At 53.4% G+C, this 61,928-nt stretch overlaps 4 protein-coding genes and 1 long non-coding RNA gene across 6 annotated transcripts in view; 2 read left to right on the top strand and 3 right to left on the bottom strand.

Annotated features, from left to right (window-relative positions):
• Window positions 1-3,681, bottom strand: part of SLF2 (SMC5-SMC6 complex localization factor 2) — a 31,576-nt gene extending 27,895 nt beyond the window's left edge. The window contains exon 1 of one of the 2 annotated variants that reach the window (XM_035329497.1): window positions 3,482-3,681. In XM_035329497.1, the coding sequence (XP_035185388.1) occupies window positions 3,482-3,486 (5 nt within the window). In that variant the 5' untranslated portion in view covers window positions 3,487-3,681. Of the gene's footprint in view, window positions 1-1,534; window positions 1,711-3,481 lie in introns of those variants that run through there. The other variant, XM_035329496.1, reaches the window with a different exon arrangement.
• Window positions 3,682-25,107: 21,426 nt separating this feature from the next.
• Window positions 25,108-25,675, bottom strand: C6H10orf95 (chromosome 6 C10orf95 homolog; the record flags this gene model as incomplete). Its single annotated transcript, XM_035330088.1, has 1 exon — window positions 25,108-25,675. A coding segment is annotated over one exon (561 nt), but the record flags the coding sequence as incomplete, so codon positions are not given.
• A 6,870-nt stretch (window positions 25,676-32,545) lies between these two features.
• MFSD13A (major facilitator superfamily domain containing 13A) lies at window positions 32,546-42,145 on the top strand. The gene is made up of 9 exons (XM_035329805.1): window positions 32,546-32,664; window positions 36,181-36,446; window positions 36,885-36,964; window positions 37,727-38,176; window positions 39,077-39,194; window positions 40,033-40,129; window positions 40,853-41,024; window positions 41,367-41,560; window positions 41,745-42,145. The coding sequence occupies exons 2-9, from the start codon at window positions 36,282-36,284 to the stop codon at window positions 41,996-41,998; spliced, it is 1,530 nt and encodes a 509-aa protein (XP_035185696.1). The 5' UTR covers window positions 32,546-32,664; window positions 36,181-36,281; the 3' UTR covers window positions 41,999-42,145.
• Window positions 42,146-42,707: 562 nt separating this feature from the next.
• Window positions 42,708-43,371, top strand: LOC118168966. The gene is made up of 2 exons (XR_004751874.1): window positions 42,708-43,014; window positions 43,061-43,371. It is a non-coding gene; the product is annotated as an uncharacterized LOC118168966 (long non-coding RNA).
• Window positions 43,372-44,119: 748 nt separating this feature from the next.
• On the bottom strand, window positions 44,120-60,260 carry ACTR1A (actin related protein 1A). The gene is made up of 11 exons (XM_035329806.1): window positions 60,107-60,260; window positions 55,404-55,468; window positions 54,460-54,535; window positions 53,652-53,777; window positions 52,745-52,869; window positions 52,193-52,409; window positions 49,234-49,326; window positions 48,147-48,321; window positions 47,444-47,505; window positions 47,041-47,081; window positions 44,120-46,396 (listed from the first exon to the last, which is right to left on the bottom strand). Exons 1-11 carry the CDS (start codon window positions 60,152-60,154, stop codon window positions 46,294-46,296), a joined length of 1,131 nt encoding a protein of 376 aa, XP_035185697.1. The 5' UTR covers window positions 60,155-60,260; the 3' UTR covers window positions 44,120-46,293.
• Window positions 60,261-61,928: the final 1,668 nt, after the last annotated feature.

The raw sequence follows: 61,928 nt of genomic DNA on the forward strand, positions 1-61,928 counted from the left end.
TCCTCCAGTGTCCCTCTGCGGCACCGCTGACAAGGAAGCGCACCAGAGACTTAAACACCACGGTGCTGGAGGGCAAGCGAGCATGTGCTGCAGCACAAGGAGGATCATGAGAAAGCATCAGGCTTCCCAACCTGCTTTTCGTATCTACGAAAACATGAAAAGAGCACGTGACTTCCTATGTGAGTAGGACCATAACGGGAGGATTTCCACTATCGTTTTAATAGAAGATCTAGTAATTTTTTTTAAATGAAGCATCTTGAGAAGTACTAGAGGTGACAGAACAGAGAAAAAAAAACAGAAGCTATGCACAAAACATCCCATTTTTTTTAAGACAACTGAAATGTAACAGACCACACATTTTTTCTCAGAGCAAAACGATTTTGAAATATTCACGAGCAGCAAAATCAGAACTCGTGCAGTAGTTTCACTTTCACAGGCAAATACCAGCACAGACAAGGAGCAGAACTTTTACTTCCTCCACAGGTCAGAGCTACCAAAACAGAGGCTCAACAGAAGCAAAATAAAGTGCTGCTAGCGGCATAGGAAAATTATGACTTGTCTTATACGACGAAGAGCAAAATTTATTTAATTTGTCGGCCTCTGAAAAACCTTACCAAGTCTATGGCAGAATTAGAATTTCCAGTAGATGGACAGGTTCGTCATGTCTAAAAACTCTCACTGCTCACCACTGCACTCACTGGAGACCTCAAGCTACAGGGCCATTAACAGTACTTCTCCAAAGGGACATTTACAAGCAGAACAGGCTGGAGAGCTGTATCAATGACAGCTGAAGTTCTTTCTTTACAGCCAAACTGCTGAAGCCTACAGCCAGGCTTGTCAATGCACAGATAGAAGATGGGTATACAAACAGGTGTGTGGGGAGCACACGTGTATTTTGAATGCTGAGCTGAAGATGTCAGTCAGAACATGGCCTGAAGTCTTCAGTGTCTTTGCTCAGTGTTGGGCTGCCTGCCTGCGGAAGAGCTGATGTGGGAAGGGGCCAAAGGAGGTCATCTAGTCCAACATCCCACTCAAGCTTGAAATTCTCAAAGGAGGGAGGCTCCACGAGCTCTCTGGACAACCTGCTCAAGCACTCACTCACCCTCACAGCAAAGGAGCCTCACAGAACACCCTGAGCTGGCAAGGACTCACAAGGACCACCAAGTCCAACTCCTGGCTCCACGTAGGCCCACCCAAAAATCACACCCTGGGTATGAGCATGACCCAAACACTCCTCGAGCTCGGGCAGCGACCAGAGAAGACAATGCCATGCCCACTGCCCTGGGAGGCCTGTCCCAGCGCCCTACCACCCTCTGTGTGCAGAACCTCCCGCTAACACCTTCTGCCCCAGCTCCCAGCAGCGCTGCCCCCCCCCTCACCACCTCAACACCCCTCCCTCGGGCTCTCCCCCTGCGGCCCCGCCTCTCCTGCCCCGAGGAGCCCAGAATCGGCCCAGGCCCTGCAGCCGTGGGTGCCCCTCCCGCGGCCCCCACACGCCCAGCCAGGCCTCGCTGCTTTCCCCCCCCGGCCCTACCTGCAATCTCGGGCTGCCTCCCTGCCCGCCGCCGCCAGCCTAAAATGGCGCCGGGACCTGGCGGCGGGCGAGCTCGGTGATGGCGGCGCCAGGCCCAGCGGCCGGGTCATGGCGCCGGGGGGCCCAGCACAGCACCGGGGCCGCCGCCCCCACAGGCCCCGCGCCTCAGACGGCTCTCGGGGGAGCTGGTGGGGGGGGGGGGGTGTAAACTCGGTCGCCGATTGGCTGAGCGCAGGAAGGGATCGCGCCTCCCATTGGTTCTTCGCCTTCGGGGCGGGACTCCGTGCCGCTCCCCGCTCGCTCATTGGAGGGCGCGCAGCCCCCGGCGCGAGGCGTTCCCGCCTCGGCTCCCCTCAGGGCCGAGGAGCGGGAGGGAGGCGGGCGGTGGCTCTGAGGGGCCGCCCTCACTCGGCCCCGCACGCAGGCTGGAAATGAGCTGTGTAATTAGTCTGTGAAAATTAGCAGTAGTTTCAACACATCCCCACAGCAGTAGCTGTAACGGTTAAAGCAGGCACCACACCGATACCACCTAGCTCCTGCCCTTGCTCTGCAGAATTAATGGGTAATAAACAGAGCGGTGTCTGTCCCAGTGCCCTGAAGGCTGTTTTGGGGCAGATTATGCTGAAAGTGGCTGGTTTTTGTAGTGCTCTGTCTAAGAGTGGAGGTGACCACAGCCTCTGGCTAGCTCTACTTGAGCGGAAACGTCCCCGCAGCTTTGAGGCAGGTCTGCAAAACACGAGGAACAGCAGCAGAACCGAGCGCCCAAGTCAAAACACAAGTCAAAATCGGAAGCGGCTGTTGGAGCATCTCAAGTGCCTGAGCGCCGCATGCTGAGCGCCCCAGCACTCCTTTCATCCCACCCCATCGCTCATTGCCCCTCCGTTTTTCAAAAGCTTTCAGTCATACAGTCCATCATCTTCAACCCATCCTCAGAAGAGTAAAACAAAAGCTTCCTGCCATCGCGTAACGTACGCTGCCGTCTCCTTGCTTTAGCCTGACCTGCACGTGCCCTCTTCAGCCGTGAGCTCTCTGCCATAGGGACCTCCGTGACCGTATCTTTGTAAGCAACACACCACGAGGAGATCCCACTATGTGACACCGTTCAAGATCTGCCATACACAACGGTACAAGCAATCCGTGGTCACGCTTGGTGAAACTCTCTCTAACAACAAATGAACAACAATTGGGTTTGCAGCCATATAGCTGCTTGCAAAATACTACAGTACGTATTTGAATCACTGTCTAATAAAGTGCCAAAGCAAAATTTCATGCCCAGTGCTGCCAACAAAGAATCCCAGAAATATTTTTCATGTCACATTGAGGAGGCACATAAATTAATTTAAACATTTTCTTTAGCTTTCAGTTTAATACTTTGACCCTGCAAATTGTTACTGACCTGGAGACAAAAAGTCACAAAAGATAACCAAAAAGTCAGATGTGGAATGTATATATGAGTTTACAGGAAGCAGAGACACCGAGCGGCTTCTGCAGAAAGACCAGTCCCAGCATCAGCGATGTCAAGGTGAAGCCGTTTCTCATAAGCAGCACACAACAAAGATACAAGGAGCAGCGTTAAATAATAACATCGCTTATATTAACTTGCTTATGGCAAGTATCTGAAATGCTCTAAGTGCAGAAGGTAGGGTATGATGGCACTCAGGACAGTAGGGGAAATAAGAATAAAGTTGAAACAGCTGTAGTGGTTTCAGTTCGACATCCCCAGCGTGGGAAACTTGCACACACACACACGCTGTTTAAGTTTATACATGCCCTTCAGCAGGCCTTAATTTCAAATAAATAGGCAACTGCACTTATTAGGCACAGAAGTATAGGTACAAGAAAGCAATAATAATAAACTACTTTTTAAACTAACCTTCCCTGACAGTTTGTGAGCACCTCACTGCTTATAATTCTCTCTGCCAAGTTAAGCAGAAGTTAGAAACTTACCTCATAGCCTTGCTTCACGTAAGTTGGAAATTCATTTGCCTCCTGTCCATTCCTTCTGTTGATGCTCATTTCTATTAGTTCTTCCCATAACACAGTCTGAATACCCACAAACATAACTCATCAGAAACCTTGAAAAGGTACAAATCTGAAAAACATGGCCAACTTCTACAAGTAGATTTGGAAATATAATGGGGGTATTATGTAAGTCAGCCTTTGCTATCAGTTTCATTTCATCCATTTTTTAATTGCCTTCCAGCATGACTCATGCCTTTTCTTTTTAAGCAACACCAGGAAGTATCCCAGAACGCTGTGTTCCCAACAGGGAAATGGGTTGCCCATGGAGTGGCTACACAACAACGATCAACTGTGATCTGGCCCCAGGCCATTAACATCTGAAACAGATCACTCACCCATGTGACACTCTAAATAGAGTTAAAAGCCCTGAACCCAAAAGGACACATCTGCTTTTGTCTAAGAGTTAAAAAAAAATAAAAATCAAAATAAAAATCAAAGCAGCATTTCTAGTCCGTGAACAATAATTACATTTAGACTCCAGAAAGCAGAGCTGAACTTCATAATTGTTCAATGTTGATTTAAATGCATCGGTACTTTCATCCTGTGTCAAACCTTCTAGAAAACCATCCATCACTGCAAAATTATAGCACTTTAACACAAGAAACACCAAATATTTCTGAAGTCTTGCAATGGTTGCTGAAACCATCCTGTAAAAAATTGTTTATTTCCTGAAGAGTTTCAGTCTGCATTTTGGTTTCGGAAACCACAGAGACAGTTTATACCTCATAGTTATTTGTAGAAAAAGAACATTGTTCCCTCCTCCTTGTCGATCCACTGTCCGTGGCTTTCCGGGCTGAAACACCTGCTGGAGGGACAGGAGAGACCTCTTTCAGACATGCACTCCAGTGGATGCCAGTATCTGGTTAATTTTGTTTTGTTAACTTTGCTTCATGTGAAAAGATGTAAAATATGTACTTCAAGGCAAGGGCATAGATGACCCAGGCCTTGAAAATACCTAAAGGATTAATAACTAAGAAACTATTTCATCAAGAGGACCATTTTGTAAGGAAAAATGCAACACGCACGCCCTTGAGTTTGTTGATAATCAACTTGTTAGAAAAAAATGGCTGAAAAACAATGATAAGAGTGTTATAATATGAACTATCCTCATTATAATATTAATAATCATGCCCCTAGGTTGAGAGACCCCAGCCCAAAAAGAGACCCATCCCCTCCAAGGATGCACAAAGCAACCTTGTCATGTCAGCAGGATGCTAAAATACAACCAATTAGAAGTTAGAAGGTTGAGCTAACATGCAAATGTACTGATAGGAGATTGTATAAAGTTGGGTGTTTAGGTGTGCCAGCTTAGTGGGAAGCCATCTGGTACCCAGACTTGAGCGGATCTGAAATAAACAATATCTTGATGTAGTGCATGGGCTGGCTTATTGCACGCCAGGTAACAAATCCAAACCTTTTATTGGACAACTTTTATTGGACAACACAACCACCAGCCCTGCCAACAACTGCAGGTCCTGCCTGTGTCAGGTTCACAAGAGGCTATAACCTGTGTTCAACCATTAACTCAGACTTCCTCTTCAAACAGCTTGTGTCAGGATTTGTGTCAATGGACAATTTGCAGCCCCCATCTAAATGATGGAGGAGGTGTTGTGGGTTGCAAAGTCACATAAAGGTAGCGTGTGACACATGAGGCATTGCACACGCATGGCCTTTTTGGGCCCTGAGTCTGCACCTCCTTTACAACATTACTGTTTCAAAGCTCCACACAAACAGGTGATATTTACCCTAATCACGTTGTCTGAAATTCCAGGCACCTTCTGTCTCGTTAATGTGTCTGTTCATTTCTACCTTGCTTTAGTACACCTGACCTCAAAGGCACAGCAAAGGGTAACTCATTTATAATCACAGTGTGCTACCTCAAGGGAATCAGAGTGAGAAGATCTCCTGAAGCAGCAGAGGACCATTAAATTCTCCTAGAACATTACGTACCAGAACAGAGGCAGGCAGCAGCAAAGAACACAAGCAGTGAGGCTGCAAAAGACTTCTCTAAGCAATTACCCAGAGTGATGGGTAATGGCAAAGAGAGGCATCTTATCTTCAGAAGCTTTCCCCCTTAGAGGTTAAGTGCTGCATATCAGGGAAAAGGCAATTTACAATCAAGTCTATGGAGAAGCAGATCAATCAATATCTGTTAGCATACCTTTTATTAAGCTACTATAATAAATTAATAACATGTAACTACTCAGACACTATTTTTTTTTTTATGGTTCACACATGGAGTCACTCATTTTTATCCAGGGGAAGGCTGACCACAGGTGTTTCCTCAGATATAGTGGGTCCTACTGAATTACCAGTGGCTTCTGGGTCAATGTTCAGAAAGCCCATTTGCTTCTGCAGATGCACATGTAATCCTGTAATCCTTGTCTGTGTTCAGCAGCCACACCTTGGATGTGGCCCAAGTTACACGAGTGTTGTTGATAGCATGTACGCCTCGTGCAGATCCATCTGACCACGTCCTAACTCATCAGTGCTTGTGGGTTCAGCAGGACCCCAGGCTCTGGAGTTTGTTGGTCTGGGAGACATTCACAGGCTGCCTCTCAGCATGTACTTCTCCTCTCTTCGGCTTCCTGCTTTCTGGTAAACACCCCTCCACCCACAGGTAGTTACGGAGCCTGTTCAAACACATGCAGAAGGGCTTTGTGACACGAGTGCTCCACGCATGCAGCAGGCTGTTCCTCCCAGACCCTCTTCCCACCAGTCACTATGAGCACTGCAGGTCACAGTTCGCAGTGCAGATTCCCAAATCCATCCCCAGGCCTGAGTTTTCTAGGACCTTGCTTACCCAGAACCACGAAGCCACAAAGCTCAGCATGCCACCACTTCAGCCCTTTTCTCTGGTAGCACAAATCACTATATTGCATGTTGGCAACCTAATGTTATGCTTGGGGTGGGGGAATTAACTGTTCAGTAGCCCAAATTCAAAGCTTCAAGTCCCTCATAGACATTTAAATAATCTCTCATACATGACGTGATGCATTTTCCTTCTTGTGAAGATCTGTGATTTATCCCATCATTTCCGTTACCCGCACACTAAGCATGTTTTCACGCTCTAATGCTCAGCTATCAGAAATTCACGCTGTACATCCCAGAGCTACATTCACTCACCACCATGCCCTACCACAGGTGTTGTGACAGTGTTGTTTGATGGCTGCATGTTAGTTTTTTACCTAGCTGCTTATCAGTCATGCTTTCCAGCTTCTCCTTACTTCAGCTAAACAGCAGTGAGCGTTCTTATCCTCCAAGCCTGGCTAGGATTACTTTGGTATACCCATAGAGCAGCTGCAGAGAGGGACGAGAAGCAAAGACCAACTCCATCTCAGCATCTATGCATATATCGTGTGGCACACATGAGGAAAGCTAGGAGGTAATAAAAAACAGGTGACAGATTTGAATGCGTATATGGCAAGGAATGGATAGAGAGGCAGGAAGTGTTTAGAAGATTCTCCTTGTGTTCCTCTACCCTAGGAGCACACAATGGAAAAAGGTTTTGGAAGTGGTGGAAGGGATAAAATCCGCACTCAGACAGAAGTGTTCTGATACAGGCAAACATTGCTCTTTGCACTACAAAAGGAAAGGAGACTGCTTAGCACTAGTTTTATTATGTGGGTTTTGTCCTTAAAAAATAAAATAAAGTGCTCATCCGTGGAAAGTGAGTAAAGATGTTTTCTTTAGGCTTAGGCTGGCTTCCTGTGACTTTAGCCTGTAGCTGAGCATACAGCTAGAAGCATAGCTGCAGCACATGCGACATGTCTGAGCTAAGCCTGTGTAAGTCGTCACACTGCTATTATTCTTTCCTGGGCACCTACAGACCTGGCTTCACTTCCCTTCACCTGCTCTGCTCCCTTCACCACCAATCTGATACGTGGTTTCAGCACTGCCACTGAACTCTATAATAGAGTTCAGATACAGACTGGCATTTCTTCCATCTTTCTGGAGGATCTCTCCCCTTCCCACTAAGTCTCAGAATCTAATTCCAGGAGCCAACTTACACCTGCTTTACCAAACAGACACTTATCCTGACACAGAGCTCTCTGGCCAGAAGACTGCATTTTAATTAGAGCGAACATCTGGAGAGAACATTTATGGTACCACAGCTTCAGCTGCCATAATAAGAAAATTCCCCACTCATTAAACTATCTTAACATTGTTAAGTATTGACTCTTCTTTTACAGCCTACGTCACCCAGGGAAAAGTTAAAGTTCCACCTATTTTGCTTCTCCAAACCCTAACTTCTAATTACCAGTGTCCTGTGCCTGGACTCACACTTCATAGGCGAGAGCCATACAACTACCTACACTAAATTCCCTTGTCATGAGCACTAGAAATAGCCCGGTTCACAGCTTAAGCAAATTAAAGTAAAAATGGAAAGCAATTTCACCCGCAGCTTCTTCAGCAGACATCTATCATGTTAACATTTGCCAAAGACAGTTCCTGTCCTTGCAGATACCTTTCCGTGGAGGCTCTCAAAGAAAAGCAGTGCTATGTTCTTGGTAAACATCCTATCTGCTGCTGATGCTTTCTGTGAAAAAATTAATCATTCTTGACACAAAGTTCAAATGATGCCAAAAATAGTGATGAGTGGCAATGCACTGCTAGCAGTCAAGGAAAAGGGGTTCTCCTTCAGCAGCTTTGTGTTTGTATGTTTGTTGTTTTTTTTTTCCCCACAGTGCTTTCAGCATAACGTGCAACAGAAATTAGATGATTCGTTCAGCTAATCAGAGTTACCAGGCCTCATTCCCTTCTTCGACTCACACGTTATGCTGCCCCTAACCTCTTAAAACTATTTTGTAAAGACTGAGGAAAAGCCCTGCATCAGCTTCAAGTGTTATTTTTCTTTTGCTGTGAGAGATCTAATGAAGTTGGGGCTACTTAGCCTCTGGAAAAATAATAATAATAATAATAATTAGAAAGCCCTTGCTGGGAAAAGACAATAAGAATCACAGCCTCCATCAGAAGTAAGTTGAGACAGGGCACTTGATGTCCAGTGAAAATGGGTGACACTTGAGTATATTGCAAATACAAGACATGCGACCAGTCAGTAAAACCCCTCAGCCTGCCTCACTGCTATTTTCACGAGTTCCCCGTGTCTGAACCGGGAAATGGCAGGCTGATATACAGAAATACACCTGGAGTACCAGCTGGCTTTCAGAAAATAAATATGATTGTTCTGGTGGAATGATTTAGTAAGCAGGCAAAGCCAAAATTCTGCTTGCACTTACAGCTTGCTTTTCTATTAATCTGGAGCCTCTCAGTTTTGTCACCGATACCAGCGTGTTAACAAGGTTTGTGGAACAGGTTGTGAAGGGGCTGCTTCCTCCACAGAGGCCCCGAGTGCCCTTACACCTACAGAAAGCTACGGATCATGACACACCACATCCATCTGCCTGTTCCAGGAAGGCTGGCGTTCAGACAGCAATGCATAGCAAAAAATCCTGCAGGTGTTATGCAGGGGAATACCAGCAGAAACCATTAACTGAGCAAGGGCTAGAAGAGCAGCTTGTAAGGACAGCCGGGAACTTAACTGAAACAAGGTGAAGCATCGATAGGGGAGGTGTTTACAGCATGAAGCCTGTGTTCTGATAAGGCCACAGCACAAGGAACTCATCATTGATAGACCTGTGCTCTGATAACAGCAGGGCAGTAATAAGGCTGTGTCATCCTGCATGTGCCTTTGCTCTTCTTGTTGTCCCAGGGGATAGACGGCTGTGGCCACGAGTGAAAGTGAGACAGAAAAACGGGCAGCAAGCTTGTCTGAGATTGATGGAGAAAGCAGCAAGCTTCTTAGGGGAATAAAAACAATCACTGCAGGAAATACTAGACCTGTCCAAAAACTGGTTCAAATCTGCCCAAAGGCCAGACAGGCTGATCAAGAGGAACCCAAAAGCAGCAGCAAGGATTTGACAGCCAACAACATCTCATCATACCCTTCCTAAAGATTAAGATTATATTGTTACATTAGCTTCTTAGAGGCAGAGGGCAGCAAGTGCAGCACACTTTCCTTGCCGTGTGGTATGTTTCCCTGCACTCTCCCAGTCTAGCACTCCAGCGAGTTTCCCCATACTGCTGGCCCATATCACAAAGCTGTGATGAGTCACAGGGTTTTCCTCGGATCTAAAGCCAACTTTTACTAATAAATCATTTCCTTCTGGTAACAAGCCTTTAATAGCTTACCTGAGTACAAGCGGGCACAGTGTGGGTACAGATGGCCAGGAACTGTGCAGTTCAGGCAAAAAATGCTTCAGAATTTGTTTCAGTCTTGCAGGCTGCCTGTCAAGGTAGACAGGCACATCTCAAAAAGGCAAATACACCTTGCGAAGTTCTGTTCTGCAGGGTTATATGGTGTTGATTTCTGAACTTTGGAGTTTGAAAATGGTTTGGGGCACACGTGCTAGCTGGAGTCTCATTCAATGGCAGTTACGTGTAAATACGAAGACCACTTGGCAATCAGGCAGCTAAATGCAACGCAGCATTACAGCTGGCTGCAAGTGGGCCTCAGCTATCCTGGGGCACCCACAGCTGCTTTTCCTTGGTAGCTTATCTGCCACTTGATGAGCTGTTGTCTCTGCTATTACACAGACAGCCTGTTCTGATCCACACACCAAGCCCCGAGCTAAGGTGAGCTGGTGCAATGCAAAATAAGCCTTTGGAAGGGTGTGTGGGACCCTCTAAAACCCCACGTTGACATTTTAATCCTTAGAAGCTCCATCTCTAGGTCCAAGGTTAGTATTCCCAGCAGGCTAGTTGAGTTTGGTTATCGGGGTATCTTAGATCATGAACCTGTTTGGAACTCAGCGAGGCATTGACTTTTACATCAGGTGATAGCCCCAGTTTACAATTATCTTGTTTAATTATTAACGTAACTCTTCTATAACAACATAATTAAGTCATAGAGGCTTTTACTCTTAAAAATTTTATTTTCACATAACAGCTTTGAATAAGTTTTATTATTATTATTATTATGTGAAGAATGACACTGCGTGAACTCACCTGGAAAGCATTTCCTGCATTAAAATAGCGAACAGTAGAATTGAGTCATGCAAAGCATGACATTCAGCTTCATGAAATGGGCTAAAAAGGGTAAGAAATGGTTCTGTCATACTATTCTCACACTGCTCAGCTGGGCCAAATGACTTCCCTTTAATTCCTTCTCACAGAGAGGAGTAACTCCTAAAGATAAGGCTGCCATCAACTCCATCGGTGCCACCCGCGTCCCTTCCAGCACGGCCCTACCAGACAGGTCACTGCCCTCTGCTGCTGCCTCGCATCTCCTGATGCAGCACTAGCTGCACCTTCACCCAATTCCATCGAAGTGGCTATTTACACAGCTCACTGCAGAGACTTTGCTAACCCAGGGTGTTCGAACTGAGGCGGGCGGGCGGGCGTGCAGAACCAAAGATCTTCCTGCATTTCCCCACTAATAGCTCCAGCTCACGTGTGCTTTAATTCGGCTGAGTCTCTGTAAGTTCACCTTCACTTCAGGTGGGCTGCTACCAGCAGGAACATTTATCTGTCTGTGCTCCCTCTCCCTGCAGCCAGCAACAGGAGAGAACAGGGCGCACGCTTGCAGCGTGTGCTGGCACTTCTTCCCATAGGTCTGCCCTCGGTGAGCAGCTGGGGCCTTTCAGAGGCAAGGAAACAAAGCCATTTTCTTGCCAGTCAAGGTACTGCTCACTCTCAGACACTCAAAGCTTGATTGCTTCAATTTCAGTAACGTTTTGTCCCATTTACGTAGCACTGTAGGCAAGGCTGGCTGTGCTAGGCACTGGGCAAGCAGTAGCCTTTTCCTTTTCTCTTGGTCTGAGGATAGGAAAACAGCCCTCAGCTAAAGGCTTCGGTGGCAGTGTGATGGCACAGGTGGCACTGCTACGACATCCCACCCAGCCCTAGACGTGATAGGATCCACACCACCACAGGCATCTACAGAGCCCTATGGCAAGCAGGCTGCAAGCTGGAAGTAACCCAGAGGCTGCAAAAACAAAGGAAGACATTTCGACAGAGTCAGGTCCCTGACCTGCCGCACTACGGGGCTGCATAAACATGTGCTGGGAAGGCACAAAGAGCTGCTGGAAGAGGGCTGAAATCTGCAGGAAGGGCTTTCTCCCAGCAGTGATAGCACCAAATCCCAGCTTTTCCAGGAGAAAAACAACAATCTGAAAGAAGATTTAATTACCATACCCCACATTCTGAAAAGAAAGCATGTACTATACCAGGGGGCATTTTAATTCCTCCTGGTATCTATATCAGGAACTGATGTTTAGGATTTCAGCCAGACAAATGAGAAACAAAAACTGGGGGAAAAAAGTAGTGTCAGTAGTTAACTGATAAACTATCTGGAAAAATGTTTCTTATTTCCTGATGTCTTTGGATCTGTCTTTTTGAAAATATGTACTTGAGCATAAATCATGGTTAATTTCAAGAGAAACATGAAGAAAATGCACGGCCTGTGAGAGCTGGGAGGTCAGCCTGTTCAATCCAAGGGCCTGCCCTGTAGGTCTGAACTCCAGGACGAGAAATAAGGGTTTGTTTTGCATCTGTGTGCACATTGCACAGCATAGAGAGCTCGGACAGCTGGCTCCCAGCCCCACAGGGGGTGTTCCACCTTCGGCCACCCCATCCACACACAGACTGTGGTTTGGAGCCATGTGCCAGCAAGGTTCACATCCAGCTCCCAGCCCTTCTGCTTTGCTCATTCCAGGACACGGATGAGGTCTGGGCTCCCCTCCTTCCTGCTCTGCGAGCCGTCAGCCCAGACAGAGCCTAACCTCGTGCCCTGCGCTCTCCATTATCCCTTCCGACACAGCACAAGCTCGCTGCAGTTTCTTCTGCAGCCTGACACAACCTACAGACCACATGAGGGCCCCGTCAGAGCTTTCCACTTTTGGGGGTCCCCCTTAGACCATCACACCGAGCCATAAGAGGTCATTTTTGGCAGAAAAACTTTGCCTCTCCCTTCCTGCTAGGACCAGCAAGGAGCTCCTCCAAAGCAGTACCCAAGCAGCAGTTTTTCCTCCTGCAGGTCTCAGATTGCTCACCTGGGGTAAGGTAACCAGCAGGCACCATCAGCTGGGGGGAGGCCTGAACAGCCGCCCTGTAACTGCGGTGCTTTCATCCCAAGTTCCAGAACACCCAACAGAAGTATTACTAAATGGTGAGAAAAATCTCAATTTTCTTCAGACAGGCTCTTCTGTGAAGCTATTTTATTCGCGATCGCAGTGGCGGACATCCTGTCAATTAGGAGCTCATTATAGTAAATAAATCGTGACTTTATATTCCCTATTACCCAACACCCGACCACCTCCCCTGCTTCCTCATTGCCTGAGTACGACAGGTTCACAAGCTACTTGACACTCCTCCATACCATATATGTACATTTTTTTTCCTTCAACCGTTTAATTTCTCCTTTTTCCTTTTTTTTTTTCTCCCCTTTCTTAGGTTTTGCAAACTTGTGATCTTTGTTTTGCTCTTCCCACACTGCTCATGCTGTTTTTCCAAAGCTTCTACCGTATTTTGCAACAGTGAGGCCTTCTACTGTCCACTTACCTACTTAGCATTTCTCCTTGTTGTGACTACACAGCTACCTGTGAATACAGAAAATTAGTTCTCTGCTGCAAAAACACGACGTGCAATATGGAGCTGTAAAGGAATATTTCCAGCAGTAGCTCTGAGCACCCTAACCCAGCACTTAAGCCTCGGTTACACTCTGCGAATGCATCAACGTTCACTCCGGGACCACAGCGATCTCTCGAAGTGCCTTAGCAAAATACTTCTATCACAGGAATTGTTACAACTCCACCCACCCCAAGTATTGCACGCAATAAATCAGAGTTCTTAATCTAGAAAATCAAATGTCTTTCATATTAAAGGATAACTGTGCCTCGTACTGTTGCGGTTGCTTTTATATCAGCCAGCCAATCTCCCAGACGGTTCAGTTTTTGGTTGGGGGTGTTTGCACAGATCCCCCTCTACTTGCCAGCACCAGCATTGCCAAATAAATAGCACCATGTCACAGGAAAGCAGAGGTCAAATACTTGTGTGAAGCCAGAGCACAATCACCTACCAAGAGGTAATCACCTACCAAACACCAGGCCCACAGGCCTGCCCTCTCTGTGGAGGCTGGTCAGGAAGATCCTCCCCTTGCTGGTGCAGGCCAACAGCCATTTGCAGGAATGCTGAAACACAGAAGAAGGGAACCCAAAATGGAAGCTTCCAAAGGCAGAACTTGGTTTTCATCTTGCCCCACGTTTGATAAGAGCCATCAGGCTTCCACACCTGCAGTGACCCAACACAATCAGGTATTGATCGGGTTTGCCCTCCAGAAAATGGAGAGGAAGTTAACGCTGATAAGAGAAAGCAATTCAACTCCGAAGAGTCTTTGCAAAGGTAACAACTCTCGGGATTTATTTCCATGAAATGAGATGCGGTGATGCTAATCCTAAGGATTTGGTGTACAAGCAGCAGCCTCTGAAGTGCCTGACCTCCAGTTCCCAATTACCGTCTCCTGAAATGTAGATCAGAGGACAACTTCTTAATCTGGACTGAAATTGAAAGCTTCGGTTTTCAGAGAGAAATAAATGTGATTATCCTGCCTGATATGATATAAAGCAAATCTGATTTAGGGTTCCTTTTGAACTCCTCCACGAGCCTGTGCTGACAGAGCAATAAAGCTGAAGGGCCTCTCCTGCTGCGGGAGCAGACTCCAAAGCTGGCTGTTTCTTCCCTTGCCTTTGCTTTATCAGCACACCAAGCAATATCTGCACACATTCTCTTACCCTAGCAAGTTCACGCAGTTTTCCCCACACCCAACGCACATCGGGATTGTCTTTTACTCCCCCCCAACCAACAGAATTATTACAAGGCAGAATGAGGGACTCTGCTCTCTGCCTGGTGCCTCCAGCAGGTCCCAGGAGTGTTTTACCAGGCAAACCTCAGCTGCACAACGAGCGAGGGCACGCCAAGGCAAGGAAGGCAGCCTGAACTCGCTGCTGCTCTTGCCATATGCCAGCATCCCCGCCAGGACATCAGCAGCAAGACCTTGCTCAGCCCTGTTCCAAGCAGAGGAGGCTGCCACGTGCTTTCAGTGCTTGTCCCTGAGGACAGGGGCAGGCACCACGGGGAGCATTTCCATCCCCTGCTGTCAGCAGGGCAGGGCAGGAAGGTGACTCAGACTAAACCCACTGAAAGCAAACACCTCACATACCCTGAGGTACAGTAAGGAAAATGAAAATGCCGGGGCTTCCACGGCCTGCTGCTGGCCAGGGACAGCACCTGGTGGGGCACAGGGCTGCCCTGAAAACACCCCCAGGCTGCATCAGCTCAAGCTTGCTAACATGGGCTCCTATGTGGGATCTGGAGATGTGTTCTCAGGGTGCTCACACCGCAGCACAGATTTTATCTTGCGTATCAGACACCCAGGACGTGAGGAGAGGTCCACCTACAAGAGTAGGGAAGGTTATCAGGAGCGGGGCACAGGAGAACCACAGCAAGGTGGGAGCTCCTGGAGGGCCTCAGTACAGCAAATAACTACTCGAGAGCTCTGAGGGGTGGAGGGAGAATCACAGCTGGTCCTAAAGTGAAAGGGATGCCCATTTCTCAGCAGGAGGCAGCCTTCCTGGGCCAAGTGCTCTGCCACTGCAGCTCCTGGGGGCTCAGGGAACAGGGCAAGCCCTGCACAGCCCCAGCACAGCCACAGTTTCCTTCTTTCTGCTGTGCAAGTTTGCTCAGGCAGAGCAGCAGACCTTGGGAAAAGCATACTTAAAGTGATAAAAAAAAACACCATCTTGGTCACGCAGAGGGTAAATGCTAATTCTGCAGCTCCCTCCAGCAGGTAACCGAGCCTGTTGGAGACCCATCAGCATCCCCAGCTGCACGCCGCGCGGTTGGAGCCTTGTCTGATGGCAACAGCAGGAGCATGCAGCCCTCTAGTGCCTGCTCCCAGCCACGCTTCCCGTGTCCCCACAGAGCCACCACTGCTCCACGTCCCCCTGCCACGAGCAGGGCCGCCTGCTCCCAAAGCTGCCCTCAGCACTGGGGCATCACCCCCTGCCTACACACCCTGGGGCCGACCCCACACCTCCCCACCTAGGGTCTCAGCCTGGTTTGAGGCTCTTTTCCCCCAAATTCTCCCTTATCTGCTGCTCATGGAGGGTTTCTGAAGAGCCCAGGGAGGGAAGCAGCTCTCCCTGGGCACAGCAGGCTGGGGGGCTGCCTGCAGTGTCCTGTATCCGCTGGCAGCAGGCGGCTGCAAGGTGCCCTTCCCATCACCGGCAGATCCCAAGGAGCCCAGAGCCCATCCCTAAGCCCTCCAGCTGCTGCCTGAGCCCAGCACCGCCTGTCCTTGCTGCAGCCCCCAGGCACAGCGCACAGCGCTTGCTGTAAGGAGACGTCTGTCCCAAGAGTCTGACGTGGCTGGAAGATTACACCGCTCTCTTTAACCCATAAATCTCTTCTCCCTTGCCATTTGTTGCACCACAGGGAACCAGAGACAGCCCACAGGGTTGAGGGACATCGGAGGACCCCAGCAGACCCCAGGACATCTCAAGGGCTTTGCACCCCTGTGCTCCTGCAGCCACAGCAGCCCGGTCCTTGCTATGCCATACCCAGACCCAGAACCATTTTTTTCTGGATAAAAACATTTATTTCCAAGTGTCACCTCCATCCTGCCTGCTGGGACATCCACTAGCAAACAGCCCGTGGGGCTGCCCTGCGGGGAGCAGAGCACTGCTGCCGGCTGGGACGGGCTCAGCCGCCCCACGGGCTGCTCCCCCCGTGCCCCCTCCTGCAGCAGGGCTGCCCGGGGAGGCTGCGGAGGCCCACGCTCGCTGTGTTTTCCTTCCCCACACGGATGATTCACCGCGCTTTCCTCTACAAGCAGTGGGTGGACCCCGGCTGGATTTCCGGGAGCGATGCCGCGCCGATTCCCGGCCTGGGGATTTGCAGCTCTGCACCTCGCAGCACCTGCACGGTGCTTACAAAGGCACGGAGGGCAAGGAGCCCCCTGTGAGCCCCGATCGGGGTGACAAGGTGTGGGTGCAACGCTGCGCTCCCCTCGCTGCCCACCAGCATGTGGCAGAGCCCAGCGCCACCCTCTCCCTGGTCTCCTCGTCGGGTGCTGGGGGGCATGGAGCAGTGTGGGGACACCCGCTGCCCGCCCGACACTTGGCAGAAGCCTCCTGGCATCTGTAACCTGGGCCCTAACCCGACTGGGGCCAGGGATCCCAACGTGGTGGCGATCAGGGCGAGGGGTCCCCTTGTGCCCCCCTTCCCTCACCAAAACCCGCCAGGATTTGCCGCTAGAGGGGGGTGCGGGAGCTCGGAGCCGCTGCCCTGGGCGAGTCCCACATCTGGACCTGGCCCGGGCCCCATCCTGCTCCGGCCATGCACAGCTCCCGGGGCTGGCAGGAACATGGCTTTGACCATCAGGGGGGTTAAACTTTGGGAAACACCAGCCCTGGGAAGCAGCAGCACGGCTGCGCAATCGCTCCCAGCACCAGTTGGGCATTTTGGGGGCTGCAGCAGAGGCTGGAGGTGGGGGTACACCGGGCTCACCCTGCTCCCCAAGTCATTTCTGGGGGTGCTGAGCCCCGGGGTGCCCTTTCCTGGAGGAAATATTTCCACCCTGTGACCTTCAGGGTGCCTCCAGCCCCCTCATCACCCCTCCGCCCCCACCAACCCCTGCCAACCCCATGGGGAACTCCGGCCCCGCGCCTTTCCCCCACCCTCGCCAAAAATACATGAGGCGAGCGGGGCTGCCCACCTTGCAGGCTGCCACCCCGAGTCCTGCCACCAACCCAAGGCCACCCCTCGGTCAGGAAGCTCCTTTTGGGACACATCCCCCCGGGGGTGCTCAGCCTCCCCCCCCCCCCCCCCCCCCCCCCCCGTGGCCGCTCAGCGCCGCGCGTTCCCCGCCGCAGGGGCAGGACGCTGGCGGCCGCCCCGCTCTCCGCACGCCTTCGCTCTGGCTTCTGCTTCTTTGGCTGCCGGGAAGCCTTCCTGCCGTGCGATGGAGACCCGCCAGGGATGGTGGCAGACGACGCACGGCCACCGGCTGAGCATGACCGTCCCCCGGGGGGGCTCGGGGGGACCCTGCCCGGACGCGGAGCTCTCCGAGGAGTGACTCAGCCCTGCAGTTTCCCCCACTTCATCCCCGACCGTTCCTTTTTTCCTTTTCCTCCCCGCTGCAAGGGGCACGGGGAGGGCTGCCGGTACGTGCGGAGCGGGGCTGGAGGGGAAACAGGAACCTTGAGGGGAAAAACAACCCGAGAAACTCCCTTCCCCCTGCCCTGCCCTGCTTCCGCCGGTGCTGCAGGCATGCGGGGACAGCTCCATGGCTCCAAAGTCTGTGTCCCATGTTCGTCTCCATTGCTCCCCACTCCTGGGGATTCAGGAAACGTCACCCAGTTTTTATCCATGTGTCCAGGGGGAAAAGCTCCTAAAGGATGGGAAAATCTGTCACGGGGCAAAAATGGCTCGCCAAGTAGCGGGCTCTGAGCGGGTCCGCAGATACGTCAGAGGCACCTGCTGAGCCCAAACTGCCCCCCGCTCACAGCATCCCTCACCCCAAAGGGCAGGATGAAAGATGTCCTTTCCCCTCTGTGGGATTCTCTAGTGTCTGCTTTGGGGCTGAGCTGCTGTGCACGGCCTGAGAGCAGCCCTGGGGCTGGGGCAGCGCCCGGCCCCATCTCTCCAGGGCTCTTGGCCGGCCTCAGGGGGAGGAAGCGGGTCTTGTCCCCTTGCACAACGCCTGCCTCGACCTGCTGCCGGCTGCCTTCTCTCGGGAAATGGGAGAAATTGAAGGTCACAAAGTTCCCATCCAGCCCTATCCCCCCTGTGAGGGAGGCACGGGGCTGAGACCACGCAGAGCTGGGGCGTGCGGCCAAACCCCGAATCGGTGATGCCAGCTGCTTTAGGCACCGCGTGGTAAATCCGTGGGCTGCAGCTCGAGTGCTCGTCACGCGCTCGGGGCACAGATAAGCCGGCGGGGCCTGGCCCTGCGGCGCGGTAATCTCAGCCCCGCAGCCTTCCGGGCGCTTCCTATCCCCGAAACGCACGGCGGCCCCCAGAAGATGGAAACACCAGGCAAACAATATCTAAACACACGCGTGGCTCTGCGGGCGGCAAGGAGCAGCAGGGCATGCCCCCACCCCGTGTGCCGCTCTCTCCGCGTATCGATTGATCCGTCCATTAAAGCATGAGGAGCGCTGGCTCCGCAGCCTCCGCCGGGGCCCCAGCCTCTCATTTCCACACCGCGGGCGGAGGGGAACCCCGGGGGACCTGACGTCACTTCTGAGCAGAACAATGGTCGGGCACACGGCGGCCAGAGGGGGACAGGACAGGAACAGGAGGCTGGGCAACGTGACCTGACGGAGCAGCCGTCCCGCCAGGCCCGTGCGCTCCTCCCTGCCAGGGCACCTGCCCTGCCGAGGGGCTGTGCGCGTCCCGGCGAGGTGCCGAGGGGATGCCGGGGGTTAAAAGCGCAGGGGTCTGCAGGCTGAGGACGGACACTGCTCGCCACACGTGTGGGTGACGGGGACGTCAGGCCCAGCACCGACACCGCTCGCAGAGGGGCTGCGTTAGCAGGAGCAGGAGGTGGCTGGGCAATGCCAGGAGGTGTCTGAGTCCCAGGGGGACTTCTCGTCCCCAGTGGCAGAGGATGAGCCTCCCCCAAGCCGTGCTGGGGAGGAGAAGGCCCCCGGCCCCGCAGCACCCCGCAGCGAGCTCCCGGAGGCTCCTGGGGGCCCCTGTCCTGGGACCCCTTCCCGGGGGCCGCGAGCTCTCGGAGGCTGCGTCCCTGGCACGGGGATGCCGGTCGCTCCCTCCCACGGCTTCCCCTTTTCTCAGAAAGCCTGGAAACCAAAGGTGAAAGAAGTGGGTGGAAACCCTGCACGCCGCCGTCCAGGAAGAGAAGTGAGTAAGTCGGCTGCGATATTTAACGGTGCCTCCGGCCGTGCGGCTCGCAGTCACGGTGCGGCAGAGACGGAGCCGGGGCAGGAGCTGACGGTGAGTGCCGGGGTCCCTGCCGGAGCCGGGGGGTGCCGGCGTGGCCGGGTGAGGGTGGGTTCCCCCGCTGCTGCTGTCCCCAGGGAGCCAAAGCACGGCCGTGCTGAGGTCTCACAGCTGGTCACAGCGCGCTGGCTGCCAGCAGAGGCTGCCAGACCTGCGGGTGCGAGCATCTCCAGAGCAGCCTCGGTTTTATCGGCAGCGTTTTGGGTGATCTGCGAAACCGGACCCGTCCCGCTGATACTTTAACTTGGGACTGGGGGGTTGTGTGTAACTATTTCTGCAGGCTTCCTGGGAAGACAAAGCGAGGCGGGCGGGATGAACGCCCACGCGACACCGCTGCCTGGCCCTGGGCACGTCCTGTCTAATCAGTAGCTCCCGTGCTAATTAGCTGGCAGTGCCAAAATCAGGGAAGTCGTGGGAAGCCTGCCAGAGGGGCTGTCTCTGCTTGGTGGGGTTATTTCTTCCCTGAAAGCTTTCACTCACTGCAGAGGAAGCAAACGGGGGGCAGGGGCTCCCACAGGTTGATTCACTCAGCCCTGGGACGTAGAAACCCCGCAGCAGCAGCAGGAGCCCACTGGGCACCCGCTTTCCTGGGCTGTCTCTCATCTCGCCAGCATTTTTGGGCCACAGGAGCTGGGCCCAGCAGGGGACACGTACCGGACCCTGCGGGCAGGGGCAGCCTGGGGACGGGGACACCGAGAAGCAGAGGCAGAGCCTGGAGGAGGAGATGAGCCGGGCACATGGGGAGCTGTGCCAGCATCTCAGGCTCCCCCAAACCCCACAGATAAGCACTGTGAGAAGAGGACGGATGGGAAGGGAGGGCAGTGGAGCCCTGGAGCCCAGTGCCACCGAGGAGCTTGCGTCCCCCTTCCTACAGTTCCCCGTGGTGCCATGCCCCAGGGATGTCCCTGGTCCCAGGGGTGCTGCTTGCAGGAACAGCCACAGGCGAGAGGAAACAGCCGGAGCCTGGGGTTTGCGTCTCAGCCCCTGCGCGCCTCCCATCGCGCCCAGGTCAGTCTGCCCCAGGGCCTTTGGGAGATGGGCACCCAGGGACAGGACACCAAAAAGAGCTTGCCTGGAGCTGGCCCTGCTCCGTCTGGGTGTGCAGGGGGACAGGGCACAGCAGGGCACGTGCCAGGCGGACACTGCACTGTCCTGCATGGCCACTGCACCCGTCACCTCCCCGGGCACCAGCAGGGTGGGGGTGTTGGGGTTAACCCCCGCTCCTCTGCTTGAGACTCTTCCCCTTTCTGTGAAAAGCAGGATGTGGAGGAAAGCTGAGGAAGGCTTTTCCCTTGCCTTTGCCTTTTGGTTCCTGGAAGCTGAGCAGCTTGGGGTGGCCAAGGGCTGAAGGCGGGTGGCCGGCGCTTTGGGTAGCAGCATCCTGCAGCCCTTTGGGGGAAGCGCATCGGAGAGGAGTTTTACAGCATGGGAAAGGAAAGCACAAAGGATTTCAACATATTTAAACAGCCAGAGGCTGGCCAAAGAGGCACTGGACACGAGCTGCCCCCAGTCTCTACCTGGCACTGAATACCAGCCAGACCCCAACAGACCCCAACAGCCTGCTGCAGCCGCAGCATCTCCAGGAGAGAGGAGGAGGGAAATCACCCCTCTTTTCTCAGCGTGGGGGTCTCAGGGCTATCAAAACCTCTCCTCCATGCCACAGAAGCCTGAAAAATAGCACAGCAGGGTCCCTGAGCCCAGCTCTCCCCCCCCCCAGTGCGGTGAGCTCAGTGGGAGCAGGGGAGGCACAGCGGGTTCGCGCTGCCCCGGCTGAACTTGGCTCCCCGTGGGCAGACAAAAATAGAGCCCCAGGGCGGCTGTTGAGTAACTGTGGAGTTCGCTCCTGGCGCAGACATTTGCTGGGTATTTCCCCCACCAAAATCTTTGTCGGGGCTCCAAAGCATGACTGTCATTTCCCGTCCCTCAGCTGATCCACCAGAGCCAGGGGCTCGTCTCCGGTGCACAGGCAGAGCCGCAGCCCCCTGCCAGCTGCGCTCCCTCCCCGGCCACCCCGCACTGCTGCTGCCGTCACAGCCCTGTCAGACCACTGCTGAGCCAAAAAACGCCTCTCGGTGCGTGTCAGCTGCCAGCCCAGCCGCCTGGTTTGGTTGAAAACGAGCATTGTCTTGATCAGCTCATGGGGGTCCCCACCTGCCCCACGCTTTCCACCTTGCTCCCAAAGCAGGTGTGGGGCTGGCAGGGAGCAAAGGGCGCACGCGTAGCTGCTGGGTGCACCAGGATGTCCCAGCCCAGCCCCAACCCTTCCCATCTGCTGTATCTGAGCTGGCTGGAAGGAACCTGACTGCCTGGAATATGCCTTTCCCTGCTTCATTTCAAGCTGCAGAATTGCCCCGGGGGCTCTCCCAGCCCCAGGCTGGCGCTCCACCTGCAGCACAACACGCCTGCATCCAGTAGCCCGTGCATCCCAGCTGAAGGGGGTTCAGCAAGCACTGGTTTGGGTACAAGAGCTCTGAGCAGTGCCCCCAGCGCTGCCCCTGCCCTGCTGTGCCCCTTCACAGAGGGACAAGCAGAGGACGAGCAGCTCACACCGAGGATGCGCTGCATTACCACCCGTGCACATGGCAAATTCACAGGCAGGATCCCCCAGGCACCTGCACGTAACAGCCACATCTGGAAGAAGCGGTGTTTCTCTCCCAGCTCCAGCAGGTTACAGAGCTCAGGGCCGGCCCTGCAGCTCCAAGTGACAGGGTGACACGTGGAAGCGTTGGGGAAAAAAATAGCAGCCAGCTCGAGCAACGCTTCCAAATAAAGCCAGGGCTGCGTGCGCTGCATCTGGGGCAGAGCAGGAGGTGCCAGAGCCCTCTCCTCGCGGCGGCTCCCAGTTGCAAAATGTGTGTCAGCTCGCTGCCTGCTCTGTGTCATCATCACCACCACCACCATGAGCTCTTTTCTATTTTTTCCTCCTCGCAGATGGAGACGCAGCCGGGCGGGCCGACGGGAAGGCAGCGCGCACTGGCTGCTTGGCTCTGAGAACTGAATTCCATAGGCGTTAGAGCAGCCCCAAATGCCCTATGGATTCAGTTCTGCAGCTGGGCAGCAAATAAGCCTCAAAGCTCCACGAAGAGAGAGCAGCCGAGCGCTGTGCCTGCAAGGAACGCGTGAGTCTTTGCTCCTGCGGGGAGGTCCAAGGAGGGATGGAGGTGAGTTACGGCCACCGGGGGAAAATCACGTTCAGAGCGCTGCTTGAGGTGGTGGGTGCTCGTCACCAGCTGTCCCCGAAGGCAAAAAGAGCCCAAGTACAAAACGTTTCTTCCATCTGGGAGCAGAATGGCACTTTAGAAAATGCGTTGCTGCCTCCTGATGATTGTAAACCTGGGCTAAAAATACACAGAACAAGGGCCTGGGTGTGCCCAGCAATCTCCTGTTCAGAGTCCGGGCAGCAAAACCAAACAAGACTTGGGAGAAGATAAACAGAAGGGGCTGGGTAAAGCAAGGCTGTGCCTGCTCCCTCCCGGCCGGCCCCCGAGGCGTCCCCAGCAGGACAGGACAGGAGCCAGGGTTGCTGGTGGGTACCCGGGGAACCCAGCAGAGTTCCTTCAGGGAAAGCTTTTGTGCAGACAACTGGCTCTTTCCACCCATCCTTCGCATGCCTCAGCGATTTTGGCTGCCCACATCAAGTTTCAGGGATGCTTTCCATTACAGCATGGTGCAGAACCAGTAGCAGGAACGTCTGGAAGAGCGATGTTTAGGATGAATTACAAAGGTCCTGGCAATTTATGCAGCACCTGATCGCTATCAGAAAGCACACCCCACGTTCCCCTTTACCAGCCCTACCTGCACCAGCTACAGGGGATGTGGAAAAAAACCCACACGCGCCCCACACCCATGTGGGAGAAAATCCCCCCGAGTGCTGCATCACCCACAAGGATCTAACACAAACTCCGCATTTACTGATTGTGCCCCCACCCCTAGGAGCGGCTGCTGGCGGAGGGACAGCAGGCATCTCACCACCACCTCCACGTAGAGGATGCTCTGCTTAGCCAAGGGAGAGCAAAGAACTAAGAGTGATTGCTTTTTTCCCACCCTGGTTATCAGGGCAGGCCTGACCAGCTGCCGGTCATTGAGCAGAGCCCAGCCCTGTCCCCGCCAGCAAGCCCCACTGCTTGCGGCGCAGCCAGGCAGCAGCAGCTTGGGCTGAGGTTTCTGCGGCAGCTTTTTCTGGTTGAGGCCTCTCACTGCGTTATCAGGCAGCAGAGCTCACCCATTTCGAAGAAAGCGATTGGGGAAGGGGAAATCCAGAGAGTTGCTGAGTTGTTCTGGCAATTGCTTAACCGAACAGAGCTGCTGCGTGAAATAAATGCATCTCCTTGCTTTTCCTCTGCAGCAGTTCAGAGCCACCGAGGGCCCCCAGGTGCACCCCTCCCAGGCTCCCTCCTTTGCCATGCTGATGGTGAGCAAGAGCAGAATCTCAAAGCAGCCTGGGAGCAGCACATTGAACACAGCCATTACGTTGTGAGGATGTAGGAGTCGGGGACTACATCTCCATGGCATCCCACTGGGGACTGGGGCCAGGAAAATTAGGAGACAGCTGGAGGGATGAGCTGTGCAGGTCAAGCTCCTGACTTGGCAGAAAGGTGCCAGGACAGGCTGCAGGTTGTTTGCAGCAGCCTGCTGTCAGGTAGCTAAGAAGCAGAAATTTAACTATTTGCATTTGTTTTTTTTATTGTTTATTTATAATCATTTAAAAGGTACAGAAGTTCACAAGCAAGTCAGGCTCGGCCCCAGCCCCTCACGCCCCTCGGGGTTTCCAGCACAGCTCAGGCCCCCTCCCGGGAGACCCATCTGGGGAGGTGCTGCAGCTCCAGGAGCCTCACCAGCGAGCCAGCACCTGCGAGCAGAGCTGAGCCAGCCCCGGGGCAGGGCCTCCAGCAGCAGTTTCAGCAAGGACACACAGCCAGGAGAAACAAGCACCAGGTCACCAAGTGTAAGGGGATGGGGACACCGAGATCTTCTGCCAGCATGTAGGGAAGTGCCGCATGGAGGCGTCACACCGTGAGTAAGCACAGTGGTGTGGCCATAAACCAGTGACGAGATGTGCAGACAATTGCTCTTCACAGCGCCTGAGAACTCCTCTCCCCTCTGGACCTGCGCTGCCTCCAGCTTGGAGGAAATCCAGATTCCATCTCCTCAGATGAGTGCCAGGAAGGGACCCGGCTTCCAGGAACCTCCCTCGGACAGGGTGGGAAGAGGCCCAGCTTCTAGGCAAGGGCTGCTGCCTGGGAATCCCCTCACCAGACCGTGACCACTCAACCAAACCAGTGGAAAGCAAATTCATTTCAAACCCAGGACCAAAGAGCTGGCCCGACAGACAGTCAAGTGCCGGGTGGTTTCTTCACAGGACGGGCATCGTGCATCAGACGGGGTGAAGCTGCCGCAAGCTCGTGGAGGAGGGGAGCAGTTTGGAGCCAGTGGGGACACCCGTTGCTTGTGCGACTTCCCGGCTGCACCGAGAGCTGCTGCCAGCTGGCTCCCACGGGGGCTCCGGAGCATCTGTCCCTGGGGTGACGGGCCGCATCAGTGTCGCAGCTTCTTTTTCTTCTTCCGACTCCGGTCCTCGCTGCTGTCGTCTGCCTCGCTGGCGCTGGGGGTCAGAGCCCTCTGGATGACCTTTTTTTCCACCATATATTCCTGCTCTCCTACCTTGGGGTCTCCCTTGACCAAGAACTCCCCTTTCCGGTAGGTTATGGAGACGTTGGTCCGTGGGTAGGTGCCATAAACCCTCCGCAGATCATCCTTCACAAATTCCGGGAGCTCTTTCCTCGGCCCGAACACCTTCCCAAGCTTCCCCCACTGAAGCTCCCCTCTCATCGTGAAGCCTTCCGGCCATGTGTCTCGATACTGATCCGCCCTCTGGTAGGCGGCGTAGGGACGGTAGCTTGGGTAGGGGCTGTACAGAGGGATGGGGAGCACGGGGGGGGAAGTGCCAGGCGTAGTACGGGGGCAGGTAGGGGTGGGAGGCACCGTAGAGGTGGTGATACTCCACCTGGCCTCCCGCGTAGTCAGGGTAGCTGTTCCTGTCCACCACGAAGGTGATGGGGCGGCTGTAGACGTTGTGCATGTGGATGGGAGGGAACATCACAGAGCTGGGGGCCTCCTCTGCTCTCCCCGTGTGTAGGGGCAGGTGCGTGTAGGCGGACGGCGGGACGACGGCCGGGCAGAACTCCCGCGGCACGAAGGCGGACTGGTACATGGCACGGGAGCTGGGGCCTCACCCCAGGGACATCCGTCCGGAGCAGCTGCTGAGTGTCAATAGCTGTGAGGACAGGAGCAGAAGAGAAGTTTACATCGTTGTATGTTCCAGAAGCAGGCTGAGTAAGCAGGTATGCCTACACTGTAAGCACTCTGGCAGTAACAGGAATTCCCCACACCCGCAGGGTAGCACGCCAAGAACAGAGCTGCGCTGCCAGCGACTGCCTTTAGCTGCTCAGCGAGAGCCATCTCTTAACCCACTCAGGTCCTGAGGGGAGGCACACAGGTGGGAATAAGCTGGCATAAAACCCACTGAGGGCAGGAGAGACAGCCCCGTGTCCTTGTAACAGCCCCACACGGTCTGCACAGTGCTGGGGACCCTTCAGCAGGCTGTTAGCTGCTTCCAAACACACTGCCTGCCCTAACAGCACTACAACACCCAGAGGGCATCGTACATCAGCGGCAGCACAAGGCAGGTAAACAGAATAAATTGTCTTTCCTTGAGAGTTTCAGCGCATCTTTTGCTCTAGTTCAGCAACACCTACCGGGATCCAGCATTTCCATGGATGCCAGAAGGCATCAGAAGCCAGCAGCTTAAAGCTAAATTACCAACGTTACCTAAGCAGCACTCCTTGAGGCAGGGGTCCTGACCCCATCAGTCCCTTCTCCCCGCTCACCAGCGGGGAAGCCACCCAGTACCAGGCTGGTCCTGCTGTGAGCTCCCTGGTTTATGTGCTCTGGAGCACAAAGAGCAGTGTGAGCTGTGGAAATACAAGGAACACAACCATCCAAAGCCATGCCAGGCTCCACACAGCCTCTAGGTGAGAGCCTGGCTGCAGCACAGACCGACAGATGAGGCGTGCCACAGCACCCAACGTGTGCCCTGCAGACACCAGGCACGTCTGGAGGTCGCTTTCACCAGGATAAATGTGTCAGTGAGGGTCACCAACTCTTTTGTCCACCCCACACAGCAAAGTTAGCTGAGATCTTGGGCCCAGCTGGCACATCAAACGGGTTACTTAGTGCTCAGCCTGTTCCTGAGGGCGTACCCTGAAAGCCAGAACAATTGCAGAGATGCTTGGCCCACTGTGAGAGACATGGCTGTCTGTGTGAGGACTGACCAAGACATTCTTCACCCCACCCTACAACCAGATCCCAAATAAGACAAGCAGAGAGACTCCACTTGCTGCCTTTCTCCTCCACTGTTCCAGCACCCAGCCTTTCAGACTCCCTCCTGGCTTTCTTCCTGCCAGGTTCTTCTCCCCACCCCACAGAAAACCCAAACCCACAGATCTGTTGCGACTTCTCTGTTGCAATCCCCAGGGGTTCAGGGATGAGCACGGCGAGAGCAACGTTCTCCCTGAACCAGGAGGGATGAAGTCACAAGCTATTTCCAGTTAATCCCCACATTTTTGAGCAGACTCCGCAGAACCGCTGCCATCTGGCAAAGCTTTGGCAAAGGCCTCCCTTGGAAAGGAGCACAGAGCGAGAAAAGCTTCAAGGGTTTCTCTGGAAGTGAGACGCTATGGCCAAGTCTGTTCCTTCACATCACTGTGCCAGCACACCGGGCTAAGGTTTGCCCTCCACAGTCGGTCCCGCATGCTTATCCCGCATCCCGGTGGCTGGAAATTGTGCGTGGGAGAGGATTGCTACAAAAACATTTCTTATTTTTTTTCCCTTGTCATTTCCTTCCCTCTACTGCCAACATCAGACCGTGCTCTGGTCAAGGTCTCTGGAAAAAAAAAAGAAAATAAGAAATAAAAAAAGAAAACTTCAGGCACGGGCGCCTGGAGGCCTTCCTAGAGGGGATGCTCTCGCTCAGCCAGATGTGCCTGGCAGCACAGCAGGACTGAGTAAAGCACAGCAGCTCGTCACAGAGCAGGCAAGCTGGGCTCTTCCAGGCCTTAAGTCTTATCCAGGGGCACAGATTCCCACACTTGCTTCGTCCTGCAAGCACTTTGAGGTTTTGTATCCTTTCCCCAGGAGGATAAAGCAGCGCTGAAGGTTTTTCTGCTGCACTCTGCAAGAACACGAAACCCACATGGTCCCAGCAAAGCCCTCCAAGGAGCAGTAAAGCTTCCACAGGAGGCTCCTCCTAATGCAGGGTGCCGCAGGAAGGTACCTCCTTGTGGCGAGACCAGCTCTAGGAAGGGAGACGGTGGGATGCTGCAAGGCAGGCAGCAGCAAAGGCAGGAACCAGGAAGAAAAGGGCTTTCCAGATACACACGGGTGCTTGGAGTGATGATTTCCCCAAAGAGCAGTAAAGCTGCAAGGCAGAAGGGGTTTGAGGGAGGTGAGATGTGTGACGTTACTACTAGAACCAGGAGAAAACCAGTCCTGACAGTTTGGGACATTTGTGCTACAGCAGCAGGATATTTAGGTGGGATCAAGGAGAGACCCAGCCTGGGCAGGGGGACGTGGACCTTCCTGCAGACACGGCTTCGCTGCCCAGGCTCTGCCTGCCAAGACACTGCCGATACCAGCACACCTCATGGGGTGGGCAGCCCAGAGCCCCCCCAGACACCAAACCCATGCTGGGAAGGAGCGAGCTGCCACCCTGCCCAGTGGGCATTCACACTAAACCTGCTGCTTTGGGCCTCTCCCAGGCACAGACACCCCCTGTAAGCTCAGCCACGGGGCAGGATTTCACTCGTGACCCAGAAGATCCCTCTGAACTCCAGCACTGCCCAAGCACCAAGGCTCCAGCAGCCACGGAAATCGCAGTGAGGATGCGTTCCAGGCAGCCACCCCTCACACAGATCCACTCCCCTTTGAAAGCTCTGTTTCAGACATTCAAAGCCACATTCCCAGAAAAGTCTGGAATCTGGCACGGGTCTGACATTTATTTCCGAGGTCTGCTGCAAAGCCTCGGAGTGAGGTCAGAGCACCAGGCAGGGCCCCCACCACGGCAGAGGGGGCCCGTACTCGACTCTGAGGGTACCACAGCCACCCCCTCGCACAGCTCTGCTCAGAGGGGCTTGGAGCAGACACCCCCCTCCTCCTGCAGCTGCTGGAGGACACAGCGGGTCCAGGACAGCTGCGCTGCCACAAATAAATGCCCTGCTTTTCTCCTTCTGTGGCATATCCTACTTCCCCCAGGGTTTAACCTCTGGGAGACTGAAGCTCCCACCACCGTCTTGCCTGCCTAGTAGCCACCCTTCATCAGGGTTTTCCTCACCTGAGGTTCAGATCTCTGCCCCACGAGACCTGGCATCTCAGGAGCACAGCCTGCCCTACCAGAAGCCACCACTTTCTTCTGACCCAAGCCCTCTCCCAGAGGCAGCTCTTTATCTGAATGCTGCTTTCTTTGATCAGGCACTTTTTTCTCTGCACACCATAACATTCAGTCCCAAGGATCCCCTCCATGTTCCAGCACAGCCTGCACCCCGTCCACCCCCCCCCCCCCCAGTTCATCTGATACCCATCTCCTCCATCCACGCACCTTTCTTCTTCAAAGAGATCTCACTATCAGTTGTTCAGGCTTCCAAGCTGGGAGCCCCTGGATTCACTTCAGGGTCCAGCCCCCCCCCCCCCTTCAGACTGCAGCCTGGAGCCTCCTGACTGAAGAGACCAACCACTATGGATGGATCACACCAAGAAGTCACCTGAAGAATCAATAACCTTACTAACACACTACTCATAACTCACGGTTGTTTGGATCATTCTGCACACAGCTATAAAGATCCTAATCAAGCCTTCCAAACCACACGGTACTGCCATTGCATTACAGACACATCTCCCCTCCCTCCCGCAGCACCCGGTGCGAGGGTGCCGGTCTGCCCCTCTTCGCTCTGCCCCCCCACACCAAATCTTTCCAGCCTAGAGCTGACGCAGTCCAGCAGCCTGTCCGAGGAGCTTCTCTCCAGCAGCCCCACAGCTTTGGGTCCCCAGGCTCAGCTACCACCCGCAGGTGTCTGCACTCCTTCGTTCAGCCAGTCCCACCTTCCTTTGTTCTTTCATCTCATTTAATACCCCATTTTTTATTTCTTTCATTTCAGTACCCACTCTTTCGCCATGCTGATGCCTCCCTTCCTCCGGCCGGTCTCCTCCCAAGTAATCATTCCACCCCTAACCACTTCTTCCTCATTGGTCTCAGTTTTGCTACATCCACGACCAAGTCCGACACTTCTGATACCGTTACCTAGGCAATCTCAGCCTGTCCTGGCGTTACTGATAGGGCCTGGGCAGCCTTGCACAGTTCTGCCCTGCAAGAGCTGCTTCAGCCTCCCCTGCAATTATCTGGTTAAACGCTGTTGACTTTACACCCTCCAAAACAAACCATTCTGCTGCAGCCTTGGTTCCCCTGCCTAGCTCCAGTTACCTACAGGCACCTCCTTATCAAACACAGACAGTTTGCATAGCAGAACAGAATGTTTTGCACCATCCTGTTCTCTCAGCTGCTTGATTACAAGCCTTATGCCCTTGAAGACTTTTAGGGAGAATCTCCTGGCTTCCTGCAAAGGCCTGAGCTGGCGACAGCCTGGTCCTCCGGAGGGGCTTCATGCTAACAGTGGGTCTCCTCCAACTGTTGTCATCCACTGGTGACTAATATCACAACAAAGCATTTGCACTGTAGTTATGTGTCTTAAGAATACCAGAGAATATGCACCCTACATTGAGGGCACATTGTTAAGAAGCAAGGAAAGCACAGCTCGTTTGTCCTGGATCCTCCATGGGATCGACAGCCAGCCAGCCAGCGCAGCAAACAGATTACCCAGAGACTGGGCTTGTACTACATATCATGCCTTTAGTGTATAAAACTAGCTTCTGTTACAACAACACCACATTTTTGGACACCCATACTGTGTTTCTAGTTTAAGCTCAAGCTTCTGAGCTAAAAATAGCCATGGGAATACTGCTTTTATTGCACCCCTAAGGAAAACAGCGACAGCTTCTGCTGATCTAGGACTCTGTATCATGGGCTCCCCCCTTCCAGCTACCTTCTGTTATGGCCTTTCAGCAGCACAGAGCATAGCTTACAAGCAACTTTATTGATTTTTTTTTTTTTTTAATGGGAGTGAAACACAGCAACCCTGTGTTTCCACAAATACAATCATTTGGAGAAATCTGTCATTTTTTTCTAAAACTAAAGTGCTCAAAGCCTACCACCACACAACAATGACAATTTACATTACCTTTCACCATCCGGAGGTGCTAGGAAAGTTACAGGCTGGAGCACCCGCATGAATCACTGCCCCCAACCCAGCTGGGCCATTGCACATGCCTCTACCAGAGGAAGAGAGGTTGTGCAGGGGTGAATGAGGCATTGCCTCCAGGGGGGTTCAAGCCAAGCAGAAGTTCAAAACCCTCGCTTACATGCTCATACTGCAAGTATTTAAGCTAGCAGCGCTATTGTTTTGCCATCATAACTTTAAAGTATTGCAACACGAGTCTTTAGTCACGATCAGAGATTTGTTTGGTGTGCACGTACTCACTTCCTGAGGAAAAACAGCCAAGGTTTGGATCAGGAGCAGCAGGATAACCCAACCTCGCAGAGGCAGCTCTCACCAGCACACCCTGACAACACACCAGGCAGCGAACACACATGGGTGCAGCACCACACCTTGCAGAAGCACGCTGCTGGTAGCCAGGGCCACGGTGCCTGCTCTCCTGCAGAACTGCACGCTCCGGTGGGGAGCCTGAGGAAGCCTACCTGACCCCAGGGATGGCTGCTAAACCTAGCATAAGGCACACGTTTTAGCAAGGGAAAAGCCTCACAGGAAAGAAATAGAACATGAGCACTCGGCATAGACAGAATATCAGGGCACAGGTGAAGGAATACAGTCAGCACGTGCAGAGCAGCCCTCCAGCACGAACATTGCAAAGGCACTCACCAAAACTTCAGGTTCTTCTCAAAGCAGCAAAACACTGCTAGTAGCTCTCAGAAGATAACTGCATTTTTTAACAGCAACAAGAATGTGAAAATGAAAAAGAGCCCAACTCTGGGCTGGGTGCCTCAAAAACAAAACTTTTTCCCTTACTTTTTCCCCTCCCCAGCCCTTCACTTGCCCTCAGCCATAGGGACTGAGCTCTATTTGTACCCCTGCTCCTCCAGCGGGCTCAGCGCCAGCAGCTGTGCTGCCACAGGCCTTAGGGTCAGCGCAGGGTGGGCTCCGTGGCCAACACCTTCACCTCGCTGATTGCACGGCCTGTGACTGCATGGCGGGCGTTAACTGCCCGGCTCCGTGGGCTTATAGAAATGACCTGTTTAGGTCGCTGCTGTCAGTTCTATGATAGGCTGCAATTGAAATAAAGAGTAAAAAATACAAGTAACATAACACAGTAAGCTGAAGGGATTGCTGCAATTACTAAATTGTGCTTTTTAAGAAACGTAACAATGAGGACTTCGTTCCCCCAGGTGAGACGTGTGGGATCAGAGCAACTGCTGCAGCGAGAGGTGGGAGGCGATGAGCACACCGAGAGAGCATTCTTCAAGAGAAAGGATTGAAACGAGGTCTGAAATAGTAAAGGACAACTGCAACCTTTATTTTTGTTTATTATTTTGGACAACATAATGTAGGATGAATCTTGGGAGACGAAAGGGTGCCCTTTTCAGGCCCGGGCGCAGGCCCAGCCCCGCAGGCCCAGGCCTCGCCGTTTCCATAGCGACCGGAGGGGGACCATAGAGAAGCCGGCCCGCCCCGGCTAGAAGGGCCCCAGCGGAATGCTCTTGGAGGGGGCGTGGCTATGCAAATAAAAACTCGCGGAGGCCGCTTCCCCTCTAGCTGCCCTCAAATGAGATGGCGGTGAGGGGGGCGGCTTCACCCGCCAGGACGCAAAATGGCCGCGGGGCGGGGTCGGGAAGCCGCTGGACGCGCATGCGCAGACGCTGGTTGGGCAGCGGAGCGGCGGGGCAGCGCCGGCACCGGACGCAGGTAGGAGGCGGCGCCCCCCCTCCTCCCCCCCCTTCCGCGCAGTGGTAGCGCCCAGCCGCCCGCCTGCCCCCGCTATCCCGGGCGCTCCCACGCGGGGCCGGCGGGGGGGTTCCCCCCCAGATACCCCCTGGTAGCGCCCTCCCGGGGGGGGCTGCAGGGCCGGTGGCCGGGCCCCGGCGGCTGAGGGGCTGAGGGGGGCGGCCAGGGCTGAGGCGGGGCGGGAGGGAGCGGCCTCGAGGGGCCGTGGGTGCCCTGAGGAGATGCTGGGCCGTGGTCTCCGGTGCTGGGTGGGGTGTGCCTGGGGGCGCTGCTGGTACCGAGTCACGGGGCCGTTGGCCCAGCAGCCGGTGGGGGAGAGGCCCCGGTCTGGGGGTGGGCACCGCGGGCAGGGCAGAGCACGCGGGATCTGGGCCCCCCTCCCCAGAGGCCTTGTCACGGACTGGTCAGCCTGACCCCTGAGCTCCCCCAGGAGTGGGGCTGGAGCGCCAGCAGCCCCGTCCTGCCCTGTCCGACCACGAGGAACCTGGAAGCCACCTCTGGGTGGCTTACCCTGCCCGTGGATTTACTGCCTTGTGGATGTGCAGAGACACAGCTGGCGGACGTGCTGCCCCTCCGCCTTAGCCAGGCTCCCGGAGCCCAGAATACGCGGCAGCGAGCACAGCCGGATCCGGAGGCATTACTTGGGATGCTGCACCCTGCCTTGCCCACGCGGTGGGGAACGCGCTGGAGAGTCGTGCTGCTGCCGCGGCCAGGCCTGCAGATGACTCCTCCAGGTCCTGGGCAGCAGCTTTGGTGCAGAGGCGTCATCTGGCCCCGCTTAACAGACTGGGCCAAGGGCTCTGTTGCCAACTTGGTATGAGAGCCTTCAGCTTGGCAGGGGGCAGCTCAGGCCCTGGAGCTGGGTCTCGTTCCAAAGCCAAAGGGTTGCCGAGTCGCTGCGGGACACGACGGCTTGTGGATCCAGCCGTGAGCTGGCTAGGAAGCTAGAGCAGATGTAAAAGCCCCAAGCTGGGGTCTGATTCCAGCTGCCCTTTGCCAGCACTCTCAAACAAAGGCAAGGCTTTCCCGGTAGCCAGCGTTCAAACATCCTTCTCCAGAAAGATAAGATCTGCGAACGTCACCGGCAGGAGCACCGCCAGATGTCAGATGCGGAGGTGGAAATGTTATGAAGTAAAGGCTAGTCGCTTCCTAATTTACAGGCTCGTTGCTCTATGAGTGTGCGATAGAAGTTCGGCGTGAATGAGTGACAGCCATTCCCTCTTGCAGCTCCTTTTCCCCCGACATTTTAAAGCCTCGTTTTGACGTAGCCCACGACTAACGCTCTGTCCCAAGGAAAAGGTTATGAAAACCCCGGTGTGGCAAGCTTAAATAACGCAGCGCTTTGGATGTAGGTGCAAAATCCACTTCTTATGGGCAACTGTAATTGGTTTCTTTTCATCTGCTTGCTTGCAGGTGAGGGAGGGGAAAAAAAAAGACAACAGTGATAGTGAAGTGTGAGATCGCTTTGAGGTGGCAGCTGGCCGGAGGGGAGCTGTGGGGAGAAGAGAGGAAGTGGGACTTAACCTTTGTTAAGGATTTGTAGCACGTAAATGACAAAACAAGGTGTCTCTGGAAACCTCATCAGCTGTGGTTTGTGAAACGCGTGTGAAGTACCGAGCCTAGAGCAGGCTTTGCTTTCACACAGGCTTTGGGTAGCAAAGGCGAGTCCGCGTTGGCATGGAGGTAGTGGTTGTGCTGTCGGAGCCACCGCGCTGTGTCCGGCGTACAACTAGCTGTTAGCAGCAGTGCTTGAGGCTTTTTAGCATATTTGTCACCTACCCTTTAGCCGTGTCCCTGCAGTAATAACCCAGGAGCTAACTGCTGCCTTGGAGTCACAGTAGGAGGGGTGCTTGTGTGCATCCCAAGTAACAATATCCTGGGAAGAGAGCCCCCCAGGGTGGAGCAGCACTGAGCTCGGTGTGTGTATTTCCCCGTATTCCAGCACCGATGGGATGCAGGTGCTCTGCCATTCCTTTCTGCGTGTGCCCAAGGCCTCTTGGGGCACCTCCAGCACACGAAGCCCTCCGGTTAGGGATGCCAATTCCCCAGGATCTCCTGCCTGTCCCCTTTAGCGGGTGGTTTACAGCAGTTTCCCATGACCTCTGTCTGCCTTGCTTCCATCCCATCCGTGAGGGTGCCCGGTGCCCCAAAAGCCCGATGTGCCCTCGAGCTGCTCCTCTGGTGAGAGGCACAGGGCGGTGGGCGGGTCGGCTGGCTCAGCTCTGTGCTCCTTAACCTTCATCTCCACACATCCCAAATTCCTGACTCCTTTTCAGTGTGTGACCGTACAAAATGCAATCTCCCTTCGAGCCATGTCAGCGTGTCTGCCTTGAATTACACCTACACACGTTGGCTGCCTGGCTGGGCTCCCCGTGGAGCGGTCATCCTTTCCTCTGGCCGTGGGTTCTGGCACGGCGGGGATGCAGCCTGGGGGCTCAGCGCCGTCAGGGCTCTGCAGCTGGATCTGAACCGAGGTCTGGTGCTTTGCCAGCCGTGGGGCCGACGTGCCGTTTCAGCCCTGTGATGGCAGCGATTAGAACAAACGCTGCGTGCTCCTGCTGAACTCGTTGCGAGGAATTCCTCGGGCTGGGCAGAGCAGACAGTTATTTTTGCTTTTCTGATCTTGCCTAGAAGTGGTCAGGCTTACGGCTTCTGGGAAGTGCTGAATGGGGCTGGAGTTTCACCAGGCTTTGTTCCCAACCGTTTGCTCTTCCCTTCATCTGCTGCTTCTGCTTGGGCTTGCTGCAGCTGCCGGTGCAGGATGGCGCAGGATGTGGTTTCCTGCTCCCGACACACTCCGCCTTACCCCGCGTTGTCAAGCATCTTTATTCCAGTTCCCGAATCCAGGCTGTCCCAGGGCAAGCCGGACAGCTGCGAGGTGGCTTTTGCGGCGTGACGGCACCGTGTCTGCTGCACGCCGTCGCCTTCTGGTCGTGTCTCTTCACGCCACAAAGCAGCAGCAGCACTGCTCGCCGTAAACAACTGCTGTCTGAGCGAGCCCAGGTGCGGTCAGCTGCGACTGCCCGGGGAAAGCAGCCTGGGTGAGATCACATCAGGGCTGTCGTCACTTTTATTTGGCTGAAAATTGACATCGGCACCTACCAACGTCAGTGACTGGGGCTGTTTTCCAAGGGCTGCTTTGCTGTTTGCAGCTGGATTCCTCCTGTGCCCTCCCTTTTAAAGAAATGGAAAGAATTGATCAGCAAGCTGCTGGCTGACAAAGAACATTAAGGTCCAAAGGATGGGGCAGCTCACCGGGGACAGCTGCACCCCTGAGCCCACCCCTGGCCTCCCCTTAAAGAAATGGCTTCAGTGCAGCAGGCAGCTTCTGGCCCAAATCCCATCCAGTCCGCCTCTGCACGGCTCCTCAAAGCAATACTAATCCCGATCTTTGCTGGCAAAGATTTATCAATTAATTAGACTCAGTTTTTGTTCATTTAAGAATTTGACTTGTTTTTTCCCCCCCCCCTCCTGCAGGAGCAACCATGGATTGGCCCCAGCAGAGACGTGGCAGGTGTTGGGGGAAGACATCCCATCTGAAATGGAGGTGATGCGGGGAGCTGGCCGACTACACCGACATGGGGCTGCGACTGTTGGCTTGTCTCTTCCGTTTGCCCACCGCAGTGATCTACGGGTCCTTGTCGCTGTTCGTTTCCATTTTGCACAACGTGTTTCTCCTCTACTACGTGGACACCTTCGTCTCTGTTTACAAGATCGATAAACTATCCTTTTGGGTAGGAGAGGTTAGTCTTTGCCGTGGATTTCTGCCCTTGTAAGAAAGAAATTCTGAGACTGGTCCTTGCTAAAAGCGTACAGGGCGTTAGCTCTAATAGCTGTATTCCTCTTTGGGAAAGGAGCCTGCTGACTGCTAGCTGGAGTTTTTCAGTTTTTCCCACTTAACACAAACAGAAAAGGGGCTGGAATAGAAATCCCAGAGGCTTTGTTCTTAAGACAGGCTTTTCCCTGGGGACATGGGGGCGTCTCCCAAGCCTGGAAAACCACCGGCCTCGCTGCGTCCGTGCCAGTTGCCCCAGACAGGGGAACTGTACCGCGGTGCTGGCGCTGGGGGTTCCTGCTGGTGGGTCACCCTGCCAGCTCAGCGCCGCCTGATGCGGGAACAAAAGCGAGGCTCTGCAGGAGCTGTCCCGTGGTTTGTTTCACCGTCCTGTTTTCTTTCTTAGACAGTGTTCCTGATCTGGAACAGCCTCAATGACCCTCTGTTTGGCTGGCTGAGCGACCGGGTGTTCCTTAGCACACAGCAGTAAGTAAAGTTCCACTTCCAGCAGAGGCTGGGAAGTTGTTGAGTCCCTGGGGGAGATGGTGTGAAAGTGGTAGCTTTAAAACTGTGGCATGGGAACGGTTACTGGAGAGTGAAACTTTAAATACCTCCTCTTGCTGCTGTCTTAGAAGTCCAGCCCTTTTTGCGTGTTGTTTCAGTACCTGGCTGTACAGAGGAGGTCACATACGTACCGAGTAGGTGTGACCCTAACCCTTAACAATCACAAGTCATACAGAACCTAAAATACCCGCATCTGAAATCCCCAGCCCTTTCACTGGGGTGTTGGAAAGCGCCTGTATGTCGTCTGGGGGACTTGGGGGAAAGGACAATCTTTTTCCACCTGGAATACATCAAACCAGTTGTTCCCCAAATCCGTGAATCATGGACCACTGATGGTCATTAGCATTTCCTGTGTATTTGCTTCGAGCTTCTAATGAAAACCATGGTGTGGCTTCCTGCACCTAGTGAAAACTTTTTAAGTGCTGTCTGAAATAACTTACGTTATGCAAAGCAGACAGTGCAGCACTATCATTGCTCAGGAGAAAAAGTGCTTTTTGGCCTTCTTAAACCCATGTTTTCTGTGGATTCGTATATTAGATGAGAATTTATCATATGTGGGTGTTTGTTACGTGAGCAAAAGCTGCGTTGTCATCTGGGTCACTTACACAACTTCCTTGGAAAGCAAGGATATGTGGTCATGCAGGGTTTTGTCCAAGTGTCTAAAATTTTTATCTTCTGTTGCAGGCCAGGAGCAGAGATTTCCTCCCCAGAAGTAGTTCTGAAGAGGCTCAGAGCACTAAGCCACAATGGCCCTCTCTTTGCCATCTCTTTCCTGGCTTTCTGGGTCGCCTGGGCTCATCCTGGCGTGCAGTTCCTTCTCTGCCTTTGCATGTACGACAGCTTTCTCACCATGGTCGACCTCCATCACAACGCCTTGCTCGCAGACCTGGCTGTTTCGGCAAAAGACAGGACTAGCCTCAACTTCTACTGCTCTCTCTTCAGTGCCATAGGCTCGCTCTCTGTCTTCATGTCGTACACAGTGTGGAACAAGGAAGACTTCTTCTCCTTTCGCATATTTTGCGTCATGCTGGCCCTCTGCTCCATCGTTGGTTTTACCCTGTCCACACAGCTGCTCCGCCAGCGATTTGAGGCTGATGGGAAAGCAAAATGGGACCAGGAATCAACCCTAAAACAGTAAGTGTCACCAATTCTGCAGCAGGGACAAAGGCACAGATCTGTAGGGTCCTGTTACGCATCACAGCAACTAAACGTGCGAGAAGATCCAGGACAAGGAAAACTTCTGTTAATCATCTGTGGTTCTTGTCTGTTGATACAGTTTTCAGAATCACCTCTGGCTGAGGTCACACTGGCTCCTAAGGCCCCCTGAAAATAGGACAGTACTATCTCGTGAAACCCCTGGCCCAAACTGGAGGCAGAGCCCTGACCTGCTGTGTGGCCTTCCCAGTGTTTGGAACGAGACATGAGTTAGTATCTAGAGCACCCGCAGAGGCCTGTGAGTGGTGAAATGTCTGAAGCAGCTTACCATGGCAGTATTGCTGCTTGAGCATGAGACCACCTTGCTGCCCGTCCCCCGCAGAGCAGGACAAGCGAATCCCTTACCTTTTTGCTCGCTTTAGCTGCCTGATGGTGACTGGGCTGCGTGGGCCACAATGCAGCTGGTTTCCCCACTCAGCTCCCTCGCTTTTCCTTGGGCTGCCTCCCTTGGCTCTTGCTCCAAGCTGCCAGCTTTATGCTGTACTAACACAGCAGGTCCTGATGAGATCTGCCAGGTGAGCTAATCTGGAGTAGGGGCGTATATGTAGTGTAATGGCTGATAGGAGAATGCTTTTATGGGCAGAAATCTGAACTGTGGGCTCAGGAAACAAATGTTCTTGGGGAGACCCGTAGCCTTTCGTCTTTGCAAACGTTGCTGTAGACTCTGCTCTTTTTGGTTTGGTCTAGAGAGAAGGAAGGTCGGAATGGGAGCTGAGGAGAGAGAGCTCTGCATCTGCACAGGGGCTCTGCCCTGCTTGTTGTGAAGAAATCACAGTTGTGTTGTTTTTTGTTTGTTTGTTCCTCCTCCTCTCCCTTTAGGCTGTACATCGAGAAACTCTCCGTCCCCCAGGAGAAGAGGATCACCCTGGCAGAATATCTCCAGCAGCTCAAGCGGCATCGCAACTTCCTCTGGTTTGTCTGCATGAACCTGGTCCAGGTAGGTGCAGCAGCGACGCGCTGGGATTCAGAGGACGCAGCCTGGCTCTAGCTGCTCGGTGATTCAGCAGCACACCAGTTCCCCAGGAAGGGCAGGGGTTTTTCTGGCACCCACTTGCTCTCGGGGCCTCCTGCCCGTACTGGCTGTGATCCAGCAGCTGGCAGCCACTCTCCCTGCTTGTGACCTGAGAGAACTTCCTGAGCATCTGTGGGGTGCTGCCTCCTCTCTGCAGGGCAGGCTGGATTACCGGGGCTGGCTGTAAACATCCATCTGGGGTGCAGAAGCACGAGGCCTGGTTTGTGGTGGGAAGGGTTCAGGAGTGCAGTTTGCTGGCTTGGCTGTCAGCACTGTCTCCTCCTCCTTTCCTGAGCCTCCCCTGGGGTCTCTCGGTTCCCCTCAGGCAGGCTCTTAACGCCTGCCTCACTGTGTTTGAGCCTTGCTGCCTTCTTTTTGGTGCTGTCTTCCTGACAGCTGCTTCCTCCCTCCTGCTGTGCCTCTGTTTCCTCCTCCAAATCCCTGTGGCCACTGCTGTGGGCTCCTTGCCCTGCCTTGCCCTGCGCCCCGTGAGCTCACTAGTGAGGAATGCTTTGGCAGCTGGCACGCAGTACTGGCCCCAGGCATGCAGCGGGCACGGCTGGTGGCATTGCAGCTTTGCAGTCTCACAGCCTACAGGGTTGTAAGCTCCACAGCCAAGCTCTTGCTGTGCTAAGGTAGTTGGGGCTCATCCTGCACGATCCCTCGGCACGGGACTCCTAAGATGAGTCCAGGGGGCTGTTAGCTTTTTCTGTTCCCTCTTACTGCTCCTGCTGACCGCCTTGTCTGCATGCTGCTTTCACAGGTTTTTCACTGCCACTTTAACAGCAACTTCTTCCCCCTCTTCCTGGAGCACCTGCTGTCAGACCAGATCTCTGTCTCTACTGGATCCTTCCTCCTCGGTGAGTCTCAAATGGGACCAAAGGGAGCGGCTGGGTCAGGGCCTGGCCTGAGTCTGTGTCCTGCCTTCACAAACCCCAGCTGGGGAGAGGTGCTTGCACACGGGTCTCTGGGTTGTAAGACTCCCACATGCTTCCCTGGACCCTCCTGGGCACAAGAGGAGTAACTTGGAGCCTTTTCTAGAAGTGAAAAGCACAAAGTGCTGGACTCTGACTCCACGGCTCCACACAGGTATTGCTCTGAGCATGGCATTAGTGTCTGTGGGTATGGCTCTAGGATGCAGCAGGGAACACGGCTCTTCATTTATTCCCTCTCTGTGCCACGTGGACCACATCCAGGCTGCCCCAGCTCTGTGGGCACTGGTCCTGTAGGGCTAGAGCCACCCTGGGGGAGTTCTGTGTGGGCCAGGGCTGGTCATGCTGCCCAGTCTCCCTCGCTTCTGCTCCAGGGCTGAGTCCCAGCCCCTGTGGAACAACGGGCAAGTCTTTTCTTCCTTCCTGCCCCCCATGCTGATGAAGTAGAGCACGTGCTCTGCCCTCCGTAGGAGGGGTGTGTGCTGTGTCACAAACCCACCCAGTACATCTGCTACAGCTACCTTCTCTTGTATGCATTTGGGGGCTGTTTTTTATCCCCTACCCTCCTTGTCCTCTCTCTTGGTATTGGTGCTGGGGGGATGGTGGATACTGAAACTCTCTCAAGCTATTTGTGATTCCTTCTCTGTTCAGGTGTTTCCTACATTGCCCCCCACCTCAACAACCTCTACTTCCTGTCCCTCTGCCGCCGCTGTGGGGTTTACGCTGTGGTCCGAGGACTCTTCTTCCTGAAGCTGGCTCTCAGCATCGTCATGCTCCTGGCAGGACCCGATCAGGTCTATCTGCTCTGCATCTTCATAGCCAGGTACGCAAACAACACTCACTTCCCCTGCTCTCTGCCAGCTGGGAAGGAAAATGACTTGTCCCCGTTTCCCCCAGGGAGGAGTAGGCAGGCTCACAGAGGAGCCACGTGGCTCCCAGCTCTGACAGCACCCGGCTTGGGACAGGTCACTGCAGAATCCACTGGCAGCAGTGCGGGAGGCAGCAATGACTGGTTCCCCTCCAGTAGCCAGGGCTTCCAAAATGCTTATTTTAAGCGTCAGGGAACCTTTCTCATCTCTCTCTCTCTCTCCATTTTCTCTGACCTCTTGCCTATTCCCATCACCTCTTGGTGCCCCTACTCAGTGCTTTGCCTGCTGTCCCGCAGCAACCGCGTGTTCACAGAAGGGACCTGTAAGCTGCTCAACCTGGTGGTCACCGACCTGGTGGACGAGGACCTAGTCCTGAACCGCAGGAAGCAGGCGGCCTCGGCGCTGCTCTTTGGGATGGTCGCTCTGGTCACCAAGCCAGGACAGACGTTCGCCCCCCTCATAGGCACCTGGCTGCTCTGTGCCTACACAGGTAAGTCCGAACAGCAGCGGGGCGGCAAAGGGAGGTGGGTTCAGTCCCCTCCACAGCACGTGGACGCAGAGAGCTCTTCCACAAAAAGCTCTCACTGCTCTCTGTGTCCCCACACCCAGCCCCTTGGGGGGAGAACAGATGAGTGTCCCCGCTGTCCCATCTCACAACCTCTTCCCGACACCAGGCTACGACATCTTCCAGCGCAGCCCCTTGGGCAACGTGGTGAGCGCCCAGCCGAAGCTGGAGTCTGACGCCGCCTTGGAGCCGACTCTTCGCCAGGGCTGCTTTTACCTCCTCGTCTTCGTGCCCATCGCGTGCGCGCTGCTGCAGCTCCTCACCTGGTCGCAGTTCAGCCTGCACGGGAAGCGCCTGCAGATGGTGAAGGCTCAGCGCCAAGGCCTGATGCAGGGTGAAGCTCCTGAAGTGAAAATGATCTAGGGGTGTCTGAGCCCCTGGGGCTGTCCTGGTTCTAGGCTGGGGCAGGACTGCAGGCAGAGTGAGGGGATTGCCGACCTGCATTTACGATTCAACTGTGAAACGCTGTAAGGCCACTGCTCGCTCATTCCAGGAGGGGGGATGCTGGGGAAGGCGGAGAAGTTCTCAGCATGCAGCGGGTCAGGGATAAGTGGCTTTGACACAGGAGCAAGAGCATTTTAACCTAGCTGGTCCCAGGGGGCTGCTAATCCCAGGACGGGAGGAGCTGGGGTGCAACATGCGTTGGAGACATACACCTCCCCGGTGGGCAGGGAGCACCCACGGAGCCTTTCCTTGCCGCTGAGGGACCCGGTGACCAAGGAGGGGAGACTTTAGGACAGCAGGAGGGATGGGAGGACCCTGAAGGCCTTGCCAGTAGCTGGTACAACCTCTCCCACATACAGTGCTGTGGTCCTTGGACCAACCCTGCCTGTAAGCCTTTGTTCCCAGAACAATATCCTGCACAGCCAGGATACACTGAGGCTCCCTCCTTTTGCAGAGGGAGGTGCTGGGCTTGAATTAAGCTCAGAGCCTGCACCTGGACCATCCCATCTGGCAGCCTGTTGCCTGTGTGCATCCTTCACCCCAGCCCCTTCCAGTCAGTGCTGTCACTGTCACAGCTGTGCTGCGAGCAGCCTGCCCTGCTGGCTGGGGCTGTGGGGAAGCGTCCTGTAACCCAGGGGACTGACGTGCCCCTCTCCCAGGGCTGACCCTGGTGCCTTCCCTTCTCGCAGAGGGAGAGCACAGCCGGGAGGAGACAGCAGCTCTTGCTTTTGTGCCTTTGATTCCACTCAGGAGCCCGTCTGACACAACGCTGGGTAGTCACAGGGCTGAGATTTTACCTCTGGGGAGAAGGACAGACAGACACCACAGCTCCTCTCTGCTTGAAACAGCGCCCCAGAGGTCGATTGTCCAGCTGGCTGCTGAGCCACAGATCCAAGGGGGAAGGACAGGACAGGTGGTCACCAAAAGTCCCCAGGGTGTGCAGGATTCTCCTCCAACCTCCTATCTCCTCCAACCTCCTAGGGCGAGCGTGGTGCCAAAGCAGGCTGGGTGGAGACCAGCAGTGCTCTGCCCTGTGCCCTCCTGCAGGAGGTGTGCTCACTCACATGCGTGCTGTTCTTCACTTAGTTGCCTCCCCGGCCTCAGTACCAGGCTCCTGGGGTTGCAGCCCACAGATCTGCCATTTTGCCTCAGGACACAGCTGCCTCCCGTCTCGGACCAAGCTGTTTCTGCCACGGGGCTTCTGTAGCTCTCAATAGTCCAATCATAACTTATTTGTGCAGATTTTAACAAAGTTTGATTCTTCATTTCATAAATTAAAGATCTTTTCTGTATGGCTGTGGTCCTGGTTGAATTATTTGCCACCCACCTGGCCCTGCATGGGCTCACCTAACCCGTGTGTGTTCTCTTGATGAGGTGGGAAAGCAGGAGCTGGAGCTGCAATGAGGGTATTTTGGAAGGCTGCTTGACCCACTTCCAGCTGGTGGAGGCTCAGAAAGGTACCATTAACAACAACTGAAGTCTCAGGGGTGGCTACAGATACGTCTTACACCTTGGCCTTAGCTGGATGTAAGGACTTGGTTCAGACTGCAGGGATTGAGAACCAAGTCTGATAAATCCCTGCTCCTGTTCCTTGTTCTGGAGGTGGCACAGAGACCTGGGCGCTGAACCACGTTCCCAGGCCTGCCCTGGGAGGGAAGCTTGCCTGCTGGTTCTCAGCAAGCACCAGGGCTGGCACCAGCTCATCGCATGCCAGCAGCATCACCCCTCTCAGCTGTGCTCAGCCAGGGCTGCCCTCACTGCCTGCACCCTCCCCCTCGCTCCCTCTTACAGCTCCTCAGCCCCTCAGCTGCTCTGGGGATAACGATTATCAAGGAGAGCAGCTTTGGACACCACCAGAGACCAGTGCTACAGCCCTGAACATCCTACCTCAGCACAAAGGCCTGCTCTGAAGGCAGTCTTGGACCACAGGTGCTGTCTCCACGCAGCAATTAGCCAACAAAGTCTGAACAGGCAAGAGAAGAACACAAGTTACCTCCTTAAAAATGCAAGTGTGGGAAGATGAGGCCAGGAAGCTCGAGGTTTGTATATGAATGACTTTATTTAAGTATGCTGGGCACCACCAGGCAACATGGTTTGGACAGTGTGCGAGGGAACAGTCAGGCAGATCAAACAAATGCTAGATTGGAGACGGCACCTTTCTGTCCGGTCACTGCAGTTTACAAAACAGAGCACTGCTGCTTCTGCGAGGCCAGCAGAGGGGCTGGGAAGGGGAGGAAGAGATCACTGGCACTGCCTGGGGCACGTGGTAGGTGAGCAGAGGGGTTTGCTTCTTCCCCTCCGCACAGTTACAACAAACCAGCAAGGACGCAACTTATTTTCTGGCAGAACGAGGCTGAGCAGTGACAGCTCTTCTCCACCTGACGGGTTCTTGCTTAAAAACCACCATCTGCTCTGATAGGGGTAGGAGAACAAGCACCACGGCCTCAGCTGGGAACAGACCACCCCACCTGCCTACCTCCAGCCTCTCGGATCCCAGAGAACACGCTTTGTGCTAGGGCAGCGTGCTGCTTGCTTACATTCACGTCAGCTGGGACAACACGCCAGCTGCTGCCGAGCCTCTGCAGCGGGCTGGTGCAACGCTCCAGCTCTTGCCCCTTCTCAGCTCTGGCGAGGGAGTGACCCCAAGGTGATGCGTGGAAACGAACAGAAAGGAGGGGAACAGGGAGGAACTGCCACCGAACAACTCCAGGCCCACTGCGAATGCCGGGTAATCAGAAAATCAGTGGTGAAAGAAATGAAGAGCACCAACAGAACCAAGGGGAACAGTGCCACACCCCCACACAAGCCAGCCTGCAGCCCCCCCCAGCGCTGTGGGAGGGATGAAGATGTTCTAGAGAACAGCCAGCAGCTGAGCAGAATGGTATAAGCAGCACGAGTACAGCAGAACACAGCCCCTGCGACAGCTTGCTGCTCCCAAACCTGCTGCTCACACCAACGTACTGATGAGATTTCTTGTCCTCTCCCTTAGTGTATTCACAGAGAACAGCGAGGCTCCCGAAAGAACGGTTACCGAGTGGTGATGCAGGGCTGGCTGCTTATTTTGCGAAGCGTGTGTGCTGTAAACAGTGTTAACATCAAACGACAGACAACTGGGTAACAGGTGTTCAAGGAAGACCCAAAGCAAAATTCCCAGGTGCTGCGGTCAGTATTTGAGATATACTCAGACATTTCAATAAATAAAACAATTCTTACATTACGACGCACCTTTCCAACTATTATTTTGCCCCCCCCCCCGAGTGGATATAGTACACAAGTTATGCCTGGCTGAAAACGCATGCTCCCTTCGCCCTGACGTGGCAAGGAGGAGGAAAACAGCCTCAACTCTTACAGAGAAAGAACGTGAGAGCTCGGTACTGTAAATCTTGGCAGGTTGAGGGGGAACACACAAGTGCCTTCACCCCCACTCTGGGGCACTTGCTTCCAGAGGAGAAAAAAGTTATTTAAAACAAGGAATGAGAGAGTAACCGTCTAGTATAATGAAAGCTGATTAGAGATTGCTTTGCTCTACTCCATGCAATATGAACTAAGTCCTATCACCGACTTCTCCGGCTGTGGCACCGACCCACACATCGGTCTGAGAAGTTCCACCCAGCCACACACACACCCACACGCACACCAAAAACAGTGGGGGCAAACAGGCTTAACTGTTGAGAATGTGCTTTCTCTTAATTAAAAAAATATATTAAAAACAACTTCAAAAACCTACTGATGTCGAAGACGCTGCAGAATAAGGAAGGAGCTACGGGGCCTCAGGTGTGTATCTCCAGGCAATCCAGGCATTGCAGTCAGGCCGACTAACGCCTGCGTGAGCGGTTTGCAGTGGTTGGCTCCCTTCTGGCTTGCTAGGCAGATTCTAAGCTGTTCCCTTTGTTTTCGCTTGCTCGTTTTACAGTGGCAAATGTGATCATAACACAGAAACTAAGGGACTGAAATGAAAAAGGAATGGGCCGTTCTGGAGAAATTCAGACTGGTATTTTCTCCTTTCCATTAAAAAAAAAACAAAAAACAACAAAAATAAAAAATATGAAGTTAGTATTAATACAACCCTCCTGCTGCTGTCGCCTTTGCTCAGTGACATTGGGGCATGCTGGCGCACACACACACATACAGGCAGCTCTCAGACACTCGGACTCAGAAAAGCGAGTTTAGAACTGAAGTGAGTCTTCGGAGGAGACTGAGGACAGGTCCCAGGGCTAGAAGGTTTTTCGGTGGATGGCACGAGCTCCGTCTTCTTCATATTCCTTTTTCGAAACCCACATTTTCTTAAAGGTGTCCAGTGAGGCCAGAATAGAGCCACTGGGGAGAGACAGACATGTTATTACAGGAAAACGGGGGCACTCCTGCTGCCTCTCTGCTGAGAGGAGCTGTTTCTATGGCACAACACTTCCACGCTTGAGCAAGGTGCCAAGGCTCCTTGTTTCCTACAACAGAAATGCTCTCTGAATGGCCACCTCCTCTCCCATTAGCCTCAAATGTGCTGGTTACCACAGAGCCTGGCACTGGCCACCTCCCAAACAACGCGCTGGCACTGCTGCAAACACCAACCCTCTTCACGTGGGATCTGCTCTCACTGCCTAGGACTCTGGAGCTGAGTTTAGTTCTCCCGATCGGCAACAAAGATACACACAAGAGGGAAAATGCACCCAGAGCCTCTGCCCTAAGGCATTGACTACCAACGCGCTTGTTCTACTTTGGTAGAACTGGACTGGTTAAGACAACAAGGAAAATTAACAGGACTTGCAGGAGTCTTAAAGACGCAAAGGGCTAAGGGGCTGGCAGCATGGATGGAGACAGGCTCAGTAACCAGGCTGAGTATCACGTGGCTGAGCAATGACACCCCTTGAGACACAGCAGCAGGAGGGACAGGGGTACAAGAGCCAACAGAGGGCAATTCCCCTGCCCTCATCCCACAGGAAGACCCATCAGCATGCAGTACGTACCCGATCCACGTGGAATACAATCTCTCCTGAGGAGCTGATATCTAGGAGAAGCAGAGAGTCAGTCAGAACTTTTCCAAGCTCCAGCCTGCTCCTCCTGGCACACTGCCCTCCCCACAGCTGACAAACACAGGTACGACCTCTCCCACCTTAAAGGCACGCAGCAGGTCCCCCACAGAACTACCCCCAGGCTCCCAGACAGGTATGCTGTCAGAGGAGCTACCTCCTCTGATGAAACCACACAGGTCTTCAGCACAACAGCAGATACTGTTGGGCTGTCTCCAGGAAAGCTGCTGCTGGTTTGAACCACATGGCAGCAGCATTTTTAGTACAGTTCTTTCAAGAAGACAAAGGCCACAGAACAGCACACAGAGCACGTGATAAACACCCAAGAAAATGCTCCTACCCTTATTTTGACATCCTTCGGAGCTAGTTTCTTCACTTCGCTCAAGAGCCTATCACCAAAGCCTGCACAAGACAAAAAAAACAAAGTAGTCTGATTCCCTCAGCAAAATCCCAAGTTCCGTCTACTAACAACATGGCCAGATCCTACACAGTCTTATTTAAACATCCCACTCCAGATTGCACAAAGAAACCACTCTGGAGAAGCACAGAACACAGCCAAAGAAGTACCAGGATTTTGTCTCACTCAGACCTCAAACACTCCCACAACAGACTCTATCCCAGCAGCAACTTGAGACAAGAAACCAAGATTCCAAGCTAGGACCACAGACGGGCCAGTTCCCTCCCTCTTCCCTTGGCTTTTTTCCTGTGCCCAGCCCCTTTGTAGAGCAGAACAAGGTTTGAATGGGAAAAACGGGATCTATCTGGAGATGTCCACTTGTGGATAAAGGGTGGACAAGTTCTGGCAGAGGATATCTATACGTTAATAGGGGCCAGATGCACCCTGGTTCTGAGTAGGACTCAGAAAATGAGAGTGAGAACCAGTGGTCTGCTTCTCACAGTAACTCCCCAGAGAGAACAGAGATCCCACAGCCCTCATCCCACAGGACAAGCTGGGTGATCTAGGTTATCTTCCCTATTTCACATGAGAAGGAAAAGAAAAAGGGATCGTGTATAGCACAGCCCACTGAAAGAGACGCAGGAACCTTTGAAAAGCGTGGAGCCTCCAGACAGCACAATGTTGGAGAACAGCGTTCGCCTCAGGTCCATGTCTGATTTTTGAATGGCAAAAACGAGCACCTCATGGAGTCCTTCACATTCCTCCCCTATCAGGTCTGGCCGGAACAAGAGCTCTGGGGCTCGAAAACGGGCAGGGCCAATCTGCAAGAGGAGAAGGTAGCAAGAGAGTGAGAGCGCAGTGCGGCCCAGTTCACTGTCTCAACTTTGGGTCTTTCACTCTTAGACAAAACTTCAGAGAGAGTTTCTTGGACACTTGTGCTGCATCATTAGCTCCCAAGTGACCACCACATTGACCTACTGCTTCTGGCAAAGATGCCATTTCAATTTTGCAATGAAAGAGATAAAGAAACCTGCTGTTGCAAATCTTTAAGTTGCTGTTTCAATTGTAGTGAATTCTGCTGAATCGTTCTGTTAAATTGACTCACGAGTAAGTGCTGTTAAGCAGCACACAATCCAATCTTGTGATTTGCCATCAAAGTATCAATAAATCCTATATTGCTGCTAAATCAAGGTGCTGTACAAATTAATTCACAACACTTGCTCAGCTCCATACAGCAGGTCAGTGGTGGACAAGGGAGCAGATCCACCCCGGTGCTGGAGGTAAGACCTGTATTTCTTCTCATTTAACCATTCTATTGGAGGCTCAATCTTTTGAGGAGTATTCCCAAGTCACTCCTCAAACCAACTGTTTCTGCACCTCCAGGCAGGACAAAAGCCATATACAAAACCCCAGTGGGATTTACAGTAAGCTGGTACCAACCCACACTTCATACCCGATCCACATAAAGATTTGCTAGATCAGAGCCTGCACTCCAACAGCTCTCAGTCCCCCTGGCCATGCTTTGTCCTTACCCAGGACTTCCAGTAGAATCAGGGAGGTTTCTTCCCCTAAAAACTCCAGTGCCCCAGTCAGCAGCCTGGGATGAGCTCTGCTCTTTTAAAATTACCCTCTCCCACCCAACACCGCGCTAAGTTTCCTGTCAGTAGGCAGAAGGCTGTTCTGGAAACCCAGTGCATCACAGGAGGAATCTTCTGACAGCGGTCCTCACAAACCTCAATCGTGCTTCCATCTGGCAGGTAGTACTGAGCCTTCTCAGTCTCCAGAGTCTCATCCTTCTGGGGGTTTATTGACAGGTAGCAGGCACGCTGGAGAGGAAGCAGAGTCAGAGAGAAGGAGGTCAGAAGGGTAAATGCAAATACCTCTGATAAACGCGTTTCTGACTATAAAAGTAAGCTCCTTAACTATCAAAATCCAAGCATCCCTTTGGGGACTCAAAGTTCAACACTATTTTGTGTTGGGGAAAAGACTTTTTGGGTTCTCATCAGGAAAAATAACCTTATCTGCTCTTCATGCTTTGGCTCCATGTAATAAGAGACATTCAGGCTGCTCACGATCACTCTAGCTGCTGCTCACCTTTTGTTTTCATCCCTCTCTTACTGCTTAAGAAGTTATCTCCATCTGCTGCAGATGGGATAATTATCATGAGAGCACTTCCAACCTATTGTACCGCAAAGCAAAACAGGCACCTGAAAGACCTTCAGTGACACTAACCATATACAAGGGTGGCTTTAGGTAACTTAGCAACAGATAAGGAGCATGAACAAAATCTATTGTCACATTTCAGAGGAAATAACTAATAGCCAATAGCAAAATTTCTTAACATGGTCTGTGGCTTGCTGCCTCTTGTCCACCTACGCTCAAAGTTATAGGAAAGAAAATATTTTGACTCTCCAAGCTGCTCCAGCAGTCTGTATTCTTTCTTCCATGGTTAAGTTTTGCTATTCCAAATTATCATCATTTGGAGATTTAAAAAAAATCCCATCTAAGCAGAATCACACAACGGTCGAGGTTGGAAGAGACCTCTTGAGATCATTCAGTCTGACCCCAATCCTCAAACAGGGTCAGCTAGGGCAGGCTGCATCCAGTCACATCTGGAATTATCTCCACAGATGGAGAATCTACAGCCTCATCTCTGGGCAACCTGCTCTGTTTTTTGGCCACCCTCACAAAAAAAACAAGGAACAGAAGAATGTTTAAGGTACCCCCTTTTAAGGTAATTTCTTCTCTGCGCTCTTTAACACCACCATTTCTTTTTCTAATTTTTCCCCTCTAAGAAAACTTGAGTCAGACAGACTGCAAAAGATCATAAGCAGCTTTCGGGACTGAGAAACTCCCGCGTCTGGGATCTAAGCTTTGCAGTTGCCACAGTACATTTGGACTAAATTTCCAAACGCCTCCAGAAGAAAGCAAGCTGTGAACATAAGAAGTTACAAGCTACCCCTCCAATTTGCAAATCAAGTCACAAGCAGCACCAGTGTCACAGAAATCTCACTGCAAGTTCCAGGCTCTGACATCCCCAAAATAAGCTACACTTTCCCAATTAAAATTTATCTTAAAATAAGGCAAAAGGTGTAGGTCAGAGAGTGGACACCAGACTGCTTCCTCTCTTCTTCAGCAGTCTCACCGGTGAGGGTAGTCAGTATGCAAAGCAGGCCTTGGCTCACTTTTCCCTGCTTTGTTTCCCTAAGTCCAGAGAAAAGACTGCACTGGTACAGGATGTTGCATCTAAGAGTCTGCACGATGTCTTTTAAGAGTTCTGTCACCTGGGATGCAAAGGGAGCCCTGGCCACTTACAAAAAGTACAAGCATATTTCTGCAGAGTACGAGCTTCTTGCTGTCCCGTAAGGATACCACAATCACGTTGCAATTGATGCTTGGTGTGTCAGAACAGGCTTCTTGTGAAGTGCAGAGTTCTCTTGCAGGCCTCTGATCACTAGAGCTTCTGGTCCACAGCCAGTGTCAATCCTGCACGTATTGCTCGCATCTGCAGCGATTATAGTTCATGTTGGTGGGGCTCGCGGGATGGCAGTAACTGCCACGCATCGGCAGGACTGAGACGAGGGCTGACCCCGGGTACTGAAGGCGTGAATGCAGCCCCGAGTTACACAAAGCCTTGCTGAAATCAGAGAGCAGCCTGGCTGTGGGAGCAGTGCAGTACCACAAAGCCGCTGCGCACAGAGCAGTCACCACTTCAGAGCTACTCTTCACTGCCCCTCCTACGTCCTCTTCGCTTGGAACACAACAGAAGCCAAGGTAACTGCTTTGCCAGGGATCTTAATCATGCCTTTCCAGACCACTGCATAGCTTTAAGGCCACCAAACACTGCCGATGCCACTGAACAGGAAGCCTTTGTAAATAAGAACGCTGCAAGTGATTTTTTTTTTCCATGGGGAAGAAGTAGCAACGTGCAGTATCCCACTCTCCATCCCTACCTGTCATGGATTTTCCAGCCTTACCTTAAAGCATAAATAAATACTAGTGAAAGATACCAGGCCTGAGAAACTGCAGTGCAGATACATGGAAAATACTCTGAACCACCAGCTGTCTTCACCTCAACGTGTACAGCCCCTTGGCACAGATTAGACAACCTGGATTATAAATTTCAGACCACGCCATGGCTGAGGTTGGAAGGGACCTCTGGAGGTCATCTTGTCCAGCTGCTCCCATTTCCAGTATGGTCACCTAGAGCAGGTTGCCCAGGATCATGTCCAGGAGACTCTACAACCCCTCTGGGCAACTTGTGTCACTACTTGGTTGCCCTCACATTAAAAAAAAATAAAAAATATAGTAAAAAATATCCCTTCACATTCAGATGAAGCCTCCTGTGTTTCAGTTTGTGCTTTCTGTTCTATCACTGAACATCACTGAAATGAGTCTGGAGTATGGCTCTGTATTCTCCGCTCCCTCCCTTCAGATATTTATACCCACTGACAAAAACCTCCCAGGTGTCTCCTGTCCAGGCTCAATAACCCCAGCCCTCTCAGTACTTCCTCACATCAGAGTTGCTCCAGTCCCTTAATCATCGTAGAGGCCCTGCTCTCCCTCAGGTAAAAAAAAGCAGCGAGGTTCAGAGCTAGGTAGGCTGGCACTTCCCCCTGTATTCAGAGAGTCACGACTTCCCTGGGGCCGAAATCCCTTCCTGGATAACCACAGAAGCAGACAGTACATCACCTCCTTGATGGTCTTGACAATCTCAAACTCTGAGGTTGTGTGGAAGTCGTAGCCTTCCTTCCGGAGATAGAGGCGCAGGAAGCGGGACACATCGCGGCCAGCGATGTCAATCCGCATGATGGAGTGAGGCATGGCAAAGCCTTCATAAATGGGAACCGCGTGGGTAACGCCATCCCCGGAGTCCAGCACCACCCCCGTGGTCCTCCCAGTAGCATACCTAGTGAAGGGACAAACCATCAGGTCTGAAAGAGCAATTAAAGGTGAGCCCCAGGCACGCAGCACAACCAGACCCAACTCTAGGCATAGAGATTTCACACAAACAGGCTATTAAAAAAAAACATCTCCACAGCCAGTTCTCATCAGATTTCATCCAGTTCCTGTGAACTCTTACAGAAATTAAAATTTAAGTTCAGTTTGTGCTTGAAACAGGAGGTAAGTCAGACATTTGTGTGGTCTTCCCTGTTTTTTTTTGTTTGCTTTTGGTTTGGGGAACAAATAAAATGAATTTCAATAAACATTTCCAAGCACAAATTGAAGATGAGAGGTACTTACAGGCTGAGCACAGCTTGCATGGAGATGAATAGTGCTGGCACATTGAAGGTCTCGAAAAACACCTCAGCAGCACGTTCTCTGTTCTTGCGTGGGTTTAGGGGTGCTTCTGTCAGCAGCACAGGATGCTGGTAAAGAAAAGGAGCTGTGCTGTAAATAACCAGGATGCAGCCAGATGTGTGCTCCCCAAAAACACCTGCTTATTGTTTCACTTTTGGAACCAACAGTGTAACAAGACGTGGAAGGGAGTAACTTCAGCTAGTGAGCTCTGCTAGATGGCGAATAATCACCACTAGGTTGGGGGACCAGTAGGGCTCTGGTCCAGTTATGAAGAAATCTTAGGAAATCTGCCCTGTGAGTGACCCTTTTTCATTAAGGATGAACAAGGTGATCCTTTGTACCTAAAGTCAGCCAGTCTGCCCAAACAACACAGCCCCTAAGAAAGGGTAAAGGCGTATGGTCTTGGCATGTGTAAGCAGAGATATTCCTACTCCACTTACACAACCTCTTACTCTCAGTCATTTAATAATTTTTGGTCAGCCCCTTCCAAACCACATGGCTGTGGTTTTCTCCTTCCTCGCTTCAAATTATGTCACTGCTGAGTGGGTACGCCTGATGCACAGGCACAACAGGAAAAGTAAGGAGCACTTGGCATAGAGCAGAATATATTAGAGAGCGTGTGAATAACAAACGTTGAAAGTCAAATTTTCAGTCAGGCCAGAACATGAGATATGGGAGGAATTCTTCTTGGACATTTCTTGCATCTCCTGAGAGGGGAAAGAGCTTAATTTAACAACAGGTAAGTTTAGAAAGAACAAAGAGTCCCAAATTCCTCCCGAAGTTCAAAGCCTCCTGGTGTTACGCACAGCAAGGAAAGGCTCTGGTGCCATCACATAATGAGGCATCTCACCTCCTCTGAGAACGTCTGAAGCTGGTCTTTTGAATACACGTACTGCCAGATGCGCTCCATGTCATTCCAGTCCTTTACTATGCCGTGTTCCATCGGGTATCGGATCGAGAGAAGACCTCTGTGCTCCTGAGCAAACAGAAACGACAATCCAGCATACGTGTCAGCGACTGAAACAATTCACTTCTGAGCATTATGACTACTAATTCACCTGAGAGACTCGCTTATTTTCAGCTCCACTGAAAACCAGCACATCTCTAGTGTACAGGGAGAAGACTGGACATTAATCACAAACATCTCCTCCAGAGAAGCATTCACAAGGATTAAACAAGGCTGTTTTATACAGATTAGGAACAAATGGTGTTTGCAGAGCACATTCCATCCTAACAGGTTTCAAGCCAGCATACAGACACCTATCAAATCATACCTTTGTTCTGCCAGCTCGGCCATGATACAAAACCTAACAGGGTGATACTGGGGAATGTAGTTCAGAGGGCTCAGGGGAAACGCGAGACCAGAATGACTGCCTGCTGACAAAGGCACGACTGTGGAAAGTGAGCCTCTTGCCCACACCAGGGAGATAAAAGGGAACCAACTAGGGTCCACTTCTAAAGCTCCCAGTCAAGAAGACGGGGATGTAACCATACAGACTGCAAAGTAGCCTAGAAAAAGAGAGATACAGAAGGACTTGTGAAAATGAATTGGGACTGAGAAAAAAGGCACAAAAATGTCATGAAAGTTCCAACTTCAGACTGGACACACTTAAAAGTGACAATCTATTCTGCTCTTCAGGCCTACCAGGTTGTCTTACCTCTGCCTTCGGACCAATGAAAATGTCCCCTTCTAAAGCACCAGCCATAACACGAACGTGCTTCGGTCTCCCCACACTGGAACAGAGGCAGAAGTATAAATGCTTCAGGAGACAACTCAGGTGTGCCCAACAATTTGCTACCTTTTGTTCCTCTCAGCCCCAACCAGAGCTTTCTAACAGCAACGACAGAGCCTGAGGGCACTCAGAGGTGCAGACAGACCCAGGTTTGCTCTGTGCGAGCTAATCCCGGAATCACAAGAGAAGGGAGCAGATTGTGGACACTTCTGAAGTAACAGGACGTGAGCCAGTTGAGTCTGGCCACACTTTCCCTGATGATTCAGGATTCCAGCAGTGTCTGGGGTAAACATGGCTAGACTGAGCAGCAGCCTGAGCTGACAGACCGCCACGATATTGCTTGACCTCAGGCAGGCTCCTCAGATTCGACACGTATAGTCCCTTACCCCATTTCACCATACAGATGAGTGTGCGTTGGTCAGAACAAATACATTAATTTAAAAAACACCCTATTCAGAATAACAGCCAGTGACTGTTCCTGATCCAGCAGGCCTTCTTCCAGTAAAGCTGTCAGAAGACTTGCAGGAAGCTTGGCAGGAATTAAGATTTCAGCCCCCACACCAAAGGAATACAGAGGGATTCACACCTCCAGCCCCAGCTTTGTCTTTTTGGTGGTGATCTAATGTCTCAAGACTAAAGAATCCTACAAAGCTGTAGTGGTTTGAGAAGTGACAGATCATCCTTCATGTCCCATGCCCCCCCCAAATCTACAAGTGCTTAACAGTAGAGATCTTCTCCCTGACATTTATTTCTGTACAGCAGGAAAAAAATGCGTAACTCATTTACCCAGTAACACAATCAGACCACTCTTCCCCTCCACATATCAAAGAATTGGTTCACGGTACTGAGAACTGGTCAAGAGTACTCACTAGTTTGGGAAGCAGTATTTCGGTATTTGATCGCCTGCAAAGCCTGCTTTAATCACACCCGAGCCCTGTGGGAGGAACAGACAAATACATCAGCTCATCACTCAGTCAGCCACCTTCCCACCTTTTAAAAGAGCAGCAAAGTACATCAGCACTGCCAGAACCTCTCCTTTTCACTAGGAATAAAGCTCCCCGTGGATCCTCTGGGCAGGGCTAGGACAGCAAGGTGCCAGCAGACGGGCTCGGCCACTAGAGGGGAGTAACCGGCACCCTCCTGGCAGGGAGGCATCGCGCAGGGCACAAGCTCCAGGAGCATCCCGCTGTGGTTCCACGCACACACCCAGCCACCGCTCCGTGCAGGTGTTTTTCTAACCAATTCCACTGCTTTGGCGGTGTGGTAGAGGTGTGCGAGGCCAAACCCCAGCTCCGCAGTTTTCTGCCGATCTTAAATGCTCTCTGGGTGGAGGAGAGCTCTTCAGAAAGATAGGCTGGCTAGCACTAAGGAGGCAGGTCACAGAAATCCCATCAGAAAAGACACTGGGAACTAAATAGGAGCAGGCTCTGGAAACAAAGGTGCCAGTCAGCCTGCAAGAGGAAGGGCTGGAGGCAGGAAAAGCAGCTGACAGGATGGGGCTTGTTTAAAAGGGACAAGGAAGAAGAGATTAGGGATGGCAGTCGAAAAGGAGCAAATCCCACAAGCTTTTGTGACATGCGAGGCAGCCCAAGCAGCAGACTCGGGGTGGGTGAAACACCCACGAGAAGCCCCTGGCAGGGAGCTGGGGCTGGGTGCCCAGCCCCTCTGCTCCGTCCCTGGGTGGGCTCTGGAGGCACCCAGCACGGGGCAGTGCCGACGCCTCCCCTTCCTCCATTTCCCATCCCACACAAACAAGTGACATCTTGAGGCCCTGAGCAGCCCGCAGGAACACCCCAGTTTCACTACGGAGCAGATTCTCCCAGGCTCCTTCTGCCAGCTGTTTTGGACAAGGTGTCAGGCTCTGCAGGGCACACTTTGTGTGCTCTGCTGCAGGACCTGTGCTGCTGCCTTAAAACTCTTAGGGTCAGGTTTGCCAGGATGCATCTGCAAGAGAAGAGTAGGGGGGGGATGCCCTGCAAAGGGGACAAAGGTAATTGTGAAGAAGTAAAAGGGATACATCCTACAGTTCCTGCCTCCTGGCAAATCTCCCAGCGCCTGCACACACAGGCACAGGTGGGACAAGGCAGCCTGTGAAGTGTTAGGATGACATCCCGTCGGACAGCTGCTCCTCTGGCCCCTCACTTCAAAGCAAAGCCAGGAATAAAACAAACACTATTTTGATTTTCCTTATCGACCTTATAAACTCTGCACCCGGGAAATGATATCATCCTTTGTCAAGTCCTGTAGCAAAAAACACACCAATAAATAAACAAAAGTCCCTGAATCAAACGCAGTAAGGTAACCCCCTCAGAATACCGCTCCTATTGAATATTTTATTCTAGCTAACGACTGATCTTGCTGCCAGGACGCTCTGCTGCTGGGAAATGGTCTCGGAACAATGATGCTCCTATTTTAACACGGGGGAAAAAGCTTCCTTATGCCAGGCCAGAAACTACCCCGCACGTCCTGGTGAGCTTCCCAGCGAGTCATGCATTTTAACATTTACATATCGAAGTTCAAAGTCAGCTGAATGCGTCGGCAGCTCAGAAATCTTTGCCGGAGCTAAAGACAAAGGTTCGTTTTGAACATGCCAGCAAGATGGGACTGGAGCAGAGCTGTGCTTCCCAGCGCCTGGGCACAAAGCAGGTTTGCTATCTCCACGCTACCAAGACCTGAGAGCACTTTCTGACCATTCAAATCGTCTTCAAAACTTTTTACTTCTTTGAAGTTGTGTGTACTGCACAGATCTATTGAGTATACCCTATTCTGAGATTCCTTTGCAATTAGAGGAAAAGGTTTAAGCATTGAAATAATCCTAGACAATTAAGAAAGTTTAAAATAAAGAGTGAGTTTTTCATCTTTGTTTGAAACAAGAAAAAAAGGCAAAAGAAGAAAAACACACCACGAATCCTCCTGCTGTTAAAGGCTCCAATTCATTACAGCTTAAAAGAATCTGAAAATGAACATCCTTCCACCAGCGGCTGTCCTGGCTGGGCTTTCATCCACCTTGCTCCTTTTGTTTCTTTTCTAATCTGAGCAAAAAAAAATATATAGTAAAAGAATAAAGAAACTGCATCTTCCTTGACCTTCATGTCTGAAATAATCTCATGGAAAATTATCATGAGTATCTTGAGGCTGAACATACCTCTCCTGCTAGCTCTGTGGCCGAAGTCATTATTGATTCGCCCACCTCGATGCATCTCAGACTCCAGTTTAGATGGAAATGAAGGCAGAGCCAACCTGCCATGTAATACTTCTTATGGAGAATGCACATCGCCTATTTTAAACCTATTTTATTAGCTGCACATTTTATAAGATCAAAGCCATGCCAATGACAACAGCTCTTACTGGCAGCTCTGATGTTTAAAATGCCCCCACTCAGACAACAAAGCCAAATTTTGTCCTCTTCACATGAAAGAGAGATGATTCCACGGAGGTCGAGGAACTTGCACTTGCCTAGGCCACAGCTGAACCACGGTGTCTACGAACACGTGCTTCCTGTCCAGCAGGGCTCCCAGGACGTTTATTCCAGAGAGAGCTTGCTGGAGTGCAAGAGGGGATCAATGTGCTTTACAAGTGACTTACTGGACAGGGAGGAGCATCAGATCATGCAGGGGGACAACTGCAGCCTCTCGCTGTGTATTACACAACTCCCCGCTGGAGTCGGGAAGCTGAGCACACTGCTTGGCAAGACAAGCAAGTTGTTGTTGAGGTTGTGGCCACGTACCTGAACATCCTTTTGGAACACGCCGGGATACTGGGGCAGGCTGGGATGGGGAGGGTCTGGCTTGTTTACCAGCCCAGTACCTCAGCTCCCCCTCCCACAGGTGCACGCCCATGTGCAGGGCAGCATTCAGCCTTGGAAAGCTGTCGGCAGCTCTACCGAGGCAGCAGGAACGGCTCCACCTTTCTGTGCAGCTCCGCTTCCCATCCTGCCTGAGCTCACGAGAGCACCAAAAATGCAACGTCACCACAGGGCTCATCGGCTGGCAGCCTGTGAGCATTAAAGGCAGAAATCACAACAACTGCTTCGTTCCACAGCTCACACGGGGAGGGGACGGAGGGAACTCCATTATCAGAAAGGCGAGCGGAAGAATTGGCTTTTAAAAACAGCTGTTCAAATGAGAAAAGAAACGGTCGGTTTCTGACCGTGAACCCTTCTTCAGGTCTGAAGCAGGGAGGAACGAGCAATCGTTGAGCCAAGTAACAAAAAGGCTGCCGTTAGGCATAGGCTGCTATTACGTGACAGTATCATAACAAATTTGTCCTCACAGAGTGCCTGGGAAGAGCTAACAGCCAGCTAATCGCTGCAACACGGCGGGATCAATGTTACTCCAGTCATTTCTAAGAACAATCAACCTAAGCCCTGCCCTTAAGTCCCCAGTAATCTCCCTGCTGTGATTCCAGAGGAAGAAACAACAACAAGGTGTATCGGAGAGCTCCAGTTGTAGAGAGGCAACTAGGGTCGACAATAAAGAAAGGGTCGGAAGAATTGACTCAATCTGAGATCCATAAATCGTTCAGATTGTAAAAAAGCAGTGCGTTGAGATGTGCTGGGCTAGCAAGCACACATCACACGGTGAAAGGATTCAGCAGAAGCTAAGATGACATGTACAGAAGGCAGTGCGAGCGCTGACCCTCTGAAACAGCAAAACTGGATCGCTGACAAGAGACGACAGCAGGGAGGGGCATCAACGCGTGACTCAGCTGAGGAGGCTCCCTCCGAGCCTCCCCATCCCTTCTCTCCGTCCTCTCCATCTTTTCCCTCGGGAGCCCATCCCAGGCTGCTCAGAAGCAGCCCAGCAGCACCGCAGGTGATGGCCGGGACCCACCCCAGGCCCAGCCACCACCGCGGGCCTGCTGAGGGGCAACGCCGCCAGCCGGGCCCGGCCAGCTGATAACGGCTGCCACACCCCAACGGCGGCCACGGCCAACGTGGCCCAGGCCGGGCAGAGCCCTGCGGGGCTGGGGCCGGGCGGGGAATTTGTGACAGGAATTCGTGACCGGGGGGTCCCGACCCGGGGGTCCCGGTGTGAGCGGCGGCGCCCGGTGCACGCCGGGAGAGCGGCCGAGGCCCCGCCGCGAAGCACGCCGGGAGCTGGGCCCCATTGTCCCCCAGGCACAAAGCGGGCCGGGCAGGGCCGCGGCCCCTCCTGACGGACAGCCCCGCCGGCCAATGAGAGTAGGCGCTCCGCGCAGGGGGCGGGGCGGGCGGATCCCCTCTCCGGCAGGTGACGGCGCTGACTGACGGCTGCCCCAACCAATAGGAGCGCTCCGCCCCGCCCCTCCAGCACGCACCCCGGCTGTGGTGGGGGCCGCTCCTCGCAGGCGAAGGGCAGCGACCCTCCGCCGGGTGACAGGCAGCCGCCTCAGCCAATCGCGGACCGCCGAGCCGCCGTAGCCCCGCCCCTCCAGGACGCAGCGCGGGGCGACGGCCCGAGGGGGCCGGGCCGGGGGGGGGGGGGGGGGGGGCAGCGGGCGGGGCGCGGCCACCCCCGATGACAAAGGGATCGCCGCCAGCGGGCCCTCCCCGCTCCCCCCGGTCCCGGGACGTGCCGCCGGCCGCACTCACGTTGTCTATCACGACGGGCTGGTTCGCTATCACGTCGTAGGACTCCATGGCGAGCAGCCGCCGCAGCCACCCGTCAGGGAGCAACAGCCCAGCCGGCGGCGGCGCATGCGCGGAAGGGCGGCGCGCGGCCGGCTGGGTGATGTATTCCTCCGGCCGCGGGGCGCGATGGGAAATGTAGTCCTGGCCCCCGCGAGGCGCGGCGGGAGGATGGGGCGGGAGCGGGGCATGCTGGGAGTTGTAGTGCGGGGAAGTTGCAAATAGGAGGCGGCTGCAGCGACGGAAAAAGGGTGGCACGGAGCCACGGGGGGGGCACTGCTGGGGGTGGGGTGCAGCGATTCGGGAACTGCCTCCTTCCCTCGTGGACAGGCACCTGGGTGTCTGCTTGCTAGCTTCCTGGCTGTACGCGGTCTCAATTTTATTGTGAATTACTTTTTTTTTTTTTTTTCCAATAAAAGGCGTGTTTAGAGTAAGTTCTCAGATATTTAAATAAATGCATCAAGCAGCTGTGCTCGTCCTAACCTCTCGGCAGCCTGTAGTCCTTGTTTCCTCTACACTGATGGAAAAGCAGCACGCTGCCCTCGCCGAAGCGTGCAGGCGCACTGAGCGCATGCCGGCTCACGCTTCCACACGAGGTCTGCGGACCACAGGTGGAGCCGCAGCCCAGGCGTGCACACCTTCAGAGCGCTCGGTGTGCAGGTGAAGATCCTCGATCAACCAGTCTTGGGCTTCCAGCCTTCTGCATCGCTTCTTGGCTGCCTCTGCGGCACCTGCAAATACAGAAAGGTGCACAGCAGATGAAGTCCAGCAGCAGCTGCTGAGCTCCAATTTACAACCTCACTTCTTTACGGAAAGTTGGCAGAGGCTTGAGTGGGTGGCTGAGGGTGTACAGCAGCCCTCTGCTAAGCATCCCTCCTACCAGAGCTCCTGCCCCAGCCTCAGGGCTCCCCCTGTGGCTACCCCTCAGCAACCCTTCCTCTTCCCTGAAGCCAGTATCCAGCTGCCCCTAAGAGGGCCCTGCAGACCCCCTCACACCCGCAGGACCTTTCCTGTGTCTCCATCTAAGCCTATGTCTCCCCTCACACCAGCTCGGTTCCTCACATTCCCCACAGCTCCCTTCGCAGTCCCCACAGCCCCCATAGTTCCCCACAGACCCTGTAGTTCCCCACAAGCCCCCCAGCTCCCCTCACAGTCCCCACATCTCCTCCTGGACCCCATAGTTCCCCTCACAGGACTCCAGCTCCACTCACAACTTCCCCAAAGACTGCATACCTCCCCTCACAGCCCCCCTCATTGCCTCCCCAACTCCCCCCACAGGCCCCATAGATCCCCTCAAAGTCCCCCTAGCTCCTCACAGACCCCCAGATCCCACATCTCCCTTCACAGCCCCCCCCCAGCTCGCCTCACAAGCCCCATACATCCCCTTACAGGTCCTCTATCTCCTCACAGCACATCCAGCTCCCTCCCCCCGAGACCCCCTATATCCCCTCACAGCCCCCCCAGCTCCCCTCACAGCCCCCCCAGCCCCCCCATCTCCCCTCACACACCCCCAGCTCCCCTCACAGACCCCACAGCCCCCCCCCCAGCCCCCCTCACAGCCCCCCACCCGCCAGGGGTCGCGCTCACAGCGCGGCGCGGCGGGGGTGGGAGGGGGAGGGGGCAGAGGCGCTGCCGCCCTCCGCGCCGCGAGCCGCCATTGGCGGAGCCTCCCCGTCAATCACCGTCGCCATGGCAGCCGGGGGCCCGCCCCCTCCTCCCGCAGCGCCGCGCCGCGCAGCGCCGCTTGGGCCGGGCCGGGCCGGGCGCGGAGCGGGGCCGGGCGCGG

The sequence above is a fragment of the Oxyura jamaicensis genome, chromosome 6 (genome assembly GCF_011077185.1).
Source record: "Oxyura jamaicensis isolate SHBP4307 breed ruddy duck chromosome 6, BPBGC_Ojam_1.0, whole genome shotgun sequence".
NCBI classification, from domain to species: Eukaryota; Metazoa; Chordata; class Aves; order Anseriformes; family Anatidae; genus Oxyura; species Oxyura jamaicensis.

Coding starts and splice junctions, on each gene's coding strand:
- MFSD13A (XM_035329805.1), top strand. CDS start 36,282: ATGGGGCTGCGACTGTTGGCTTGTCTCTTCCGTTTGCCCACCGCAGTG. Junction 39,195..40,032: donor TCTGCATGAACCTGGTCCAG/GTAGGTGCAGCA, acceptor CTGCTTTCACAG/GTTTTTCACTGCCACTTTAA. Junction 40,130..40,852: donor TACTGGATCCTTCCTCCTCG/GTGAGTCTCAAA, acceptor TTCTCTGTTCAG/GTGTTTCCTACATTGCCCCC.
- ACTR1A (XM_035329806.1), bottom strand. CDS start 60,154: ATGGAGTCCTACGACGTGATAGCGAACCAGCCCGTCGTGATAGACAAC. Junction 52,870..53,651: donor TTCAGACGTTCTCAGAGGAG/GTGAGATGCCTC, acceptor TTTCTTTACCAG/CATCCTGTGCTGCTGACAGA. Junction 49,327..52,192: donor TTGTCAAGACCATCAAGGAG/GTGATGTACTGT, acceptor CTTCCTCTCCAG/CGTGCCTGCTACCTGTCAAT.